This window comes from Ambystoma mexicanum, chromosome 4p (genome assembly GCF_040938575.1).
Source record: "Ambystoma mexicanum isolate Mex_15411 chromosome 4p, UKY_AmexF1_1, whole genome shotgun sequence".
Taxonomy (NCBI): Eukaryota; Metazoa; Chordata; class Amphibia; order Caudata; family Ambystomatidae; genus Ambystoma; species Ambystoma mexicanum.
Window position 1 is genome coordinate 1,055,202,046 of NC_090927.1, and position 72,089 is coordinate 1,055,274,134.

Sequence of the window (72,089 nt, forward strand, 5' to 3'; positions counted from 1 at the left end):
TCCTATAACTACTCTCCTCTAACCCTTTCTAAAAAAAACTTTGTTTACCCAGTTTCGCCCACTTCCCATTCACTCCTAGCACTGCCTTCTCTATTCATGGGTCTCACAAACATGGCCACTCATACTGCAGAACCAATATCACTCCTAAGCCAAAGCCTTAGCTGCTCCACAAATGCTCTCCACAAGCCACCCTTTCCTCCTTCCTCCCCCCTCCTGCTGGTCACTTGGTTGTCCTCCACCTTCACCTCTGACCTCACCCAAAAACCCAACACTTCCTGTTTCCCTTCACATTTTTAAGTATTCCTTCCACTGTGCCGATTTCCCATCTTACCTACCCAATCTGTCCCAGTCTACCAATCTCAGGCCGGGTATGTGTAGGCGAAAGTCTTAAAAAGGGGGCTAAGCCCCACCCACTTCCTTTCACGAAGGCTCATCGTGTAATGAACATGGTGACATTGGAAGGTCAATGCTACAGTTCTTGTTTCTGGGTCTGCTTCCCTGGACCGTCTCAGTAAGTTTGGGCAATTGTCCTTTTCCCCTTCTTGGTCCCTGGTTTTCTAGGGCACCATAGCTTTTTTGTGCAACAGAATTTGCCAGCCCCGCCCAGTGGATTTTCGCACTGTAGCAGTGCCTGGCTGCAGCCTGTGTCTCTCTTTCTGGATGGTTAGGCTGCTGAGATCGGGTCTCTGCAGTGCCGTGGCTGTACTTGGCATTTCATTCTATTGGTTTAGAGTGTTACTGGCTGATCTTGGTTTTCTGTTTCTTCTCTTTTCCGCTCTCTCTCTTCTTTTACTTGGATGTATCTGCAATTGGGAAGAAATCCTGTCGAGTATATGTACCAAGTGGCAAGGCTGGAGGTAGGGGTCTGTAAAGACACGTGATGCCTTAAAAAGGGCCTTAAACAGGAATTGGGGTTGTTTTTACTGGGACTGTCATAGAGCTGAGGCTGGCTCTGGATTCCTCCCTTCCCTTCCCATCTTCCCCAGAGAGCAACCACTGTTGACAAGGACAAGAACCTGACCTTGCCACAAAAAGAAAGATTGATTAAGGTTATTGGTCCACGCCATCTGCAATCTCATACTGGGGGCGTGCCTGTCCTTCATCAGGCAATAATGCCAACATGCCACAGTGCTATTCAATGCGTCCCCTCCCTCAAATTATACAGAACAGAATATATAATGTAAATACAGCCAGCCAAAGTCTTGACTGCACTTGCCCCCACAGATCAAATAAACATATGTGGTACTGCACAGACATTCCTCACTTTGACCCAAGTCAGCATCCACCTGTGCCACACTTTCATCTTTTCGCACACGTGGGGGATGCCACAATTGGCATATGAATGGCACCATGCCCTGGATAAAGGACAGAGTGTGTTTACAAGTCGAGACAATTTTTTGATGGACCACCATTGTTCTCCCCTATTGGACTAATCTCTGACCGTGGAAGCAAATAATGTCTACAAGGCAGGCACTCTGCCAGGCAAACTCCACTTTAATCACCCACAGCTTGTAAGGCCACTCCCACTCGAGGTGAAGATGGGCCCTGATACCTAAGTGCCCTAAAAAGCCATCAGCTAAGCCTGCTATTGTGGCATGGAAGAAAAAAGTGCTGGGTATTCAAAGCGGTAAATACTGCAGTGTACACCCAGTAGGTAACTGTCCACCTGGTAAACTCTCTCCTCTCATCTTTACTACTGTGCTGTGTACTGCGCACAGTCTGCATTTATTACTGTACAGTACACTATGTTAAGAGCACCAGTCTTTTAGGAGGCATTTCAAATGGTACTGTACATTCTGCGTTCCTTATGTTTTATTACTGTGCAATACGCTATTGAGGTTTTTACCGCATATCTTTTGCTCTCTCTCTCTCTCTCTTCTCTCTCTTCTCTATCACTTACAGTAATGCAATGTTGCTCTGCGTACAATGTGCGGTCATTATGCAATGTTACTCTATGTTACTTTACAGTGTATACTGTATATTTCTGACAGTGCCAGTCACACCATCTCTCTCCCTCTCTCGGTATGTGTCGTTTCTCCTTGCCTCTGTCTCTCTCTCTCTCTCTCTCGGGCTCTCTTCCTATGTCTCTCTCTGTATGTCTTAATCGATCTATACTGTATTTCCCTCTGTGTGGCTCTTTATGCCCCTCTCTTACTCCCCCACTCTCTCTTGCCCTTTCCTCAGTAACTTAATTCAATCTGTTCTTCTAGGTGGTGGTGTCCTAAAATATTCTTACATAATGTCATAGTATGATTTTTCTTAGCAAGAGCCCTCCATGAAGCCCCCCGGATTGAGCTGCCCTCTCCATGGAGCGAGAGGGCCACTCACTCCATCTGCTGAGTGGATCACAGCCATGACTTTGCAGTCAGCGCACCTGATATGCAATGCTTGTTCTGCGGCAGATACTTACGAGCTGGAGCTTTACAGGAGGCTTTTGGAACATCTTGTCCATAGAGGGCACTGGTTTAATGACAATCCCACCTTTTAACTAGAAATTATAGAGCAGCATTAGGGGGTTGATGTTGGAGCTCCACCCTGGTGTCCACTCCTTCTACACACCCAAATCCACCTTTGCAGTCCCATCCTTCTTCACACCCACCCCATCCTCGCGATCCCTGCCTTCTACTCATCCACACTCACCCTTTTACTTCCTCCCATCTCCTCACGCTCCCTCACCCTTGCACCCCCCATATTCCTCATGCACACTCACCCTTGCAGCCCCCACCTTCTCCTCGCCTACATCCACACAGGTCCAATCTGTTCTTTTGACACTACTGACTTCCGTCATCTTTACCATTTGATGCCCACATGTCACATGCCCCCCAACCTTTGGCACAGAGAAAGAACAGTGTTGGTCCTATTGTCATGCCTGCGCCATGGGCGCATACATTGGCAATCAATATGGACAAATGGTTATTCATTTATCTAAAGAAAACTCTTGGATCAACCGCTATTCACTATTTGGACTTTATTTCCCATTTGCAAGACTTTGGTGCTTTTTTATTTTTCCCAGAAAACTACACTTACCATAATGCACTTGGCTATAACCATCTATTCCTGGCTATTCCTATTTTTCTTTATCAGAACTACAATCCCCAGAAGCCCTAGGGATTTGCTCTGCTTCCACCAGCTCAGGAACAGAGAGGGAGGTGGCCGATTGTCTGCAGGTGTGCTGAGCCAGGTCCAACCAATTAGCCTGCCTCTGTGCTGGGCAGTATAAAGGCTGCTGCCTGCGAGAGCTCAGTCTCTTGCATTGAGATTCCTTCCGGCACCTTATTTGCTTCGAGCTACAAACTTTGTATGCTGTTTCCTGATTTCACCTGCTCTTTGTTCCAGTGCCCTGGTGGGCTCCTGCCTTGCAGTCTGCTACACCCTGCTGCCTACAGCCCTAGCCTTTTGGGATCCCTGCCTCAGCCCTGCTCCTCTGGACGTCCTGCCTTGCAGCCTGCTACACCCTGCTGCCTACAGCCCTAGCCCTAGCCTTTTGGGCTCCCTGCCTCAGCCCTGCTCTTCCAGGCTCCTGCCTTGCAGCTGATCACGCTCTGCTGCCTTCCAGCCTCCGCCCTTTCCCTGCCGGGCTCTCCACATTGCAGCCGATCACGCTCTGCTGCCTTCCAGCCTCCGCCCTTGCCCTGCCGGGCTCTCCACATTGCAGCCGATCACACTCTGCTGCCTTCCAGCCTCCGCCCTTGCCCTGCCGGGCTCTCCACATTGCAGCCGATCACGCTCTGCTGCCTTCCAGCCTCCGCCCTCGCCCTGCCGGGCTCTCCACATTGCAGCCGATCACGCTCTGCTGCCTTCCAGCCTCCGCCCTTGCCCTGCCGGGCTCTCCACATTGCAGCCGATCACGCTCTGCTGCTTTCCAGCCTCAGCCCTTGTCCTCTGGGCTCCCTGGTCTGCAGCCTGCCTCACTCCGACTGCCTACAGCCCTTGTCCTCTGGGCTCACTGCTCGGCATCCTGCCTCACTCCGGCTGCCTACAGCCCTTGTCCTCTGGGCTCCCTGCTCTGCAGCCTGCCTCACTCCGGCTGCCTACAGCCCTTGTCCTCTGGGCTTCCTACTTTGCAGCTTATCACGCTCCGCTGCCTACTACCTACCTTTTTCCGCTGTGTTCTCGGCCTAGCAGCCCTCTACAGTCCTCTGCAAACCTTCTACGGTCAGCGGCCCTGCCCCTCAGGGCTCACTCCTTGCTGCCCGGCCCTTCTGGGTTTCTTGCCATGCAGCTTGCTTTACTCTGCTGCCCTAAGCCCTTTCCCTCTGGGCTCTCTACCTTACAGCCCTGCTCCTGTGGGCGTGCTCATTGCTTTCCTGCTCCTCTGAGCTCTCAACCTTGTTCCTTACTGTCCTCTGCTATCCAATCCTGTTACACGACTTTCCCTTCATTTCCTTCTGCTAGTTTGCTATCAACCTCCTTTTCCTGGATTTGTCTGTAAGTATCTTCTCTTGTACTGTTTGTAGACCCTTTTGTACAGAGCTTGTCTGTTGGTTCCCATCAGTCAACCTCTGCCCCTTCCCTTGTCTCGTTTCTACATTACAGACACCCATAGCTGCTGTTCCAAGCCATGAGCAAACAGCGTGGGCCTCTGTTATAGCAAACTGTGCAGAAGGCTAGAGTATTTCCTAAGGTTCGTGGAATACTCTTTTCCTATATCTGCATACACCCCAAGAGGGAATTCATTCTGTACCTTTTTTCTTGCTACTCTTGCCTACTCTTCGTTCTCTTTCCTTTCTGCTGTGTGTGTACTTATCTGTCCACTTTATTTTGGCACAACCACCCAAACCCTTTCTGGGTGTCCTGTGCCACTCTTAATAGAGTGTCATCCCTGACACCTATATTCCCTTATTATGCACTGAAAACCAAGTGGTTATTTGTATCTGTATGCACTGCTGAGGTGATATGGCATAGACACTGTTCACACATTTGATCACTTTTCAGCAGCATGAGCATTGGCACATGAGAGTGAACTTTAATGGATCAGAAAGTGAACTTTGATGGATTGACAATAAACTGTGGCTTTCTTCTTCTGGTTACCAACATTTTCACCTTACTCCTCACCTCATCACGTTACCAGGGTACCAAAAGAAGGGTTGTAAGTATAAAATAAGAACATTTGTGTAGATGCATAGAAAGAACCCGTTTGTTCCTTATCCCTATCACCCCTCCTTGCTCCACCGGACCAGGGACAGCTGTCCACCTTTCCTACTGTACCCTACCCACCTCTTCTACCTTGTACCCTAACACTGGTAGCAGTCAGGAATCCTCCCCTGTACCACACCCACCTGTCCTCTCATGGCCCCAACACCCTTGGTAGCCAGTAACCTTCTCCCATACCCCACCCACCTCTCTCCCTTTAGCCCCAGAGAATAGTAGTGGCTGTCAAACCTACTTCTCTGCCAACCCTGACTTTTCCTTCACATTTCCCTCCTCATGTATTGTTGTAGGAATTTTGCTGCTTTTACTGAACACATTACCATACTGTCTCACATTTGGTTTTTTGGTCCCACAAGAAACCATTCGACAACAATTCTAGTATGAATTTCTTTTTGGTATTGCATTTATGTACACGGCAACTGGCATAGTATAAAAGCAGAGTAGCTGATAAACATAATTAAATGGTACGAGCATTGCTAGGAGACATACAGAACAACCATATATTCACTGTGGACCCTTTGTTGCTCCAAGACCACAGGGAGCACCTTCTTAATGCTGCCACCAAAACATTGATATGCCCGCCAAAGGTTTTGTCTTGTTTTCTTGTGCACATGCTTGAGGTACCCCCTAATCTGTACCCTTTATTTTGGTCAGGAGATTCCAGGGGAAATTGAACTCAAGTGAGCCTCTCATCCACCATTATGGCAGTTGCAGAGGAATGTTTGGGTCATTGTCCTGTATGATGCATCATTTTCAGGTGTCTTCTCGGCAATGCTTCCTCATATGCAACAACATTCCCTGTATGATTCTGATCTCCTTAAAAAAGAATGGGCCTTAAAAAAAATCAGGGGTCTTGGGCCCTTCTTGGAGATGCAATTGCAGAAATGTACTTGTAATCGATGCTACAGGGTGGGTTTGTGTGAAACTTGTAATTTCCTCCTGAATGCCATGCTATTAAATATTTTGAAGGCAATGATAGTCTCATCCATGAACAGAATATCCTCAAAGTCTGCCATTACTCCATTCAGGTCTTCTTATGGACAACCAACTTTTTCTTATTGATCTTGCTGCTCATAGAACATAACCCAGGGAGCCTTAACAAAGCATTGTTATAATACAAGAAAACTATCACTCACTTGGGTGGGGCGGAGGAGGTCAGCATTGTGAGGTAGAGTGCTTAACCATGGTTAAGTGGAGTGGGTGACTGGCGTGGGGTAGAGAAGGTGAGTGGGGTAGATAGATATGGGTGAGTATGTGAGACACAGTGGGGTGGGGTGCAGTGAGGTGAGTCGAGTGAGATAGAGGGGGTTAACAGGGTGAGGTCGAGTGGATGAGGAAGGGTGATGTAGAGTGGGTTAGAAGGATGAGGTAGAAGGTGTGACTGGGGTGAAATAATATGGGGTAAGTAGGCTGAGGTAGACTGAGGTGAGCAGGGTGAACCTGACTGGGTGAGTGAGGTGAAATAGCATAGGGTGCAGGATGAGTTAGAGTGGTGAGTGATATGAACAGGGTGAGGTAGAGTGGGTGAGTGGGGTGAGATAGAGTTGGGTGTGTGGGGTGAGATAGAGTGGGTTTAACAGAGTGAGGTAGTGGTCACTGGTTTGATAGAGTCAGTGATCAGGATGGGATAGAGTGCGGTGACGAAGACTTGGTGAATGGGATGAGGAAGGGTAGGGTGATGTAGAGTAGCACAGATTGGGTGAAGCGTAGTGGGATGAATGGGGTGAAGCAGAGAGGGAGGGTGGAGTGAGGTAGAGTGGGGAAGTGGTGTGAGGCAGATTGGGTGATTCGGTTGAGGTACAATGAGGTGAGTGGGGTGAGGTACAGTGGGTGAGCATTGTGACGGCTGAGGTAAAGTGTGTTGAGCAGAGTGAGTGACATAGAATGGGCGAGTGGGGTGAGGTAGAGTGGGTGAGTGGAGTGATTTTGAGTGGACGAGCAGAGTGCATTAGAGTGGTTGAGCGGGGTGAGCTAGAGTGGGTGAGAGGGGTGAGATAGAGTGGGTGAGGTAGAGTGAGTAAGTGAGCAGAGGTTGAGTGGGCGAGGGGTGAGGTACAGTGAGGTGAGTGGAGTGAGGTAGAGTGGGTGATCAGGGTGAGGTAGAATGGGTGAGCAGGATGAGTTAGATGTGGCTGGGGAGCAGGGTGATATAGAGTAGGATGAGTGGGCTGAGTGAGAGTGAGGTGGGCAGGGTGATCCAGAGTGGGATTGCGAGTTGACAAAAAAAGTAGGAAGAAGGGCGAGGTAGATTTGGGTGAGCCGTAACATAGAATAAGGTGCACAGGGTGAAGTAGTGTGGGTGAGTTGTGTAAGGTATGGCGGGATGAGGAATAGTAAGGTGAGTGGGGTGTGGTAGAATGGGTGGGTAGGGTGCGCAGGTGTGGAGTGAGTGGGGCAAGGTAGAGTGGCATGAGTGGGGTAAGGCAGAGTGAGGTGGGCAAGGTGGGGTAGAGTGGGGTAGGCGGGGTGATGTAGAATGGGTGGGTGGGATGAGAAAGTGTGTGTGAGTGGAGTGAGGCAGAGTGGGTAAGTGGCATGAGGTAGAGTGAGGAGAGGTAGAGTGGGGTGAGTAGGGTGAGGTAAAGTGGGGTGAGGTAGAGTGGGTGAATCATGTGAGGCACAGTGAAGTAAGTGGAGTGAGTGGGTGAGCAGGATGTGATACAGTGGGTGTGCATGATGAGGTAGATTTGGCTGATCAGGGTGATCAAGATTAGCGTTAATGGACCAGGGCAGAGTGAGGTGAGCGGGGTGAGCTGGAAATGGTGAGAGAGGTGAGATAGAGTGGGGATCAGGGTGAGTTGGGTGGGGCATTGGGTGTTGGGTGAGTGAGGTGAAGTAGAGTGTGGTACATGGGGTGTAAGTGAGTGGTGTGAGGTAGAGTCGGATGAGATGGGTTAGGTAGAGTGATGAGAGCTAGGTGGGGTAGATTGGGTCAGTGGGTTGTGGAGGGGTATTGGAGGGGTGAGTGGGGATGGTAGAGTGGAATGAGTGTGGTGAGGCAGAGTGGGAACAGCAGGGTGGGATAGAGTGGGATGAGTGGGGCAAGGTAGGATGGGATGTGTGGGGTGATGTTGAATGGGTGAGGAGGTGAGGAAAAGTGTGTGAGTGGAGTGAGGAAGAGTAGGCGCATAGGGAAAGTTAGAGTGTGGTTAGTGGGGTAGGATAGAGTGGGTGATTAGGGAGAGGTAGAGTGGTGAGTTGGGTGAGGTAGAGTGGGTAAGCAACATGAGGTAGATTAAGATTTGTGGGTTGAGGTGGTTTGGGTAAGCAGGATGAGGTAGGGTGGGGTGAGGTATAGTGGGTGAGGGGGATGACATAGAGTGGGGTGCATGGGGGAGGTCGAGTGGCAAGAGTGGGGTCAGGTAAAGTGGGATGAGCAGTATGAGGTAGAGTGGATGAGCAGAATGATTAGAGTGGGGTGATCCGGGTGAAGTAGAGGGGATGAGCAGGATGAGGTAGAAAAGTGAGCATAGTGAGGTAGAGAGGGTGAGCAGGGTGTGGTAGAGTGTGTAAGCTGGGTGACATAGAGTAGGTAAGTGGGGTGAAGTAGCATGGGGTGACCAGGGTGAGGTAGAATGGGTGACTTAGGCATGGGAGAGGGCATGATTGGGGTGAGCTAGAGTGGGCTGAAATGTAGGCAGGGCGATCAGCGTGAGGTAGAGCGTGGTGCGCAGGGAGATGTAGAGTGGGTGAGTGATATGAGTAGAGTGAGGAAAAGTGGGATGAGAAGGGTGAGGCACAGCAGGTAAGTGGGGTGAGCTACGGTGAGGTATGCAGGGCAAGGTAGAAGTGTATGAATAGAGTGAGGTAAAGAGGGATCAGGAGGATGGGGTAGAGTGGGTGGGTGAGGTACAGTGTGTGAGTGGGGTATGATAGAATGGATGAACAGTCTGATGTAGTATTTGTGAGTGGTGTGAGGTTTGAGTGGGAGTAGAGTGAGACAGAGTGGGTGAGCAGTGCAATGTAGTGTGAATAGGCATTGGGAGGTAGATTATGAGTGGGGTGAGGTAGAATAGTTGAGGAGGGTGAGATAAAGGGGGCTAAGGTAGAGCAGGATGAGGTACAGTGGGTGAGGTTAAGTGGGGTTAAGGAGTGCGCGTCTGTGCAGGATGATTCTAGAGTCAGGTGAGTGGGGTGAGATAGATTGGGGTGAGTTGCCTGAGAAAGTGTGGGTGATCACAGTGAGGTAGAGTGGGTGAGTGGGGTACGGTAGAGGGGGTGAGTAGGATGAGGTGGAATGGGGGAAGAGTCAGATAGAGTGGTTAGGTAGGGTGGAGTAGAGTAGGATGAATGAGGTGTGGAAGAGTGGGTTAAGCATGGTGGGGTAAAATGGGCGAGCAGAGTGAGGTATAGTGGGTGATCTGTGTGAGATATGGTGCATGAGAAGGATGATCCTCAGTAGGGTAGTATACTTTAAGGTACTCTGATACATACATCAGAATACCACCTAAGTCCGGGTTAGCTTGGAGGTTTGGGATTGACATGTTGGGGGAGTGATAGATCCAGTTTTTAGAGGAGATGTTAAAATTCTATTGCAAAGCCATGGTAAAGATTCATTTCAAATCCATTAATGGTATAAGATTGCTCAAGGGGTGCTGGAGAAAGCCATGTTCCCTAAACTTATTGAGGAACCTGAGAAGGTGAGTATGGATAGAGGAACTGAAGGTTTTGGGGAGGCTGATAAGCCATCTGAGGACCCTCGCAATTCGGAAAGTAGGAAACTTTTAGAGGAGGAACCTGAAATCCTCCCTGACTTAGCTTTTGCCCAAATAAATAACACTTTGTTAACCAAAGATTTTGTACGGATCTTATCAGAAGTAGAGAGTCGGGAAAAAGGAAGACATTTTTTCTTTCTAAAACATGTGCTTCTCTATAGGGGAGATACCACTTCTGAGGGATTGATAAGAACACAGTTGGTTTCCCTAAGAATCACAACCAAGTTGTCATGGAAATAGCACATTCACATCTAACAGAAGGTTTTAGAAGGACAGTACAAAATGTAGGTGCATATAACAAACACATTTGACTGGCCTGGAATACATGCAGACATTAAATACTTTGTCCAAGCATGTACAATTTGTTAGAAAACCAGTACAAGTATACCACCTCCAATCCCTTTAAAACCATTGCCAATAATTGAGGTTCCATTTTCCTGCATTTGGATGGATAATGTGGGACCACTGGAAACTTCTAAACTGGGAAACAAATATATTCTGATTATTGTGGACTATGCCACCCATTATCTAGAGGTCTTCTCTTTAAGAAACAATACCACACAACAAATTATGAAAATCTAATCCCTTTTTTCGCAAGAGTAGGATTCCCAAGAGAAATATTGACTGATCAAGGATCTACCTTTATGAGTAAACTCATGGGAGAAGTCAAAGAATTGTTACATTTTGCTACCCTTAGAACATCAGCGTATCATCCCCAAACAGATGGCTTGGTAGAAAGATTTAAAACACTTGATTCTATACTGAGGAAGTTAGTTGAACAAGATTGCAAACATTGGGACCATATGATACTGTGGGCCTTGTTTGCAGTATGAAAAACTCTACAGACTTCAAGAGGTTTACTCACATTTGAACTCCTTTATGGACAAGAACCACCGGAAGTCCTTGATATGCTACAAGAAACCTGGGAAGAAAGAGAGGAGGCCCATACTCCACTCTCTCAAATGGCTATTAGGTTAAAAGAACATACGTCAACCATAAGACCTTTGGTACAAACACATATGGGTAAAGCACAGTAACAACAAAAACGTTCTTATGATAAAAAGGTGTCACCAAGATCCTTCTCAATAGGTCAAAAGGTACGTGTCCTATTACCAGCCTAGGAGAATAAATGAGTGTCCCTTTGGCATGGACCAACTAGAGTATTAGAACAAATAGATCCATGTAATTACAAGATCGCACAACCAGACTGTTGCCTGAAACCTCAGGTTTATCAAATAAATCTGTTGAAGGAATGGAAAGAAAATCCCTCAGAATCCTCAATCATAATATTATTATGTCTATTGCCAGAAGACACAGAGGATAAGGACTTAATTTAATCTAATCTTAATAACAATCAGAAACAGGACTTATATAAATTGATAAGACAATTTACAGATATGGGTCGTGAAGAACCTGAGAGAGTAAAAGGAACATACCACCATATATGCACCCCAGAAAGTAAAGAGGTACATTTAAAACCATACAGGTTACCCGAGGCTAGAAAATAAACCATAACTAAGGAAATTAAAACTATGTTGGAAGCCAATATCATTGAGCTTTCCAGTAGCCCGTGGTCTTCACCCATGGTGATGGTGGCAAAACCCGATGGAAGTTGGAGATTTTATATAGATTTTCGTAAAGTGAATGCCATCTCTACTTTTGGTGCTTACCCCATGCCCTGCATTGACGATCTAATAAATCGACCAGGTAATGCTGTCTATCTTTCAACATTAGTTCTCACAATGAGATATTGGCAAGTGCCTCTTTATGGTCCTGACAAAGAAAAAACTGCTTTTTCCACTCCTTTGGGATTATTTCATTTTAAGTCTTCCCTTTTGGGCTGCATGTTGCTGCTGCAACATTCCAAAGACTTATGGATACAATTCTGCAACCATACTCAGAGTTTTGCGGAGCCTTTATAGATGATATTGCCATCCTTAGTAGGACATGGGAAGATCGTTTATACTACCTTTACACAATCATGAGTGCATTACGAAAAGCAGGGCTAACCAACAATCACAGAGAGTGTAAACTGGCCCAATCAGCGTTAACATATTTGGGGATTTTTGTGGGCAATTGAACAGTCCAACCACAACAAGGAAACGTAAGAGCTGTCCTTGATACACCCCCTCTGAATACCAAGAAAAATTGAAGAGTTTTTTGGGATTGATCAGATATTAAAGCAGATTAGTTACTAACTTCTCTATTAAAACCTCTAGACTGACCAATAAACTAAAAAACACAAAACCCCACCCCAAAAGATCAAGTGGGGAATAGAGGATATCTTTGTTGTCATTATGTAAGAAAAATGTATTGTATATGTTGTACACTCTCATCAGTTGGTATCCTAGCCTATAGCATAATCATGTAATTTATTTGCTGCTTTGTATTTCGCTTGATTATCTATTCAATTAGTCTCTCTTTTTCAGAAAGAGAGACTAATTGAATAGATAATCAAGCTAAATACAATCTTTTATAATATTTCAGTGAATATAACCAAATGGATAGTTAAGGGGCAGCTTGGATAAAAGCTTTACTACATTGGTGAATAATAGGAAATCCAATGGTAGGTATAAGGTTATGAAGTTAGGATACAAATTAATTATTTTTTAACACGTAATACAGGATGAGCTTCTTAATGAATTGGGTAATCCATAAATTACCAGGCACTAATTACAAAAGGTTAACTAACAGGATAAAGGGTACAGACACTAGTTGGTGAATTGCATGGGTTGTAATTGCATGTCTTTGTATTACCGCACATTTGACTTTGGTGTGTTGGAGAATGCCCTTACAACACTGCTCGTGAAAACCAAAGGTGTCATTCAATCTCACAAATATAAAACCCTGCACAAGGGCTGATGTTTGAAAGGTGGGTTGGATAATGACAACCATTATGATGAACAATAATATGTCTGTTTTCCTTTTTTCCTTTTGGGATTTGTTTCTTTTGTGATACTGAAAATTGGTTAAATATAATGTATAATGTCATGTCAACAAATACCATGCTATTTGGCATGGTATTTGTTGACATATATCTGTATCAAGCCAAAGGACATGTTAAAAGAATGTGCCATTAAGAGTACAATAGTCTTCAGAAAGACTGAGGGGTCGAAACATGTGTCGACTAGGATTCTTTAAGGGCACATTGCACAGTTGCCACTAATTGTGAAGGTTGAATATAGAGTTAAAGTCTATCATAGATTTCAAAATATCATGCATTTTGTCGTAATTATTTTGTGCAATGGGTATAAATAATTGAGTTTAATGATGCCCATGTGCTGAGATACGCGGGTTACCTTTGCAGATAGTTTGAACAAGACATCTAATTTAACATTGTTTGAGGTAAGTGCCATTACTTTTTAAAGTGCAACGAGCACCACTTTCGAGATCTTGGCTCAGATTCGATATGTTGTCAGTAAACCGAGCAACATAGCTTGTCCCGGGAGGATAGCTCAGCGGCAGCGTGCGCGTCTTGGAAGCAAGACGACACGAAGCAACAACGGGTTCGATCCCCGGGTCCGCGCTTAGAAACCTCTGGGAGTTTAAGCGCGTTATAAATACGTAACTAAGAAAAAAAAAAAAAAAACAATTCCTGTAACAGCGCCTCGATGCCTGTGGGCTGTGTGAGCGCTTTATAAATGTTAAATAAAATAAATAGCTATCAATGCATTACATACATACAACAAACTGATGGGAGAATCTGTACTTTCAGATATGTTTTTGAAATCTGATTGAGTATCGCCTAAAAAGGCCACAATATAACTACGAGTTCCTGATCGGGTTATTCAGATATCATCTAAACCGAGGTAAGACAAGGGAAGTTCCTACATTTAGTTAGGATGGGGTATTCACTCCAGTTAAATGTTAAAATGTTAAATGTTAAAGGTATTTGTACCACGCACCGTCACCAACGGAATTGGTCCCCAGGCGCTCTGGCGGATCTGTAAATGATAAGGTGGGGTGGGGTGGGTTAGTAAGGGGAGTAGGATAGTGAGAGGAGTGGTGTTCTGTTGGCAGCTTCAACTCGGTATACACCAGATGCTGAGCTTTGGTGCTGGTATCGGGTCTGTGATAGGCCGCGTGTGCTGTTGGTCCGTTTTATGTGTTGTTGCAGTGTTGTGAAGTGCGTGCGGCTTGTTGTGCGAGAGATGGTTGTGTGAGTTTAAGTGAGATAACTATGCAGAGTTTGAGCTTATATTGGTTAGTGGGTTACCTGACCTTTGGCATGCATTGCAGTTCTGTCCCAGTGTGGCACCAGCTGGTCCCCACAGCTCTATCCGGATGCGGCGTGGGCCAATGTCCAGAATTCTTTCTGGGTGTGGGCAAGCCAACAATTCACAGTCCCTTGCAGATGCGGCGCAAGCTAGCATTCTGAAATCGTCCAGGTGTGGGCATGCTATCATTAGCAACCCCTTACGGATGCTGCGCTGGCTGGTGTTTGCAATTCCAAGTGTGGCACACACCAACACTCAAGTTTCATCCAGGCGCGGCCTTGCTATCCTTCAATTGATCCCATCTAGATGCGACGCAGGCTAATGTCCACAATTCCAGGTGTGGCCTGGGCTATTCTTCAGCTTTCACCTAGGTGCGGGCATGCCAGCGCTCATGGTCCTATCTAGGTGAGATGCAGGCTGACATTCTCCGTTCTGTCCAAATGTAGACATGCTAATATTCACCACTCCATCTAGGGCGGGCATGCTAGCATTCAAAGTTTCCTCTAGATGAGACGCAGGCCAATGTCCACAACTCCTTCCAGGTGTGTCCATGCTACTATTCTCAATTCTATCTAGATGTGTCTGCCGGTCTGGATATGGTGCGTCCAGTACGCGCGAGTGGGCGAGTCACTTGAGGATTTTCGCCTGTGTCTAAGTATGTGTTCCGTCTCTGGAGCCTTCCTTTGTGGCTATTTCCATGATATCTTATGCTCTGTCGGGTGTTCAGTTCTTTGGTCTGAGTGTTTGTCCAGATTGAGAGTGGCCGGGATTGGGGTTATTTCCATCGTTGTTTTAATGTCTGGACATTCTGCTGCGTCTCCGTTGTGGTTACCATGTGAAGAGCCATGATTTGAGGAGTTTCCTGAATGCTAGGTGGTTTGTTGTGTTCCGTATATTCTTAGGTAGGTCATTCCAGGTTTTGGGTGCCTGGTGGGAGAAAGAGGATCCACCGAGTTTTTTTCTGTTGTAGGGTTTGGGTCCAGGCGTATGTCGGTGCTTGATCTTAGTGTTCTTGTCGGTTGATGTAGGCGTAGTTTGTCGCTTAGGAATTCTGCGCCTTGTTTGTGTATTGCTCTGTGCTTGATACACATGGACTTGAACTTTATTCGTTATTTTAGTGGTAGCCAGTGTAGTATTTTTAGCGCGGGTGTGATGTGTTCTCTTTGGGGTAGCTTGAGGAGGAGTCTGGCTGCTGCATTTTGTATGCGTTGCAGTTTTTTTAGAAGTCGTTCGGGCATTCCCAGGTATAGGCTGTTGGCATAGTCTATTCTGGACATGATCAGAGCGATGATGGTAAGTGTTTGGTTGGCGAACGACAGGAACGGTAGGATCCTTTTTGCTGCTCGCAGGAGGAAGAAACATTTCTTGATTACCGAGTTTACTTGTGGCTCTAGAGTGAGATTGTTATCCATCAGGACCCCTAGGTTTTTTACAGTTGATGATGGTTCTGGTGTGGTGCCGACTCCATTGGCAAGGGGATGCGGTTTATGTCTCCTCCCTTTTTTGAACCGATCATTATCTCTGTTTTGCCTGGGTTGATTTTGAGATGGTTGAGGTTCATCCAGTTGAATATGTCACGAAGGCAGTTCTCTAGGGTGGTGTTTTCTTCTCTGGTATCATGTATGTTGAAGATTATTTGAGTATCGTCGGCGTAGTTGTAGCATGTGAGGCCGTGTTTTTTGATGAGTTTGATTAGTAGGTACATGTAGATGTTGAATAGCAGCGGCCAAATCAGTGACAATTTTCTAATTTCATAGTGTTCGTAGATCATCAAAGAAACCACCACAGTTGCAATTTCCTTGAAACCAACACAGATGGGGTAAGCCTACAAATATCTATACCTGCTTCAACCAGCCTTATTTGAGGGTACTTCATGAACAGTGATTAACAACACCTTTTTCTGTAACTCACTTACATTCTGAGATAAGGGTGAGTTCCAGTTATGTAATACAATATGATCATGGCCAATTCAGAGACCCACACTCAACCCCAACGAGGCACTAACTGATACCACTATATTTAATAGCTGATAAATACATAGCCATTATGGTGATGGCAAGGTGATTACACATTTAAATCGATTGACTGCACAAACTAAATGCATATGCATGTACCAGCATTAGGGTGCTCCATGCGTGTACAGTGTAAGACTAACAGGCATGTCATACATTTTGAAGCATAGCAGCAAGTACGTTTAACTGAGGAGTTACAAAGATTAGTTTTGATGAGTTAATCTATCATGGTGTAAATATTTTCAATATTGGTTTCTGTTTCTCCTGTCTCTCGTTTGTAATCCTTATCTGCATACCCATCCTGCCTATGGTATCTACACATATGTTGTTTTTTCCCCGCTAGCTGCATATTTACTCATAATGTGATGCTATTCAAACAATGGCTATATGATAATGTTGTATTATTATTTTGATTGTCAGCCTCGAGAAAGATGCTGTGTCGACCCACGTGCTGGCTCTTTGCACTGCAATGTCAGGCTGAATGTTCTTCAAAATCAACAACATATTACATTCTTATGGGCAAAGTGGATGATTATGTTGAGGTTATGGGTAGAACCTATCTGTATTAGTTCTGCAGCTTGCCAACAGATACCAAATATATAAATACTTCTATTTTTCAGGTTACGCACACTGGGGAACCAGTTTACCGAAACAATGTTATTTTGACCTTTTGGAATTAGTCTTTACTGAAATGTGCTTATGTTCTTTTTTTTTTACATGTTCAAGTAATTAAACTTAAATACAAAAAACAATGAAACAAACAACTGTATGTACACCTACGTACATTTGAAGCAACATACACCCTCCCTGCTGCGTGCATATTAATGAACATTGCTTATTTTAACCATATTATAATTCTGTACTGCTGTAATAAATTAAAATTGTACAAAAAAATGCCAAGCGCTCACTGCTGGACCATGCCACCTGCAAGCTCATATAAGTAAAAACATTACATTCAATACAACTCAATAACATAACATGTTTACTAGCTATATGAAAAGGCTGCACATCAAGTACTGCAGCATACATTACAAATGTTACTGAACTAAAAAGCAGAATTTAATGTACGTGAAGAAGCTTTGAACCTGTGGTTCTCTAGTGTTGAAACATATGGGATACTATCCTTATCCCTACCACATCACAATGGTATTTTGCAGCTACTGTGTAGATGAGCATTAACCCATCCTAATACGTCACCAGGTACTCGACTCAGAAAACCTTTGTGCATGGAGAACGTGGTTTCCATCGATCGCCACACTGTGGTGACAGTGAAGTGTTGAAGTTACTTTCTTTTTGGGCAGATCAGTGAAGGGACAAAAGAAAGAAATCAAGCAGAGGTTACTTGATGTTACAATGAGCTAAAATAGGGCCGAAGGGTGCATTGTGTGTCAGCCGATACTACAAAACTCAACGACAGGTGCTGTAGCTACCATCTTCACACAAAGGTGCAAAAAAACAGAGCCTCAAACACTGAAGCAAAGCTGATAAAAGACACACTCTCTGCAACCCCAGAAGCAAGACCAAGTCCTTGCCAAAACAATCGCTCCACCTTCACCAACATCACAGAACAGGAATCACTCATTCTCATGAAAAAAAAAGCTAGGTCTGACCTAGAAAGGACTCAAACATTTTCACTTCCCTCTGCCAATTGCAGCAGACAATGCAGCCATATGCAACCCACCACTACCACCATCATCAACCATTCCTACCTATTAGGTTAGTCCTACAGCCTCACAACACACCATAACCACCCTCTCCTAAAGGCCCCTCACAGGAATCAGGTGACATGAGCAAAAGTTGCCAAGTTACCACTTCAGGAACATATAGCAGCAAACAACATCTTGGACAGATATCATTCTGGTTTTCACCCCAAACAAGGAACAGAAACAACTATTATTATTACTGTTATGATCTATCCGGGTATCGCAAAGCATGCTTATCGTGCTCAGTCTCCCTGCTGCCTTTGACACTATAGACTGGAATAACTGCCATGGCACCCAAACGATTCAACAACTTCCTGCTTGATTATTCCTCTAAAATCTAACATAGGATACCTAGGAATCTGCTGGGATGCAGACTTCAGTCTGAACTCCCAGGGCGGCATGGCAGTTCAAATAACCTTTTTTTCCAACGAAAACTGATAGAAAATATTTCCCTCTATTACCAAGAAAAACACTCTGATGCCATTCTCCTCTTCAGGTGGACATGCATCATTGCTCTACATGGGGTCCTCCCTATGAAATAGAAGCACTGCAAAAGGTCTAAAAAGCAGCAAGCAGACTCATTTTCGGAAAGAGAGCCTGCATATTGCTCACCACATACATCAGAAAACTCTACAGTGCTCAGTGAAGGCCAGGATCTGAAACACAGAACTCTTTTACCGCCAAGGAAAAGTCTAACTCTAGTAAACACAAATAACTCTACAGTGAGAGACTGCCAACTGATTGACTGCCCTCATAACTAGGTGCAAAAGACTGGGAGATTAATTATCCTTTCAGGCCATGTTCCCACAGACACCCGGAATACCTGATAAATGCAAACAACCCCATGAACTTTTGCCAAACTCAAAACGTTCTTGTTCCACCATTTGTATGAAATATGGATGATGACAGGGTCTAAACAGAGTGCTGACAGATTTTCAGAATATGTGATACAAATCAAACACAAAATAAACATATAGTGCTTCCACCCCAGTCCAACATTTTCAGCATTATATGAGAGCAGCATTTACTCAATAGCAACTGTAATTGGACAATGGAGGTAAAAGGACAGTGGCATTTTTTAATTGGAGTGGTGTAAATATTACCCACAAATGTGACACAGCACAGAGCCATGGAGCCTAAACACAGCAAGGAGGGGTAGGGGGTTGTATCGCCAACAACATTTATTTTAATAGTGGGTTATAATGGTGCATTGCACACTGTGAAAAATTGGGTGAAAAGCCAGACAGATTCCAGAGGGTGGGGTCTAGTCAAACTGCAAAAGGTTGTCCTGACAAGAAGGTGCATGCAGAAAAGCAAAATGGAATGATAGAACCGGAACAGGAGCAAGAGGTCATGGGCACACATCTGCAACAAGAGGGGAAAGCAGGAATGATGACTACAAGGTAGAAGAGAAGTGCCCAGGCCAAACCCTGACAGAGTCAGCCACTGGGAAAGTTGACATTGGGAGAATGCTGTAGGAGTATGGAACTTGTAGTTGGAGTTCATAGAGCGCATTGAGAAAGTGCCATTAAAGTGAAATGTTTCCTGCTGGTACTCGGAGTCCGGTTCCTGAAATATATTGAGAAAGTGAAAAGGAAACATTGCATGCCTTTGCATTAGCATATGGATGTCTGAGTGAGAGTAGACCAGTTTTGTAGGGGGTGGTAAAATGAGACATATCCCAGGAATACAGAGTAGGGAAATACATAAAGAGATTACCCAGTAAGGGACAAGTGTCATGACGAGTGTACACTTTACATATTTACATTAAGCATATACATATCTCAGAATTGTAGGATGGAAAGATTTGTGTCAGTTGGAGAGGTGCATTGAGGGTATTGGAGATATCTATTCTTCCAATAGTAGGTGGAGGTTTAAACAGATTCACCTATAGGCTGGTTTTAATGTCCGGAGGCAGAGGCGTAGACAGGATTGTCTAACAAGTGGGGCCTAAGCTAATGTAGTTGGGCCCACCGCAGTGACATTAACATCTGTAAATGCCCACAGAGCGCTGCTGAGTGGGCATTTACAGATTTTGGGTGGGCCTTGCCTGCTCAGGCCTTACCCCGTCTTTGCCTCTTTCCGGAGGTATGGTGATCCAGCAGAGGGGGGCTAGTAAAAGCATATGAAGGCACACAGGAGTGACAGAGAGATTCAGGAGAGAGGAGGATTGCAAACTTTGGAAAGGAGCGTAGAGAGAGTGGCCATTAGCAGGGTAGTGAGGGGCAGACTTGTAGGTATTTGCATGGGAAGCAATCCAGCATGGTGTTGGTGTGTAGAGGAGGGGGAGGATCTTGGTAGGCAGTAAAGGGTGCAAGTAGTGAAGTTTAGGAATTTATTTAGGGAGGAGAAAAAGTAAAGGATAGAACAGTAATCAAATTTGGTGAGCAGAAGTGTGAAGATTAGCATTTTGGTAGCAGTCCACTGCAGGTAGATTTTCCTTGTCTTCAGAAGGCTTTTATATTGCTCCACCAATTGAGTCGACAATGGTTGCTTGAAAATCTTGTAGCAGGGACCTGGACTTAGTTTCATGAGGGTGTTTCACTGCCTAGACCCCGTGGATCCCTTACTCAGGTGGCCGGGGCACAGCCATCGCCTTTGGATCCAGACCCTCAGGATGGGGGAATGGGAGAGGAACGCCTGATGGCGAGACATGGTATCCCCCCTTTCCAAATACCCCTGTCCCATCCTATTTTATAGGATATTCCAACTTCCCAGATCCCCCCTTTCCAAGGAGTACCACCCATGCAATACTTTGGACATGTCCAAGTAATAACACCAGGCAGGGTCAGGCACTTGACCTTAATTACAAACACCTGATACCTATTATCTACCCTCACATGGATAAAAGGTGTAACACTGAGACACACTCTGAGAAAGGTGGTGCATGAGAAGGAGCAGTTCTTCCAGGGCATCAGCAATCCAGGCGGAGCAGAGTGACAGGCCGAGGAACGGAACCGAGGTACGGAGAAACCTTGGACACCCCCGGTGAGAGATCATTACCTTCGAAGGGCCTTGAAGTTTGCCCAAGGAAGCCTGGCTAGAGAGGAGAGACAAACCTCTTTCATGTTTCAAAGATACCAGCCACCCTCCCGTTTGAACGGCAGAGTTGGGGAGGTGCAGCAGAAGATGTGGTATCAGCCTTGACTTCAGGATCAAAGCCACGAAAGACGAGAATTAATTAACACAGCTGGTGAGTTGATGAAAGCAATGAAAGTCCAGTCTGTGTTAAATGAAACTTGATGGCAACAGTCTCCGACTAATGATAGTTGCGTGTGTGCCGATAAGATGCGAGAGAAATCAAATAATTGTAAGGAACTGTAAATTAAAGATACAAAGTAACAGAGTGGTATGGCGAAAGAAGATTGCCCAATTGAAGGTCTGTGAAATGTCTGATGTCGTAGAAGCGGCGGGAAGAGAAAGAAACTGAGATGCAAGATTTGAACTGTTGTTAGGTTTGATTCCGGCAGAGGGAAATCTGGATGTGAGAGATGTCTTTGAACTGTTAGGTTTGATCCTGGCAGAGGGAAACCTGGATGTGAGAGATATCCTTGACCTTAAAAAAAGTATGGTGCTCGAAACTACATTTACCGAGAGGCCCTGGTCAAGGAGAGGAAAAGTGATGTTTGAACAAAGAAGGTCAAAGGGGTCATGCCGAGGTGAAAGCAAAAGCCTTGCAGTTTTGAAAGTCTTTGACAGTGGAAGGAAAGTGAAAGAAGGCTTGAGCCCGACAGAGGGAATCCTATGAAGGTGTGATTGAAGCTTGGGGAAGGGAACCCCCACAAATTGTGATTGAAAGGTTTGAGCCCGGTGGCGTGAAACCTGTACTGAAATGTGGTAACCAGAAGGAAACAAACTTTTGTTGAACTGTATTACAAGGCAAAAGGTGACCTGGGCTGGAGTGAGAGAAAGCCGAGTGGTCCAGCGGATTAACTATTGACTTTTCGTGAAAGGACAAGTGGACCCTGGTCCACGAAACAAAACTGCATCCTTGTACTCTTAATCTGCCCATAGATACCCAACTCTTTCGCAAACCACCTAAGAAGGTCAGCAACAGTAATTATTACAAACTTGAGGCAAAAGACCTAATCGACTGACTCAGACCCCCCAGACCGCTTGGTAGAAATTTACAATCAACATATCCCTGTACTTCTAGATAACAAAGCTCCACTAAAAAGCTAAATAATCAGCGTCTGCCCAAATCAACAAGACTTGTTTACCCCAGCATTAAAAGTCCTCAAACAAGAAAAAAGACAAGCCGAGCGCTTATGGGCCAAAAACCAGAGTGCTGAAAACAAAGAAAAATGGAAATCAAAGGAAAGAATATACAAAACAAGGATTCTTGAGGCAAAAAAAAACGACTGCGATGCTCAAATATAACTTGCGGCAAACAACACAAAAAACTCTTCAAACTACATGAAAATTGGGAAAAGACTACCAGCCTTACTCATTAACCCAAATAAGGATGACTGTGAAAAGGTGCAAAAATCCTTTCACGATAAAGTCCACTGGCCCGTGAAAAAATTCAAAACTTTCAAGGTAACATAAAGGCACTGCCAGAACAAGGGACGAAAACTAAAACCAAATATACACAAATTTCATCTACCTTTGGTTTTCAGATCATGACTATTGACAATACTAGTAAAATGCTAAACTGCTAAACAACATCAAGCCTACTTCCTGCATAGGGGACATTCTCCCGACAAGGATCATTTAAAAAAATATTAGTATCTTTGCCCCTTTCTACACTCAATTTATAAATACCTCCTTTACATATAGACACGTTCCTATGTCTATTAAAGAGGTAGCTGTCACTCCTATTGTTATGAAAGCTTGACTTAGTACAAAAGATCCTACAAATTTACGTCCTATAACCACCACTCCATTCTTACTCAAAATATTGGATAAGGCAGCAACTATCCAATTACAGGCACACTTTGAATCTGCGGCTATCTTCCATCACAAACAATCAGGATTCCGGAAAAATCACGGGACCGAAAGTGCTTTGCTTGATCTACAAATGCAAATGCTAGGTAAATTAGAGGAGGGAAAAACAGGCCTACTTATTTTATTAGATCTTTCGGCAGCATTTGATCTCCTAGATCATGCCAGACTATTGGATACACTGGCAGACATTGGCAAATGCTTAAGCTACACCATAGAATGGATATGCTCCTTTCTGAGCGAAAGAACTTCTAGGATATGCTGGGGCACCGCTCGCTCAGACCCTATCACCATCAAATATGGAGTGCCATAGGAGGCTTGTATTTCTATAATATCTATATAAAACTCCTATGTGAAAAACTGGAAAAAACATGGGTCTCCACTTCACTAATTATGCTGATGATTTTTTCAGCTTATTATTGAGCTTAGTGGTGAGCATGATGAAGATTCTAAAACCCTCAATCACATCTACCCGGTCATCCAGGAGTGGATGATCGAAAACTGGATGAGTTAGAACAGCTCAAAGACGGAGCTGATGATCTTCGGGACCAGCCAAGCCAGAAATAAGCTGGACCAAGCTTATGCAAATTTCACAATAGACACCTGCTCCATCTAGGTGGTCGAGAAAGTGAAAATGCTGGGTACAGTACTAGAGGCATCGCTTAATGTGGATGCTCATGTTAACTACGTAACAAAGAACGCTCATTACCATCTCAAAGTACTGAGACAAATAAATCCACTAGTGTCATGTAAGAACTGTGAAACTTTGGTTCAGGCCATTATTATGCCCTGGCTGGACTATTGTAACGCCGTAATGTATGGCGCTAGCAAGAGGGACATCCAAAAGTTACAAACTATCCAAAATGATGCCATCAGAATAATCGTTAACGTCACAAGGAGAGAGGATATCTCACAATATAGAAAAGAGCTTCACTGACTACCGGTAGATATATATGATATGATGGTTTATTTATATAGAGCCTATACACAATGTGCTTCAAAGCGCTTCACGACAAGGGTGGGGACAAGGGAAAATACAAACATTCTTACAGGCCATGAAAACAAGAATGTGAAAATAACTATCATACTCGGCCTGATGACATTTCAGATAGTGCAAGTGCTATGACACAAATAGGAAGGAAATGGGAGACAGACAGGCGACTACGTTACTAGGCCTGATGACATTTCTGGTAGGGCGAGAGAATTACAAAAAGGTTAGGGAGAGGGTAGGAGAAGGGTGTAGAGGAACAAAACAAGCGGCTATCGTACTATGCCTGAAAACATTTCAGATAGTGCTGGAGGTGAAGGAGGGGGTAACAAGTAAGGATGGGGGAGGAGATGAACAAAGTTACCATCATACTAGGTCCAGGGACCATTCAGATAGAGTAAGTGCTTGGAAAAAGTAAGAGGGGACGAGAGGGAGAGAAGGGGGAAGGGAGAGGGGAAGAGAACAGAGAATAAACAGTGAAATAGCAGAGAAGCAGAGGGGAGAGCAAAAACAGTTGCAGAGATCAATATGGCACATAATGTTGCAGGAGAACAAAGTAGGCAAGGAATTCATGAAGACAAAGGGCACATCATGATTCAGGGCCAACCGGAGTGGGACATCCAGGGAAGGTCCAGCATGTGAGTTGAGGGGGTGAAGCCATAGGCACCAACAGTCAATGTGACCAAAGTCAAGGCATCCTCACACATCATGGGGGACCAGAAGGGATGGGGGTCATCCACACAGATCACAGGGACCCGAGGGGAGGTGGGGGGCTTCCACACAGATCACGTGGAACCAGATGGGGGTGGGCATCAACACACATCACAGGGACCAGAGGGGGGTGGGGTAGTCACACACATCACAGGGGACAAGAGGGTGGAGGGGGCATCTACAAACATCACGGGGGACATGAGGGGGGTGGAGGGTATCCACACAACAACACAGGGGAACATAGGGTCTGTGGGGGGCAGCCACACACCTCAAAGTGTAACAGATGGGAGTCGGGGGCATCCTCACACATCATGGGGAACCAGAGGGGTGTGGGGGGCATCCACACATATCACGGGGTACCAGAGGGGATGGCATCACATAGATCACGAGGGACCAGAGGGGTATGGGGGGCATCCACACAGATCATGGGGGACCAGAGGAGGATGGGGTAGTCACACAAATCACAGGGACCAGAGGTGGGGGTGGGGTGCATCCACACAGATCACAGGGGACCAGAGAGGGGTGGGGGTATTCACACACATCACAGGGGATCAGAGGGGGGAGGAGGGGCATCCAGAGAAACAGATCCAGTTCAAGACATTAGCCCTGGCTGATAAATGCTTCCATGGAGAAACACCAGACTACCTAAAACAAACACTTACAAAATACTGTCCTAACAGAACATTACGCTCAAGGGATGCACACCTTTTTGTTGTACCACAAATTAAATGAGCCAGAGGAAAGGGTAGATCTTTCCCGATCAAGGCAGCTAGTTGTTGGAACAAACACACCACATCTATGCAATCTGAGGAAAACTACAGTACCCTCAATAGAAATCTTAAAACTTCTTTGTTTGAGTATTTCAGTTCATTATCTCTAGCTGTTAATGATTATGTTGCCTGTTTCGCACCCTGATGCCTGCCGATTGTGGCACGGTAAAAATAAACAAATACAAAAATGTAAAGAAAAATAAATCCTTGTGTCGAAGCCAGAGTGTATCGCAAGGTTCAAGTGTGTCATCTTACCCCATGCTACAAAACTTGGGGAAGGGAGTTTACTCAGCCATACTGACATTTCTTTCAAACACTGATTTTCCTTTTTTCATTCCTCATTCCCTTTACAAATGTATTGTATTAGAAAGAGGGCATGTATTAGGTTTATTCATATAAGCCATTTTATTTTGACTAAGGACTGACTAGGACTGTATTTTCTTTTGTTTTGATGGGCGAGAATACTCCCATCTTAGTTATAGGGCACAATAGGAGTTTTCCAACCCCTTTTAAACCATCAATAATGGTTTTGAAACGTGCAGCTCTTGTGTCAGTGTCTACTTGTGATATCATGTCTCCCTCACATAACCCTGAATGATATGATATATCTACACTTGTGATTTATAACGAGCAGGTGTTCAAAGTAAGAAAGGAATGATTAAGGCGCCTAGCGTTTTTTTCTGTAATGTATAATATCTGAAGTTGGTCAACACAAAGATCATAAGGACATTTAATTTATGATAATCATATTTTTATAATCTGGTTGAATTGTATTAGCAGAGGGGTACTGTTGAAAATATTGTAATGATATTTAATGCTGCCAAAGAAAGGGAAAATACCAATTTGTCGAACATTCATTTCAATAGTAACTTTGTATGTCAAATAAAGGAGATAGGAATTGGTTGCTCTAAGAAAATACTAACAGTGAAATATATGAGCATTTTAAGAATTGTTAAAGTGAACAATTTTGCGGGCACTAAAGATGATGTTAATGTTGTTTCATATTGTATTGTAAATGATACATACTCGTAATCCTCAACTTTTTCTGAATGAAGTGTGTTATACAAATCATTGTATTTTATTGTATCCATGTACACTTCATTTGATTTGTCTTGAGAAGACCATTCCTAGCTGCAGTGGCCGCAGCAAGATGAACTGCTGAGGTTTTAGGTTGCTGCCAAAGGGAACCCCAAGATTGCGAGCCTTAGGTGAAGAAAAGTTGTGATCAGGAGGGACGGTGATGGGAGCAGGAAAAGTGGGGATAGCATTGGGGGTGGGGAGAGGGAAGAGTTATCTAAACAATCTGAGATATTTTGTACAAACATTAAGTCATGTAAGTGTACACTTCCTTTGTTGTAAACTACAATTTACAATCTGGTGAATTTACATACTTGCAAATGTTTTACTCTAGAAAAGCCAAAACATAGACACGTAACACATGCAAGAATAAATTACACCTCTACTGTGCAATTTTTCACCCATGCAAGGAAATTTAGGTGTAACATTTGATCTGGCCTATCAGTCTTAAATGACACAAAACTAAACTAAAACGTTGCACCACGAGTTGGTTGCAGGCAATGTCAGCCACACATCATTTGCCATTCGTGCAAATTGGCACTATTCCGTATGGAAACCATGCATGCAGTAGTGACCCTTTACATATATGGTGTTATGGTATTCTGAGAAGACCCCATGGCTTATGACTTTACCACCACTAGAGTGTTACAGTCATGCCAAAGATCCTGTTTTTCAGATATACTGTATTCAATATTTCTGAAAAAACCCATGTCATTAAAATGGTAGAAATGATTTCCCTCTATGTTTGATTGATTAAAATGTGTACAGGTCATCAGATTCATATCTCTTTTGTCCAATGAAGAAAACTGCACAGAACTATCATTAAAGATGCTTCTGTTCATTATGCATCAAGGGTGTGTAAACATGGCTATCTAAAATATCCACAGTAACCCTCCCTCTGAGGATCCTCTGTATCTTTTTTATGTTTGTCCTCTTAATGCACTCTTGCAATTCTGACTCCAAGTTCCAGCATACAGCGCTTCTCTCTGGAGTCACTGTCTAATTAAGCTCCAGCAACCTACTGCACCATGATTGCTTTGTGTGTTATTACCAGCTTTATGTGCCTTGAATGTTTTGTGGGTCACTAGAGACATGTTGCATCGTGATTGCTTTGTGGGTCACTATTGGCACAGGAACAGACCAGTCGTACCAACATCACTTCCCTGCATGTCCTCTGACCAATAATGATGGCCCTCTCCACTGCCATTACTCTTCTACTTCCCTTGGGTCATCATGCTCCTGCCTATCCTAGTTCTTATAACTGTTGTCTCTCTCACTCTCTCTCTGTCACAGGGCTTCCCTCTACCACATTGATCAGGTTGACAATCTGCCTAATTCCCGTCAACTTCCCAATATCTCCCCACTCCTCGCTCTTGTGCTACCCATTCCAACCACTAAAGGGGCACACCCAGTACTTTTCCTCATTCTCAGTCTCGCTATCTAGGAGTGAGCACCACGAGACACACGTGCTGTGGAGATCACCTTCAATCCTGCATCAATGGCATCTGCTATGGCCATTCCTCCTCCCCAGCCATCACCACCACTACCATCTGGAGGGCCTGGACAGGGGAACAGGCATGGAGCTACATATGAGGATAAAGAGGATGATGAGGTAGAGGAAGTGCCAGAGTGAGTCATGGGTATAGCAGTTTTTCACTACTGTTGGGGTGGTTTCAAAGGCTTGGGCAGCCAAGGTGAGATGCCATGAGTGCAAGGTTGTACCCAGTCATGGAAAACCTGGGCTGTACTCCTACAGGACTACTTCCAAGGGCCGATCCAACATCTTCCCCTCTCCACCTGCCCCTCCATCTCTGTGGCTCTTCCTTCCAATGCCACCCCACCTTACCTTTCCTCTCCTCAGAAAATATTTTTAAAAGCCCAAAAAATCATTAAAATGCTAAAAATGGTTCCTTTAAGAGCCACCTTTCACAGTTAAAAGATAGAAATTGAAATAAAATCACAGGCCCCGTTGCAGCCTACATAGTCCATAGACAGCATGGTAGTCTGCAGACATTAGAACAATTCTGGGCATGGGGTGGGGGAATAAAAATAATTCTAATTGTTTTTCAAGGAAAAATTGTGCCTCTTAAAAGAACCTTTTTTGTCTTTTTGACGTATATATTTTTGTATTTTTTTTATATTCTAAACTAACAAAGATTCTACACAACGTAAATGTTTTTTGTAACTTTCACAAAAAGTGCTTCTAATTTCTTTTGTTTATTTTTCATTTTTATTTAATACTACTTCTAAGGAATACTTGAATCCATACTTTAAGTGTTCACAAAAACTGCTTCAATGCATTTTGAACATTTTCCAGTCAAATCTGATTGCCCACGTCAGTTAGCTGCACTCCATCTCTGCACTCCATCTCTTCGCAAAATGTAGACAAAATCAAATGTAATGTTTTCATTATGAAAAGATGTCATGCCAACATCTCGCAAAAAAAACACACACAGCTTTATTCTCATTGCGCCTTACTTTTTCCATTTGTGAAAAGATACATTTGAATGCATCCACATTTGTCTCTAAATAATCCAAGAAAAAATGATTTTTGAATGTGGAAACATGTTCCATTAACTTTCCAAATGTATCCTTCATTGCAAACTGTAATGAAATTCCAGTAACATAGCCCAAACTGTTCCCTTTACAGTGAACAACAATGATTTCCAGATGTTTCAAGTGAACCACATTCTCACAAATCGTGGGGAAGTCTGTCCACTTCATTCCTCGCACTCCATGCATGACACTTGAAATTCATGGCATCTCGGATTTTCAGACAATCCACAGTGCTCACAAAGACGTTTCAGCCAATGGATCCAGGAGTCCCCCAAAATCCATACACCCTGCCTCCTCAAAGACATAGCCATAGCCATCTTCAGTGCTCTCACCAAACAAAACTCCTGTTACCCTCTCTTCCTGTACACCACACCCAGGAAACTTGATTGGCTGATCCCCCGATGTCTGTGGGTATCCACGACTGTCTGCAGTCTCTGCAGTCCCCTTTCCATGTCAGTTTTGAGAAAAGGGTGGAGTCAACAGCTAACCTGGTCAGTGGTGCGGCAGTACGTAAAAATTAGACAATTTTTACGTACTGCCGCAACACTAGCAGTACATGTAATTACAGTCAACATTGATGTACTAACCCAACTATATGCACAATCATTGCATAACTTTGTGTATAAAATGTTTTTCTGTGCCAAGGATGGCATATTTCGCTTTTAAAAATATCTACTCTTGAAAATCTAATAAATCACAACTTTTTATGTTTGAAAAACAATCTAACTTCTTTGTGTTCATGTTAAGAGCTAATCGATATGTGCTAATTTAGCTCCACTGCTTTTCAAAAAAGAATCCTACCAAAGCGTTAATGACCAGGGTAGCTGTTGACTCCAGCCTTTTCTCAAAACTTTCGCCTTACTCTCTGGAGTCAAGCCCCCTTCTATAAAAAAAAGAGGGTTCCTTGCCTTACCTCATACATCCCCTTTCCATGTCAGACATCCCCTAAAGACCCAGATGTGACACGTGCCGTTTGTGGAGTGTCCACAGATAGAACATCCAGTTGAGGGGGGTGGGGAGGTTTACACTTAATTTAAATAATGTATTTTACAATGGTGGCTCTTAAAAGAGACGCTTTTTTCAATTTTGAGTTTTTCTTTGGTTTTCTGATTTGTATTTCCTAGAACTACTTACAAATGTTTTCATATGCACTGTACATCTTTTTCACATAAACTTTGTTAGTGCATTTTGAATATTTACAATTAACATCTGATTCCCAAAATTAGTCAAATTCACTACATCACTTCGAAAATTGTTGCCACCACTCAACTTGATGTTTTCATTTTCAAAAGATGCCATGCCTACACCATTCAAAAAAGCGCATGCACCTTTATTTACAAGGTGCCTACCTGCTTCTAGTTGTGCACAAATCACATTTGGGCATCTCCATACTTCACTTCAATGTATTTGTGAACAAGTAATCTTTCCACATGGAAATAGTTCCATTAAGCCTTGCAACATATCCTTTATATACCACAGTGTCTGCGGACCCCGCATCACAGGGGCAGCCCTGATACACTTTCCACTTTCATGTTTGTAACACTCCCTCATTGGCTGTTTTCAAACAGTCCCACGTCCAATCACCAATCACCTCCAAAAACTCTACACGTAACCCTTTCATCTCAGATCAAGACTTTAGATGTGCACTTCACCTCTGAGAGTACATATCTCCTATTATCACAGCCATCTGCATCAGAAACTACTGTAAACTCTCTATGATTTCTATTTCTAGATTCAACAACATCTGCATCTAACAAGACATATGGAGGGTGTCTGCTACTTACCCTATAATAAGCTTCTCAATAAGCATATACTCTTTTTAACCACTCTAGCAAAATCCATGCATTCAAGCATTCAGCACCTGCTACCATCAAGCAGTACATAATTACAATGCTGTTTGTTTACAAATGTTTCTTTTTAGGAGCAATTTAATGTAAGTAAAAACAATCATATGTGCATTTATAGCAGCACTGGGTGTCACTTTTGTTTATAAAAGAAATCAAAAGCGGATAGAATAGATTTGGAGATCATTTTTAAGTGGTAATCTTAGTGTGTCCCAGTTTAATATGTTGGCAGCACATGCATACTTGCCAACATCACCCATTCCAATCTGTAGGTGTTTATCAAGACTTAATTTTTTTCTTTGCATTCTGGGATTTGTAATTCCACTACTCCCATTCTGAAACTCACACTACAAGTTCCAGAATGCAAAGAAAAAACAAGATTGGACCAGAAGATTCTAAAGTGTGACATTTATATTGAATCATAAATATAACATGCTGTGCGTTTAAAAATGTTTCTTGTAGGAGCTTTTCGCTGAAAGTTAAAAAATACATATATGCATTTATAGCAGCACTGTTTATAACTTTTTTTCTAAAACAAGGAAAAAGCAGATGCAAAACATGCGTAGAACATTTGTAAGTTGCACTTGGTATGTGGGAGTTTAACATGTTGGCACTACATGCATACTTGCTAACATAACCCATTCCAATCTGTAGGTGATAATCGAGCCCTGGTTTTGTCTCTCTAATCTGGGATTTATAGTCTAGGTTTTATAATAAGAAAAGTGGAACTACAATGCCCAGAATGCAAGCAAAAGAACTACGACTACATACACACCTACAGATTAGAATGCATCATGTTGACAAGTATGCATGTACTGCCAACATATTAAACATACACCCACCAAGTACTACACATCTTTTCCATCTGCTTTTATTTTCTTTTACAAAAAAGTTGCACACAGAGCTTCTATAAATGCACACAAACATTTCTTAACTTTCATAAAAATACTCCTAAAAAGAAAATTTTTTAAACGGTCAGCTTTTTACATTTTTCATTCAATATAATTGTCACACTTCCCAATCTCACTCATTACATCCCTTGCACTACTGCCATTCTCCATCTGCTCACACATATCTGTATACCACCAATGTAGTTATATACAACACTTCACCTTGCATATAAAGTACTTTTCTTTCCCAATCTCTACTATAAGGCACCAAACACTGTTGCAACAACAATCCACCATTGCATTACCACTACTCCACAGTTTCCCTAGTCTTTAAAAATACTGCAACACAATACAAATACATTACACCACAAACGGAACACTTCCGTTATTAAAACCAGCAGCACAAACATAACCTAGATATGCATTGCTTCCTCACACCCATGTTTGTCCGGTTCCTTCCAAGGTCCAAAACACAACTACTTACACTCAAATTCTTCTAACAACATAGTTAACACACTTTAGTTTACCATCCATGACACAACTTCATTAAATCTTTTTCCCAAGAACTCCTACCTTCAAAAATAAGAACCTGGCTTGCTAAAAGTACTTTCACATTACCACATATACCCACTAACTTTCTTGTGCAGTTACAGGAAACAACAAGATTGCCGAAAACAGCTACTGAAAAAAGAATATCCTTCACATCCTACAAAGTAAGTACATTAATGTGCCATGTACATTTCTGTAATTGTAACAATATACTTCCATTATAAATTAGCTCAGAGTGTTGTTTTGAAATCACTTCGCTCTTACTTCAAATTTGCTGTTACCCATTATATTGCACCATTTACACTCTTTCTATTTCCATTGGAACACCACCATTACAACACCCACTTTTGTCCTCAAAACATCAAATGTCCCTACTTATTCAATCACACCACCACTCCATTCCTCACTAACTCAAACCTACCACACCTCCACAGACTATTACTCTTCCAACCTTCCCAACCACACCTATCCTGCCACTTCACAATCAAACAGTACTCTATTCATCTCTACAATCACACCCACACACCCATGCAGCATACATGCATATACATTCCACAACTTTCAAACCCAACCTTTCTTTTTTCCCAGCAGACACAACAAAATGCCTACTAAATAGCAACTTTGTAGAAAAGAAAGAAGAAATAGAGCAGATAAGAATAAAAGCAAGCCATAGAGTCATCCACCTCTAAAATAATGTATAGAAAACATCAAAATGAAAGAGCTAGTAACCTCACTCCACAAAACTAAACCAGCCACGACTAAAAAGGTAAGGCCCTCCTCTAGAAACTAAAAGTAAAACAAATGTACAAAGGAAAGCAGACCTACTAATGAACCTAACACTAGATCTACCAGTGTTTACATAGCCACTCTAACGCAATCCAAAAAATGTATGTTACAAAAAATGTAATACTGTAGAGTTCTTTGCAATTTTATAACAAAAGCTGAAAAGTCACTATCTACACTTAAAAACTACAGCAGGAGACTAATCCTGTAATCTGTAATTGACAGCGCATTTCTACTAAAGAGAACATTGTTTACATTGATTTTATACAGAATGAAACCACTAACTATATTAATAAATAAATTACAAAAAGTACTTCTAAACATGCGCAATGTCAATATAGATACCTTTTCAAACTTCTGTGAAAGTGAATGGATTCACACAAGCAGCACTGAACCATATTTCAATTAAGAGGCTTATAATCAAGAACAAAAAATATCAATTGCCATAGACTGTGATGGCCACGGGTATGAAATGGTGGGAGACACCATTATGGCAAAAGAACCCCTTATAGAAAAAACATCCCCAACAAACTTTCAACCAAATGCTCCTTTAACCCAAACAAACCATCCAGTCCACCAATGGACAGGCAGCTCAATGTGTAATGTACGTCAACAATCCTTTAAATCTTGATAATTCCTCAATCACTATGTGAAACTAACAGACAAAATTAAAATGAAAACTTTATAACCCATGTACTCTTTTAGGGTGCACAGCCACATTGGACTTCGAGGACATTAATTAGCCTGCATTTTAGGAACTGCTTGCAAAAACACCTTCCACCACATCAAATTTTGGCAACACACCATTCCGCTATACGGAATCTTGTGCATAGACTACACTATGGAAAAAGTCTGTCTCTAGAACTGCAAAATTTAAATAGCATTTTCCTACATTGAACAGCCAAAGAATTCCTTCAAACAATAGAGAATATCCAAAGTAAAAACTTTGGAACTGAAATTGTCTTAGAGTATTCAGTACCTTCGGAAAACATTACCGAAAACCTCATGAACACCAACCTTCTAACATACACATACAAAAAAGAAATAGCTAAGTTTTAAAACACATCTGCTGAAATACCAGACCAAGTATGTGTCTGTTGTCACAGAACCTTTTATAAAAAGAACACAAAAATAGTAGCTATGGCATACAACATACAGGACAAAGACGAATCCCAATGGTTTCAATGAGCTTTATATCTAACAGCAGACAAAAATACAAAATAACTGACCCCTCAATAGTTTGCACGTACTGCAAAACAAAGTTTGATAATAACCAAATGCCGTCACATGCTATCACTAATAACATTGAAATATTCCCACTTTTAAAGGCTCTCCAAGAACTTAACTTGTATGAGAGTGTGGGATATAGTGACCCACTCAGATATGCTTTACCACATCACTCTGCTGCATTTGCGCAAGAAACAGCAAAATGGCTGTGCTGACTCCTGTCCGCGCCAGGATCTCAAAATTGCGTTTTTACAACCACCAGAAAAATGGCTGCACCTCCTGCCACACACATTTCAGGTGGGGTGGGAACAGAGTACACACTGCAGGAATGTGCCATTGTGCTCTGCAACATTTAACATGGAATTAAGTGAAAGAGGCAACATTGCCTTGCTGAAAATCCCAAAATTCCCTTTAAAATGACACCTTTTTCTTTCTTTTCAAAGTGCTGCGTGACGCTAAATCCATCCCTTTACTATGAAACTGTTGTGATTAAAAAGGCCCTGCAATGCCCAGGACCATCCATAGTGTCTCAGCAAAACCGGGCCTAGTTCCTGGATGACAGGCCAGTCATTTTAGCTTGGAAAGAAATCAACCACAGGCTTTGTTTTCAGTTTACAAGGGAAACACGTCTATTTGCTTTGCAAAAGTATCTAAAAAGCAGCTGTTCATAAAAAGACTCTAAGGGGCCGATTCATGGAACAAACGTGCGCCGAAAATCTACGCGCAAGTAGGCGCAAGCAGGCGCAAGCAGGCGCAAGCGGAAAAAAACAGGCGCACGCGCACGCGTGCGATTCATGGAAGTCCCTGCGCGTGTTCACCGCACGATGTGCGCCAAACCCGTGCATGGCGCACAAGTCACTGCAACATCGCGAAAGGCGTGCGCGACGGTGCGCGACGCGCACAGTGAAAGCGCACAACCTCAGCGCACACAGCAGAAAGTGGGCGGGACATGGGGCGTAACGCGCGGAATGGGGAACAACACGCGAAAATAAGGGCGTAACTGGGGATGCACTGCACGGAAGCAGAGGTAACGCCCACACGCACACGAACCACACGTATTCATGGAATGGAATAGGGCAAACCCACGCACAGCCAAAGCCGCGCACAAGCTGAAACACGTCCGCCACACGAAGGCAGGCGGTAGAGTCCCAGCGCATCAAAAAAGTGGCGCCGCGGGAAGTAAAATACGCGATTGAGCGGGGTACGTGTATTCCGGGGGTGCGCGGGAAGTTACACACGCGAATGAGCGGGCTACGTGTATTCCGGGGGTGCGCGGGAAGTGACACACGCGATTGAGCGGGGTACGTGCATTCCGGGGGTGCGCGGGAAGTTACACACGCGAATGAGCGGGGTACGTGTATTCCGGGGGTGCGCGGGAAGTTCCACACGCGATTTGGCCGGGTACGTGGATTTCAGGGGTGCGCGGGAAGTTCCACACGTGATTGAGCGGGGTACGTGTATTTCGGGGGTGCGCGGGAAGTGACACACGCGATTTGGCCGGGTACGTGGATTTCATGGGTGCGCGGGAAGTTCCACACGCGATTGAGCGGGGTACGTGTATTACGGGGGTGCGCGGGAAGTTCCACACGCGATTTTGCCGGGTACGTGGATTCCAGTGGTGCGCGGGAAGTTCCACACGCGATTGAGCGGGGTACGTGTATTTCGGGGGTGCGCGGGAAGTTCCACACGCGATTTGGCCGGGCACGTGGATTTCAGGGGTGCGCGGGAAGTTCCACACGCGATTTGGCCGGGTACGACGATTCCAGGGGTGCGCGGGAAGTTCCACACGCGATTTGGCCGGGTACGTGGATTTCAGGGGTGCGCGGGAAGTTCCACACGCGATTGAGCGGGGTACGTGTATTTCGGGGGTGCGCGGGAAGTTCCACACGCGATTTGGCCGGGTACGTGGATTTCAGGGGTGCGCGGGAAGTTCCACACGCGATTGAGCGGGGTACGTGTATTTCGGGGGTGCGCGGGAAGTGACACACGCGATTTGGCCGGGCACGTGGATTTCAGGGGTGCGCGGGAAGTTCCACACGCGATTTGGCCGGGTACGACGATTCCAGGGGTGCGCGGGAAGTTCCACACGCGATTTGGCCGGGTACGTGGATTTCAGGGGTGCGCGGGAAGTTCCACACGCGATTGAGCGGGGTACATGTATTTCGGGGGTGCGCGGGAAGTTCCACACGCGATTTGGCCGGGTACGTGGATTTCAGGGGTGCGCGGGAAGTTCCACACGCGATTGAGCGGGGTACGTGTATTTCGGGGGTGCGCGGGAAGTGACACACGCGATTTGGCCGGGTACGTGGATATCAGGGGTGCACGGGAAGTTCCACACGCGATTGAGCGGGGTACGTGTATTTCGGGGGTGCGCGGGAAGTTCCACACGCGATTCGGCCTGGTACGTGGATATCAGGGGTGCGCGGGAAGTTCCACACGCGATTGAGCGGGGTACGTGTATTTCGGGGGTGCGCGGGAAGTTCCACACGCGATTTGGCTGGGCACGTGGATTTCAGGGGTGCGCGGGAAGTTCCACACGCGATTTGGCCGGGTACGACGATTCCAGGGGTGCGCGGGAAGTTCCACACGCGATTTGGCCGGGTACGTGGATTTCAGGGGTGCGCGGGAAGTTCCACACGCGATTGAGCGGGTACGTGTATTCCGGGGGTGCGCGGGGAGCAGCACACGTGAATTGCACGTGTGGGTCCTCCCAGGTGTACCCTCTACACCCTCCACGGCCCCTGCAGGTGGCTCACACCACAGGGGCCTACCCAGCACATGTCCTGCAGGCACCCCATCCACCATGGCCATGCCCACCAGCCAACCCACATATCAACTAGCACTACTGCCCACCAACGCATGTCCCCCTGCACCCCCAGCCACCAGGGGCAGCCTCCAGCAGGCCCCCACCCATGTCTCCCCCCACCCCCACCCCCCAGCAGTGCAGGGGCAGCCTCAAACAGGCCCCCACTCATGTCCCCCTGCACCCCCACCCCCTAGCATCCAGGGGCACCCTCCACCAGGCCCCCACACATGTCTCCCACCACCCCCACCCCCCAGCCACCAGGGGCACCCTCCACCAGGCCCCCACCCATGTCCGACTTATGTCTCCCACCACCCCCACCCCCCCAGCCACCAGGGGCAGCCTCAACCAGGCCCCCACCCATGTCTCCCACCACCCCCACCCCCCAGCCCCCAGCCACCAGGGGCACCCTCCACCAGGCCCCCACTCATGTCTCCCACCCCCCAGCACTGTGGGGCACCTGCCAGCAGGCCCCCACCCATGTCTCCCACCACCCCCACCCCCCCAGCATCCAGGGGCACCCTCCACCTGGCACCCACTCATGTCTCCCATCACCCCCACTCCCCAGCAGTGCAGGGCACCCTCCACCAGGCCCCCACTCATGTCTCCCACCACCCCCACCCCCCCAGCATCCAGGGGCACCCTCCACCAGGCCCCCACACATGTCTCCCAGCACCCCCACCCCCCAGAATCCAGGGGCACCCTCCACCAGGCCCCCACTCATGTCTCCCATCCCCCCCACTCCCCAGCAGTGCAGGGCACCCTCCACCAGGCCCCCACTCATGTCTCCCACCACCCCCACCCCCCAGCATCCAGGGGCACCCTCCACCAGGCCCCCACACATGTCTCCCAGCACCCCCACCCCCCAGCATCCAGGGGCACCCTCCACCAGGCCCCCACTCATGTCTCCCATCCCCCCCACTCCCCAGCAGTGCAGGGCACCCTCCACCAGGCCCCCACTCATGTCTCCCACCACCCCCACCCCCCCAGCATCCAGGGGCACCCTCCACCAGGCCCCCACACATGTCTCCCAGCACCCCCACCCCCCAGCATACAGGGGCACCCTCCACCAGGCCCCCACTCATGTCTCCCATCCCCCCCACTCCCCAGCAGTGCAGGGCACCCTCCACCAGGCCCCCACTCATGTCTCCCACCACCCCCACCCCCCCAGCATCCAGGGGCACCCTCCACCAGGCCCCCACACATGTCTCCCAGCACCCCCACCCCCCAGCATCCAGGGGCACCCTCCACCAGGCCCCCACTCATGTCTCCCATCCCCCCCACTCCCCAGCAGTGCAGGGCACCCTCCACCAGGCCCCCACTCATGTCTCCCACCACCCCCACCCCCCCAGCATCCAGGGGCACCCTCCACCAGGCCCCCACACATGTCTCCCAGCACCCCCACCCCCCAGCATCCAGGGGCACCCTCCACCAGGCCCCCACTCATGTCTCCTATCCCCCCCACTCCCCAGCAGTGCAGGGCACCCTCCACCAGGCCCCCACTCATGTCTCCCACCACCCCCACCCCCCCAGCATCCAGGGGCACCCTCCACCAGGCCCCCACACATGTCTCCCAGCACCCCCACCCCCCAGCATCCAGGGGCACCCTCCACCAGGCCCCCACTCATGTCTCCCATCCCCCCCACTCCCCAGCAGTGCAGGGCACCCTCCACCAGGCCCCCACTCATGTCTCCCACCACCCCCACCCCCCCAGCATCCAGGGGCACCCTCCACCAGGCCCCCACACATGTCTCCCAGCACCCCCACCCCCCAGCATCCAGGGGCACCCTCCACCAGGCCCCCACACATGTCTCCCATCCCCCCCACTCCCCAGCAGTGCAGGGCACCCTCCACCAGGCCCCCACTCATGTCTCCCAACACCCCCACCCCCCCAGCATCCAGGGGCACCCTCCACCAGGCCCCCACTCATGTCTCCCACCCCCCAGCACTGTGGGGCACCTGCCAGCAGGCCCCCACCCATGTCCAACTCATGTTCCCCACCCAACATGTCATCACAGTCCAGATCCCTGGTCTCTATGGTCAGCCCCCAAATGCAAAACACCCACCCGAGTATTGCATCCACCCACTCATATTCTTCAATTACATCACAGAACACCAATTGCAAGTTCCAAAACAAACACATGTCCCTCACATACACCCAATGGGTGTCAGTGAATCTCAAAACACATAACATGAAATGCATGAAAACAATGAGACACCACACATTGAAGTGCAACAAATAAATAATGTATTAAAGGAAAGATGAATAGAAACAAAAATGAAGAAACTGAAATGTGAATGGAAAACAATGAAAAGAAGCATGTCCGTCCAAAAAAAAGAAAAAATCAAAGAATATAGAAATCCAAAGTAATGTACTACAAAGTCAATGTCCACCAAACAAAATCCAATGTGAAAAAAAAACATAAGCCATTGATCCATGGATAATTTTAAAAAATAAAGTATGTACAAGTCCACAACTATGTACAAAGCAAGAAGCCCGGGTCCATCATCCCAACAAAATAAAGGAAACCTAACTAACTACACTAACTAATAAAAAAAACTATATACAAAAATGTGGCCAATGTCCAAAAGGTCCAAATGAAATAAAAACAAAAATGAAACTTAACACTACCTACATAACTATGTACAAGGGCAGCGGGCTAGTTCCACGGCTCACTTCTGGATGTGCCGGGCCAGGGCATCATCGAACTCCTCCTCTATGTCCCGGAGGCGGTCCTCCTCCATGGCCCCGAGGGTCCGCAGGGCCGTCGACGTGTCCACCTCCAAAGCCCTGCGGATTGCCTCGAGGCACTCGACCCGCCTCAGGGCCCTCTGCATGGAGTTCTCCGCCCTGACCATTGAGAGCCGTGCCTCTTCCGCCCGCTGCCGCTCCGCATCTATGGCGTGGCCCAACCGCTGCCACACGGAAGACACTTTTTGTCCTGGGTCCTCCTGCCCTCCGGCCGATGCCTGCCCCTCCGATGTCGAAGGCCCCGAGCCTTCATGGCTCCCACCATGGAGCTGCTGCTGCTGTGCCTCTGCCCCTGCACTGCCTCCTGCTGCCTGCACATCCTCCGCCGGCTGGGGTGCAGTCGTTGACGTGGCCACCCCTGCTGGACGTCCGACTCCCGACTGTGGCAGGGATGCCTCCTCCACCAGCCTGGCCGCACCGTCAGAGGCAGCTCCACAGGGCACCCAGGTGACTGATGGGTGGGAAGATGGCACAGAGGACGACTGGCGCGTAGGGGGTCCAGCTGAGGAGGGGGTCGTGGCAAGCCCCATCAGACGGAGGAATCCGGCCTGGGTGACCTGTCCCAGCAGGCTGACGTGGTCAACGAGCCATTCGAGATGACCTGCAGTATCTTCATGAAAAGACTGCAGGTCGCCTCGCATGGCCCGTTGACGCAACGCCACTCCAGCCAGGACAGGCTCAACCCGGGCCTGGATAGCCACGTCCGCAGGCAGGGGAAGGCCAGTTGACGTCAGCTCATCCCCTGCCTGAAAACTGGTCTGGACATGGGCATCCCTGCTGGTGCAAGATGATGCAGGGACAGGATCAGGGACAGGATTGCACACAGGCACCTCCGCGGCGGCCTGTGCTGCCTCCTGTCCCTGGTCCTGCACTGCACCACTAGCACCAGTGGGATCCCCACCCCCAGACCCCGTCTCCGGTGCTTGCACGGCCTCCTCCTCCACCAAACCCCCCACCAACCTGGATGACTCTGTGCCATCTTCCCCCGTTGGGCCCTGTGGGGTCCCAGCTGCCCCTTCTGCTGCCGAGGAGTCCAACTGCAACCTCCGCCTCTTGGACCTCCCCCCGGCAGCTGCGGCCTGGGACGCGGCACCGGACTCCTCACTCCCCGACGAGATGACAACCTGGGAGGGGAGCCGGGCCTTGCGTCTCCGGCTGGCGGTGGGACCCCCGCCGCTGTGCTCCACAGCACCTTCTCCGCCCTCTTCATCAGTTGACGCTGCAGACAGGGAGAAACAAAACACAGGCATCAGGGCACTGTACAATGTACACATACACACATGACAGTTGTACATGAGTGGCATTGGCAAACCTCTGACATGTCATCACAATCCCCAACACACATGTCATTACAACTTGCACACACGAGCCATACCACAGCCATGTTGCAACTGCCAACACCATCCATACACATACAACAGCATCAGCAGGCAAAGGTGAGCCAGACATCACATGCAACACAGGAAGTGCACCACACATGTACACACACCACCACACTTGCATGCATGTGTACACCTCTGCTAAGTGTCGCAGTGTTCAGACGGGCATCCATGTCACATCTGCCAATCAGGCTTCCACATACCGCTGTCACATGCATCCATGTTGCATCACTGTTGCACCCTTGTCAAATACACACACATGCACATGTACACAGCGCTGATACAATCAGCTGAAAACAACATACATGCGTGACATCACGGACATGTCTACTCACATACACATTCATACAGACTTGTGTACCCACACAACTGCATTTGGCATGCAAGCCCACACACACAGGCACCATCCATGTCTCACACATTACAGCCCTCGCATGTGTCAGCCCCACGGCCCTGTACACCCGCACCCATACTCGACCCCATACAAACAGATGTGCAACCTGCACACTACTGAACAATCACCACACGCACTGCTCACAATCAGGATGCATGTACACTCACCGCTCGACTCCAGACGGGTCTGCCTCTCAAGGACCTGGACGTGGAGCGCTGGGGATATGTGTTCCAGGACCCTCATCTGTTCTTCCGACAAGTGGCCCCGGCGCCCCTTGGCATCCGCTGCCTTCAAGAGGCGCCGGGCCTTGGTCAGGGTCCTGGACCTGAAGTCCTCCCAGCGCTTCTTGACATGTTGGAAGTCGCGGACTGCCACCCCCTCCGCGTTGATGGCAGTCACGATGTCAGTCCAGATCCGAGTCCGTCCTTCCTTGTCGGCGCGGCAACTTCCGAAGAGGGCATCATACTGGCCCAGGACTTGCTCCACCAGGACACCAACTTCGGTGGCACTGAAGCTGGTGCCCCTCTGCCTCTCTGGCCGGGGGTTGTCAGTGGTCACAGATGGAGTTGGCCCCGACATGACAACCCCAGAGGCAGGAGTGGGTGGGCAACTGGGTCCTGGGGCTGGGCTGTGGAGCGATGGAATCCCAGTCGGGAGTCTTTGGTTCCAGCAGGGGTGGTCACACCAACAGCACCCCTGGCTGATGTGCAGGCAGCAAATGGCAGGGCACGTGGGCAGCAGGCAGTCAGGCAGCAGCAGATGGCAGGTGGGAGCGTGCTCGGGGCTCTGGGGGGCAGTAGTTCGGCCTTCTGGGCAGGAGCGTGGTCTTCCGTGTGCTTACGCGTGGCCAGCTTGATACGGAGTGATTAGGCACGTGAAAATTCTGCACGTCAGCGTGTAATTCGAGGAAAGGCCCTTAGCGCGTAAGCGCGTCTGCACGCATACGCATTTTCATTGGACCAAAGGCCCTCAGCGCGTGAGCGCGTCTGTGACGTGACGTGCGAGGGAGTATCCCTCATTGCACGTGATGACAGTACACACGTGGATCCCAACCAATCGCGTGTGAAAGTTCACGGGACCCCGAAACACACGTACCCCGGCCAATCGCGTGTGGAACTACCCGCGCACCCCGAAACACACGTACCCCGGCCAATCGCGTGTGGAACTTCCCGCGCACCCCGAAACACACGTACCCAGGCCAATCGCGTGTGGAACTTCCCGCGCACCCCGAAACACACGTACCCAGGCCAATCGCGTGTGGAACTTCCCGCACCCCGAAACACACGTACCCAGGCCAATCGCGTGTACGCTCGCTCCCCTCCGATCACACGCGATGACACCAGAATACGGGAAACCAACGAGTCCGCCCACACGGAGGCGTCCCGCGCCCGCGCACAGCATAAAAGTGCGCGCAAACAACAAACGCATATATACAGCGACGATGAATGCCCCATTTGTTGCTGCAGTGATTGTGGGACACCGCAGGAGGAGGAGAATAGCCAGGGCACGCATTTTTGCACCACGGACAGGCCTTTTTGGGATGCCTGACGACCAGGTCTACGGCAGGTATAGGTTTCCACCCCATATCATCCTAGACCTGGTCAGGGAGTGGGAAGATGACCTCACATCCCCCACCCTTTGCTCCCAAGCATTGAGCCCCTTGGAGAAGCTGCTCAATGTCTTGCATTTCTTGGCCACTGGGTCGTTTCAGCGGACCACTGCCATAGTGGGTGGGGTCTCACAGGCCACGCAGTCACGCTGCCTACACCAGGTACTGGCAATCATGACAGCGCGCCCCTCAGTCCGCAGGCACATATACATGCCCAGAACACCCGCAGAAAGGCAGGCCGTTGTCCTGGATTTTTTCAGGGTGGCACACTTCCCCAAAGTGCTCGGTGCCATAGATTGCACCCATGTGGCCCTACGTCCACCTAGGGCCACTGAGCACATCTACCGAAACCGCAAGCACTGGCATTCCATCAATGTACAGGTGGTATGCGATGCAAAGGGAATCATCACCTCTGTGTATGCAAACTACCCTGGCTCCACCCATGACAGTTTCATATACAGAATGTCCGCCCTGAGCCGGGCCCTGGAAGCTGGGCAGCATGGCGACACATGGCTCCTAGGTGAGTACAAATGCCCTTGCACATGCATGCAAGTCACACACAGACAAATATACCAACCCCAATAATCTGAACAATTATCACCTCCCCAGGGGACAGTGCCTACCCTCTGAGCAACCACATGATGACGCCAATCCGGAACCCCACCACACCACCCCAGGTAAGATACAACGCTGCCCATATTGCAACCAGGGGCATAGTGGAGCGCACATTCGGAGTGCTCAAGTCACGTTTCCGCTCCCTTGACCGCTCTGGTGGGCAACTACTCTATGCACCAGCAGTTGTGTGCAGGATCATTGTGGCAGCATGTGTCCTGCACAATGTTGCAACACGGCAGGGCGTCCCGGTGGACATGGTGGTGCCCCCACATCCCCAACCACAGGCACAGGCGCTGCCCATGGGAGGGGACAGGGCACGTGGCGAGGTAGCCCGGACCCAGCTTGTGGCCACATTTTTCACCTAAACTCCCACCCCTGCGGAGTGCACACAGGCCTGGCACATACCAGGTGACAATCGATGATGACAAAGTGACAGTCAACTGTCACAACCCTACCACCCTGAGATAGTTGCCATGGAAGTGCCACATCGTCTGCATCCCTAGCTACTTAAACACAAGCTATCCTGTGCAACCAAAATGCACACATATGACATGTGACATGACATGAGCCATACACAAGTATTACAAGGCACAATGAGGCAGGGGGGGGGAACAAGGGAACACAGAGAATGGTACTACTAGGCCAGGTGTCATTGTGATTGTGCAAGTGCAGGGGTAGGGGGAAGGGAAAAGTGCAAGGGTGGGGGGGAGTCCAGTACAGGGGAAGTAGGCCAAACAATTATACATAGGTCGCCTGGTGGCAACTGCTAAGGTAAGTGCAGACGAGTGCTGGGAAGGGAGGGCTGTAGGGATAGAGAGACAGTACTGCAGTGCAGGGGTTGCCAGGGTGGCAGTGCAAGTGGACAGTGGCTGGGCCAGGGACCGAGGTTGGTGAGAGTGGCCCAGTTGCAGCTCCTGTGCAGTTCCAGTGAAGAATTCTGCAAGGGAGAGGCAGAGAGTAAGCAGAAGCAAAGAGGAAGGTCTTGAGGTGCTTCCTGAACTGGAGATGGTTCCCCTCAAGTTCAAGTCAGGAAGTCTGTTTGAGGGGGAGGGCCCTGCTGCGGAGAGAAACCTACCCCCAGCTAGTTGCTCTGAGAAGCGGATGACCTGGACATGCAAGGTGTGCATCACACACACCTGCAAAACAGGCCATGGCCATCACTGTCATGACAGTCAAACCCTCCCAAACATCAACATGACATGGCAAGCAATACCCATACACCGACCCAGTAACGATAAGGTACACATTTCCATGTCCTAAATGTACAGTGGCATCGGACAATGATGCCTGACCCGGAATCCGATGAAATGACAGACCAACAAAATGTCCCACCAAAAATAAGTCGATTCCAAATGCATTACAACAGTCGTAGACGTAACATCACAATGAATGCCTGGCTATATGCACATGATGCATTGCAAAATGAACACTGCAGCTCATGTGTGCAATGTCCTACTCCTGCATCACACTGCTCAGCGCACAGCACAGTGAACAGCCATTGCGTGTGATGCACACCCTGAGCATCACATCTAAGTGACAGACTACATCAAACATCAAATTAGGCATGTAATCGAACCATAATCGGTCACAGAACATGTGCTGGCGGGACACAGTGGGCACCAGAAGGCAAACAGTGTACACGTGGATATGCAAGGGTGGGAGTACATGGAGTGCATCCGAGTGCAAGTGTGTGGTTCTGCAAGGACATGCACTCCACATATGCATGTGCACTCAAGTGACCATCAGTGTTCCCTACACATCACATGTGAACATCCACCATGTGTACACCCCAGCATGTCAAACCACTACTATCCCCTCGCACCTGAAAGGAAAACACAACACATGAACAGGCATTGATCAGCAGAACACAACATGTACATAGGACAACAACATTACAATGTCAGAGTTCCCATCACACTGCAGGGCAACGCAACTATCAACAACAACCCCCCCCCCTCGCAAATGACCATGACCCACTGAACAACTGCACCTGGGTCATGGAGCCTCCAACCCTCATTCCCACCTGGCCACAGGATCACCTTTACCCTTCGTGTCCATCTCCCACCTTGTGTGTAAAGAGATGCCTGAACCCTCAGAATCCACACTCATTTCCAAAATCACATAATCCAAGGCATGAAAAGGAACCCAAACACCCTCCAGTAGATGACTTGACATAGCAGTACGTCTCAAAGGCCAAGTACTACCACAATGATGCAACAACCAAGGTAGCACAGCAAAACAATGTCACGACAGGATGTGAGACATGTGTGGTACATGACATAGGATGATGCACCATGAATGGATGTGTACTGTCACAGATCCCCTGTACAGGCGCTGGAGTCTCATGAAACAACCACCCACACCATGTCCCGGGTGCCTGCAAGTTCAAACTCACACAGGCCCCTGAGATCCTGGTGGGGAAAGAGGTTCAGGGATATGCAGTCTGGACAGGTGTAGACACACTGGATGACTGGAATGCGTGGCAGGTGAGGGGAGCAGGAATGACACATGAAACCAGGGAATGCACGAAAATGTACAACCTGCATGAACACATGCACAATCCAAACAAACTTGGACATCATTGTCATGGCCTTCTGTAGTCCAGGCTCAGGAGTGGTACGAACCAACCACCCCCTCTAGGGTTTTGGCGCCTGCAAGTTCGGGGCTTACACAGGCATCCGCAACCCCAGTGGGGAAAGAGGGTCAGGGAACATTGCTTGGATAGGCATGGGAAGCAGGAACACCGGGTAGAGGGTACAGGTTTCGAAATTGCATAGGATCAAGGGTGATTAGGGTAAAAAACATACCAAATAGGACCACACATACATCCATGCATCAGTACACTCCCCAGCAAGCCTATGCAGGGCAGTTTGTAAGAAAATACAACAAGACACTTAGCTCTGGTTTTGAGTGCTGGCCTCCTGCCTGCGCACTCTCAGGTCCGGTTACAGGAGCACTGCAATGCTGCAAAGAGAGACACAGTCAGCAACCAGTACATGCCAATTACACAAAAACACAACACAAAACAAGCCCCATAACAACATACACCTCTACAAACAGAAAATCTATGCTCCATGCTTCGTACCCATATATAACATCAACCCTGTGACGGGTCATTCACAGTCAATGCAGTAAGTCAGCCGCTGGTGGGTGCGTGGCAAATGGAACACCAATGTGTCACAATTCACACAACATGCAATGTTCCCTGGGTAAGCAGACAGACCCATATGGCAAGCCATGACTACAGATCAAGTTGCGTACCACCATGACCAAAACAAAGTTGCCAGTGCATTTATCATGAAGTACGTGGAATAGACATGCACTGCACCCGAGTATGTCCCTTGCTGTATGTCCCTGTGAGCTGCCCCTTTCCATGTCTTGGAAGGCTACATGGTTGATACAAGTGCCTCAATGAACCTTGGTGTACCGCAGGGTATGTGCCACTGCCCCCGCATGTGTCCCAGACAACCCTACTATCAACAGCCATCAGTCCACAAACACATCTGAGCTGCATTCTGTGCTTCAACACCAATATTTGTCTAAGCTCACCCTCAGTGCTGTGACTAAGCCTGCACGTGCAACTCGCCTGGTGCAAGCTTTGCTGTCTCGTGGCCCCCCTGTGATGCTCACCTTGCCTGGAGTTGCTTGGAACATGTCAGCAGTTCTAGGATGTGGGTCTGCAATCACTGTGGCTCTGCTTGTGCACACATGTGCATGTGGGCACCAACAAACGGGTCAGGAATTAGGTCGTCCAATGGGCCATGTCTGCTGGCAAAGGTGCTCTGATGCCTCATCCCTCTGCAGAAAGTGCATGAAACACATGATTAATGCTTCAAAGTGATCTGTGTGTGTCTCATCAGGCATCTCATTACTTGACCATGTCAGAGAGTCACATCACAAATCACACCATCAGTCCGTCTTTCACCTCCAAAGTGTGGAACACTATCTACAGCATGATTTGCAACAAGCACGTGTACAGGAAAGATATGAAACATAATACACAATGCATAGCAATCAATGTCCACATTAATCATGACACGCCCCATCTAGCAAAAGCTGAACAGTGGACAATTACACCTAAATCATCCCCACTAGGGGTGTCAACACAAGTCAAAAAGCACCAGACGTGCCACAGATATGACAGTCCAAAGCCCTTGTGTAAAATTCTGTTACACCGAACCATCCTTGCGAGCCCATGGATAAGGGAGGCAGGAGTGGCATATGTGAGTCAAGGAACCCAAGCAGCAAACACATACACAAGACAACCATGAAGGGCCCAGCTGGAACAGACAGTGGATGCCTTCAAAAACCACAAGGCACCGCACTGTCACATGTAAGCACAATAGACTACAAATTTTAAACTAACTCAACTATTAACTAATTACACTAACTAAGGAAAACCTACATTACCTATTTAAACTAACTATCAAACAGAAACTTAACTAACTAAACTAAAAGAAAAATCAAAAATGGCCACATACGACCCGGGGGGGAGGGGAGGCACCCAGGAGGGGGGAGGTACAGGGTGCTGCTCAACATCCACATGCGATGATGCTGAGCCAAAAAAAAATACCTCCATGGGCTCAACGCCTTCACAGCACGACCTATGTGGGAGATAGATCGTCGTCCGAGTCTGGCTCATCCTGGAAAGGAGGACGTGGCACAGTAGCCTGGCCACGCCTAGCCGCAGCTTGCCCCTCGTCGGCAGCAAGTCTGCCGGACAGGTGAGCCTGGTTCTGTGTGGCGATGTTACATAGGTCTGCATGCAGGACCTCACGTGATACACGTGCTTCCTCTTGCAAGGTAGCACGTGTAACACGGAGTTCCTCCTGCAAGGCCTGGCTGGACAACCGCTGCACCTCCCGGCAAGCCTGTAGCTCAGCCGAGATGGTGCGCTCAAGCTGTGCAAACCTCTCCTCTGCCTGCTGCCTCTGGGACATCATAAGGACACCCAGAGTGGATCTGAGGGAGGCATACTCCTCCCTCAGGGCATCCATGTGCGCCTCTGCGTGAGCAGCAATTGCTTGACGCAGAGACGACATTTCAGCCTGGCGTGCCCTGTCTGAGGCCGCCATGCCCAGCCTGAGTGAACGGGCCGTGGACCGTGCCGCCTGCTGCTGGAGAAGCACCTGCCTAGCAGGGGGGAGCACAGATCGGGCCACACGCTCCATGCTGTCAGCGATGTTCTCCATTGCTGCCCCCTGCCGTTCTGAATTGGCAGTCATGTCTTGCTCCCACTCAGTATACAGCGGTTGCGCGCGGCGACCGCGTTGCCGGGCTTGACCCCTGCGGGACCCAAGGACCGGGGGTCCTCGCTGTGTTGGCACCGCCTGCGGCTGCACGACTACATGCCCCCGTCGACGTGATGTCACAGGCACATCAGTGACTGGTGTGGAGGGTGACCCTGCGTCCCGATCCACCACGGGCGGAGGAACCAAGACTGTCTGATCCCTCAGTGCAGGGGTCGCAGACAGAGGAGTGTCCACATCAGAATCACTCACCCCTGACACATGGACTTGATGGTCATCCAACTCAACATGGACGTCAGAGTCGTCATCAAGGCTGGACTCATAGGCAGCCAGAGACAGGATGGACTGCAGCACTTGGGGGTTTTCGTGGCCTACCACCCCACGACCCCCACTAGTGCCGGGTTGATGTGGTCTTACCAACCCTGTGTCTGGCATGACAACACCATCCTCTGCATCCATTGCGTCATCACCTGAAAAATAGAGAGGAAAAGGTCAGTACACATGTCAGAAGCACACAACACACACACACACACACCGACAGCAAAGGCATCTGGCAGACATGTGACACACAACATATGACCTTGCATGCATGCTGGGTCTACTTAGAATAGCTTCTGTGATCAGACCTGTTGAAAGGTGGCAGTTTGCATGGAAGTGGGTCTATGCAGTGCAGAAAATGTGTACGCCACTCACTACCTACATGTACAAGCACTCCATGGTGTGTGCCAGGAAATGTGAAGGCAGTGCAATGTCAAAATCAGACATCACGTGCATTGTGTATTCAATGTGTACCATGTCTAGAAGGCAAGCACCCCTCCACCCCAGTACCAAAGCAGGGATGCCTAGCATGGTATCAAAAGGCTGACCATACACCTGTGTATTGACAAGCAGTGTTGACTGGCATCAACAGCTTAATGTGATTTCAATTACAACACTGCAAATGATGCTGGGACAGTGGGCAGGACACATGATGGAAGATCCGGAGGCCGGCCACGTGTGTAGAAGACACGACAGGAGTTGGACAGAGTCATTGGCCATTGAACAGGCTGAGGCCTGTGAGCCACACAGATTGTCAGAGCCTAAACATGTGTGCAACGCAGGACTGAGCCACAGTTGACATGGGGAGGCCGATAATATGGCAGGCAATGTATGTAACCAAGGACTCATATTACAGTGATCATCCAGTCAAGGACACATAGGGGCATGTGTGCAATGCACATGGAGCATGAATGGGCACTCATGTCCCTGCGGGACATCTGACCCATGCACAGTACAAGTGGGATGCCCTGCATCGAGTACTAAGGCTGTACCACACGGCATATGTCTGGCAGTTTCTAAGCTGGAAGTTAGCATCTACACAGGACACATGAACATGAAACTACACATTGGCAAGAATGTAGCAGACCAGTGCAAAGGTGGAACTGGGGTGCAGAGTGGCGGAGGAGGGGCAAGGGAGCATGGCCACATGGAGTCCCGCATGCAGGCAGAGGAGACATGCATGACGGTGGCATTGCATTACTTACACATCAGAACCATGTACAGGTCACATGTAGCAGCAATCATGCACAACACATCCCACAAGTGAAACACACACGTCCTCAACAACTACGCATCAACACTCACTGGACTGGGCATCAAAGTCCAGCATCTCTCCCACACCTTCGACCAATTCTGGTGGTATGAACTCCGCAACGAGAGCCTCATGCGGAGTGAGTTCTTCCTCCTCTGGTGCAGGCCCACCGCCAGTCACCAGAGTCAAGTTGTAATTTGAGGCACGCTTGGCCTTAGTGCTGCGCTTGATGTCATTCCAGCGCTTTTTGCACTCCTGCGCCGTGCGCACCTCATGGCCGAATGAACTGACATGTTCCGCCACATGCTTCCAGTGGGTGTCACGTTGGGCAGCCGTAGTCTGACTATTGGCACCCACTAGCATGTCACGGCTGTGTCCCCGCACGTAGTCCACGAGGAAGTCCAGTTCCTGCTTACAGAAAGGCTTCTTCCTCGACGTGCAGGAGGTCGTGGCTGTGTGTGGGGTCCCAGCCTGTGCTGCAGATGCAACCTTCCTCCTCTTGGACTGTGGCGCAGACCCTGGCTGGCTAATGCCGCCCTGACCAGTATGGCCAGTGGGTTGGGTGGATTGAGCCGAGGGAGTGGCAGGTGGAGGGATGACCAAAGGCCTGACTTGTGTCAGTGGCAGCTGGGTGCCCACTAATGGACCCTGCGCAGCAACATCAGCTGTGGCAGGGTCATTGACCGCAACGGTCCTGGTTGGCAGACTCACAACCGGGGTGCTGTTGGGTGCATCTGCCCCTGCACTTGCCAACACCCGGCTGTTCGGGGCAGCAGATGACATGACTGCCCCAGGGACACGTGTCTTGGTCTGAGCAGCCCGGCCTGCCCCAATGGTTTCCCCCCTGGCCTGTTGGAGATCTACCAAGGGCTCTTCAAGTGCCAACGCAGCCTGCGCTGGCAGACCCTGAGCCTGGGTGGCGGTGTCCACAACTGCACCTGCAGCTACCGCTACCCTTGGGCCCGTGGCAGTCGATGAAACGGACTGCCGGGTCATACGGGTGCCAGTGCCAGATGCAGGAGCTGCATCCCCCTGAACCACAGGGGGTGGTGGCATGGCTGCACCAACACATGGCACAACATTGTGCTCAAGTGGCGCACCCCTGCCTCTTCCCCCTCTGTGGCTGCCCTGGACACCCTGGAGTCCCCCTACTCCCTGGTCACCACGGCCACGTCCCCGACCACGCCCGCCACGAGGAGGACGCCCAGCTGAGGCGCCCCTCACCTTTGGTAGCCTCCCTACCATGGCACAGATGTTATAGTGCTGGCACAGATGGAGTGGTGCCAATGGGAGGTGTACAGCACAATTGACCTGGGCAATTGGGGTGAAGGGGGTGGGAAGCAAGATGTTAACAGCCCCCCTGCACCTGCAAGGCTGTATGTGACCCTGGTGATGTGTTGACGGGTCACGCAACGCTCAGGCACCCCAAAACTGCAGTAAAACCGTGCACGCAACCCTGCAGCCTACGTGCGTGGATTAAACCTCCCGCAGTACACGGTGGCACCCAGTAACACGTATAACGCGTACGCGTGGGACACGCAGGCTACGATGACATCGAAAATGGGTGCGATACACAGGGGCACCCGCAGTGGGAAAAGGAGCGTTTGCGACTCACCGTCTGACTAGCGCGATGCAGAAAAACACGCGTAGCCAATACCCCCACCAAAAGAAGAGATACGTCCTTGAGAGCTGTGAAGTAGATGGCGCGTGAAACAACTGGAAGCAGCAACACACGTCGGTCTCCACGAAAGGCACGTACAGCGAACTGCTGGGCCCGCTCACCTTTAACCCGTGCTGAGGGAAACGCACGCGCGCGTCAAGTCACATGCGGACGTGCACTTTTTCACGTTTGATTACGCGCATTACACGCGGACGTGCAGTTTTTCACGCGCGCACGCTTATGCATGGGCCCTTTCCTCCTATTACACGCGGACGTGCTGTTTTTCACGTGCGCTTACGCGCATTACACGCAGCGTGCAGATTTTTCACGTGCCTAATCACTCCGTATGAAGCTGGCCACGCGAAAACGCACGGAAGACCACGCTCCTGCCCAGAAGGACACTTCACTGGCCCCCAGTGCCCCAAGCAGCCTCCCACATGCCATCTGCTGCTGCCTGCCTGCCTGCCTGCTGCCACCGTGCCCTGCCATTTGGTGCCTGCACATCAGCCATCTGCAGGGGTCCAGTTGCTGTGTCCACCCCTGCTGGTACAGAAGAGTCCCGACTCAAATGACATCGCTCCACAGCCCAGCCCCAGGACCCAGTTGGTCACCCACTCCTGCCCCTGGGGTTGCCATGTGGAGCACATCCTCATCTGACACCAGTTGCAACCCCCGGCCAGAGGGGCAGAGGGGCAGAGGGGCACCAGCTTCACTGCCACCGAAGTTGGTGTCCTGGTGGAGCAAGTCCTGGGGCAGTATGATGCCCTCTTCGGATCGTCCCGCGCCAAGAGGGAAGGACGGGAGAGGACGCGGAGGGGGTGGCAACCCGCACCATCCAGAAGGTCAAGAAGCGCTGGGAGGACTTGAGGTCAAGGACCCTCATGAAGGCCCGGCGCCTTGTGGAGGGGGGCCGGGGCCGCATGAGTTCCATCCAGTTGAGGGTCCTGGAACGCATACACCCAGCGCTCCACGCCCAGGTCCTTGAGAGGGAGACCCGTCTGGAGTTGAGCGGTAAGTGGCCAAGCATTGCTGTGTGAGACAGGGCATGTTGCAGTGTGCTGGTTGTCTGATACCTGCCTGTATGTGTGACATAGGCCATGTACGCATGTATGTGTGCAGGGACATCATGGTAATGCATGTGCGACCTGTAATGTGTGAACCGCATGGTTGTTGCATGTGTTTGAATGTGACATGGGGAGCCCTGTGCAGATTGCACACATGACAGCATGGAAGTCTCTGTTCCTGGACATGGGTGGGGGCCTGGTGGAGGCTGCCCCTGGTGGCTGGGGGGTGGGGGTGGTGGGAGACATGTGTGGGTGCCAGGTGGAGGGTGCCCCTGGATGCTAGGGGGTGGGGGTGCAGGGGGACATGTGTGGGGGCCTGGTGGAGGGTGCCCCTGGTGGCTGGGGGGGTGGGGGTGCTTGGAGACATGGGTGGGGGCCTGGTGGAGGCTGCCCCTGGTGGCTGGGGGGTGGGGGTGGTGGGAGACATGGGTGGGGGCCTGGTGGAGGCTGCCCCTGGTGGCTGGGGGGGTGGGGGTGCTGGGAGACATGAGTCGGACATGTGTGGGGGCCTGGTGGAGGCTGCCCCTGGTGGCTGGGGGGTGGTGGTGCTGGGAGACATGTGTGGGGGCCTGGTGGAGGCTGCCCCTGGTGGCTGGGGGGTGGTGGTGCTGGGAGACATGGGTGGGGGCCTGGTGGAGGCTGCCCATGGTGGCTGGGGGGTGGGGGTGCTGGGAGACATGGGTGGGGGCCTGGTGGAGGCTGCCCCTGGTGGCTGGGGGGGTGGGGGTGCTGGGAGACATGAGTCGGACATGGGTGGGGGCCTGGTGGAGGCTGCCCCTGGGGGGTGGGTGTGCTGGGAGACATGGGTGGGGGCCTGGTGGAGGGTGCCCCTGGTGGCTGGGGGGGTGGGGGTGCTGGGAGACATGAGTCGGACATGGGTGGGGGCCTGGTGGAGGCTGCCCCTGGTGGCTGGGGAGTGGTGGTGCTGTGAGACATGTGTGGGGGCCTGGTGGAGGCTGCCCCTGGTGGCTGGGGGGTGGGGGTGCTGGGAGACATGAGTCGGACATGGGTGGGGGCCTGGTGGAGGCTGCCCCTGGTGGCTGGGGGGTGGGGGTGCTGGGAGACATGTGTGGGGGCCTGGTGGAGGGTGCCCCTGGTGGCTGGGGGGGGTGGGGGTGCTGGGAGACATGGGTGGGGGCCTGGTGGAGGGTGCCCCTGGTGGCTGGGGGGGTGGGGGTGCTGGGAGACATGGGTGGGGGCCTGGTGGAGGGTGCCCCTGGTGGCTGGGGGGTGGGGGTGCTGGGAGACATGGGTGGGGGCCTGGTGGAGGCTGCCCCTGGTGGCTGGGGGGTGGTGGTGCTGTGAGACATGTGTGGGGGCCTGGTGGAGGCTGCCCCTGGTGGCTGGGGGGTGGGGGTGCTGGGAGACATGAGTCGGACATGGGTGGGGGCCTGGTGGAGGCTGCCCCTGGTGGCTGGGGGGTGGGGGTGCTGGGAGACATGTGTGGGGGCCTGGTGGAGGGTGCCCCTGGTGGCTGGGGGGGTGGGGGTGCTGGGAGACATGGGTGGGGGCCTGGTGGAGGGTGCCCCTGGTGGCTGGGGGGGTGGGGGTGGTGGGAGACATGGGTGGGGGCCTGGTGGAGGGTGCCCCTGGTGGCTGGGGGGTGGGGGTGCTGGGAGACATGGGTGGGGGCCTGGTGGAGGGTGCCCCACAGTGCTGGGGGGTGGGGGTGCAAGGGGACATGTGGCTTGGCTGGGGGGCATGGCCATGGTGGATGGGCTGCCTGTGGGACATGACATGGGGTGCAGGGTAGTCCCCTGTGGTGTGGGATGCCTGCAGAGGTCGTGGAGGGGGTAGAGGGGAGACCTGGGAGGACCCACACTGCCAATTCACGTCTTGAACTTCCCGCACACCCACCACCTGCGCACCCCTGAAATCCACGTACCCAGGCCAATCGCGTGTAGACTTTCTCGCGCACCCCTGAAATCCACGTACCTAGGCCAATCGCGTGTAGACTTTCTCGCGCACCCCTGAAATCCACGTACCCAGGCCAATCGCGTGTAGACTTTCTCGCGCACCCCTGAAATCCACGTACCCAGGCCAATCGCGTGTAGACTTTCTCGCGCACCCCTGAAATCCACGTACCCAGGCCAATCGCGTGTAGTCTTTCTCGCGCACCCCTGAAATCCACGTACCCAGGCCAATTGCGTGTAGACTTTCTCGCGCACCCCTGAAATCCACGTACCCAGGCCAATCGCGTGTAGACTTTCTCGCGCACCCCTGAAATCCACGTACCCAGGCCAATCGCGTGTAGTCTTTCTCGCGCACCCCTGGAATCCACGTACCCAGGCCAATCGCGTGTAGACTTTCTCGCGCACCCCTGAAATCCACGTACCCAGGCCAATCGCGTGTAGAATTTCTCGCGCACCCCTGAAATCCACGTACCCAGGCCAATCGCGTGTAGTCTTTCTCGCGCACCCCTGGAATCCACGTACCCAGGCCAATCGCGTGTAGACTTTCTCGCGCACCCCTGAAATCCACGTACCCAGGCCAATCGCGTGTAGACTTTCTCGCGCACCCCTGAAATCCACGTACCCAGGCCAATCGCGTGTAGACTTTCTCGCGCACCCCTGTAATCCACGTACCCAGGCCAATCGCGTGTAGTCTTTCTCGCGCACCCCTGAAATCCACGTACCCAGGCCAATCGCGTGTAGACTTTCTCGCGCACCCCTGTAATACACGTACCCAGCCCAGTCGCGTATGGAATCACCCGCACCCCCCTGGAATGCACGCTCCCAGCTCTGCGTTTGCTGCTGCCCTTTGCGCTCGGTTGGGGATTTTGATGGCTTTTCCCTGCGCGAGAGGCGTTCTTGGAGGCGTAACTGGCAGTGCTGCAGGGTCGCTGCGCAACTGTGCGCCACGGCTGGTTTTGGTGGCTGGAATCCATGAATACGCTGTGCGCGGAAATGGATTTTAGCGCACACGGCTGGCGCAGGGATTCGCACGCGCACACTGTGCGCCAGCCGCGTGCGCCACTTGTGCGCTGAATTCTATGAATCGGCCCCTAAATAGCTGAGCCATGCCTGTTTAAATTTATCCATGCTGCAGAACAACTCCAGCATTCAAGAGAATAACCATAGCTACATGGCAGTGTGTGGATCTGCTGGAGATGGAAATCGAATTTAGAAGAAAGAAATGTTAGCAGTTTTTAAACACATGTGGTAAAATGGGCTTTGCTGACTGAAGAAAAATTGCCTATTTCAAAGTAAATTGTTGAGTGAAGGCCTGCTTACTTAGCAATGTAAAGGGATTATGTGGCTGGTGATGATACATGCATAGGCTATTTTTATTCCACATGTTTGTTAAATAAAGACTCAGAGATTAGGAAATGAAGACTTTTAAATCAACTGGGCTGAGTTGGCAAGCTCTAAAAAAACCTGGTCTTCCAGTTGTTCAAGTTCCAGACCTGTAACTTCCTTTAGGAAGTGAGGCACACCATAAACTTCCAGGACACCAAAAGTGCTAATTGCCAGCTTGAAAAACTTTGTACGGGACAGGACAATGGGAGTTCACAAGCTCATCAGACATTCGTCTGTGCTCCAGGCTGGGACAATAGCAGTCTTGGGACACTCACCTGTCAAGTGTGAAGGGCAATAAAACTTTAAGTTAAGAGAGAGGCCCCCATCCTGCTTGGAAGAGACTGCCAGTTGGTGTTAGCTGGGAAGAAACAAATGACAGACAATGACTCACATGTGTCTTAAGACTATCTTATAAAGAACTTTAAAAAGACTTATATCTCAGCTGTTAAAATTGGTAAAAATTTGGAATTTTCACAGAGTAAAAGTGGAATTGTGGGCTGTGTTTGAAAACTTGGTAGAATGTCATGACACACTCTGGAAAGAAATGGTGATATATGTTGTATTACCAGAAAAGCATCCATGTTACAAATGTCAGATTTTGTACATACATCCCTGGGGACAATTCACATCTTTGTATAAAATTGGGGAATTGTGGGCCAAATCTTTAATGTGTAAAATTACCAAAATGTGTCAGAAAAGCGAAACAAGGTCGCACAGACTGGAGGTTTGGACTAATCTGTGCTGCACAAAACTTTTAACCTGTGTATCTGATTTACTAAGAGATGACAACTGCATAAATATCTGTTTTTTTTCAGTAAAGTAAATGTGGGAGTTTCTAGATACAGTAAAAAATCACTTCATGAACATGACATCCTTTTCCTGAAATCCATTCAGCGAAGAGCTAGGCGGAGCTTCTACCCTTGCCCAATGCTGTTATTAGAGGCGGGCGTAGTGAATCCTGCCCCTGTCATATACTGCAATGATGTCATCTGGCATTATAAATAAGGGCCCCTGACTGGCACCCAGGACAAACTGATTCCTGACTCTCTTCCTAAATTTCTGTGTGGCTTCCGGTTCCTGTTTCCTTCATCCTGTTTTGATCCTGATTCCAGATTTTCTTTGCAAAGCCAAGACCTATGCATTGCTGACTTCACTGCCAGCAATGCCTCAATCTGAAACCTCCATTCTAAAATCCCATTACCCAAATTGTGGGAAGCTTCCTAAACCAGCTTGGATTGCTGCTACTACATATATGCCTGCTGCAAACCTGCCATCCCGCTGATGCCCTATCTTATCCAGTAACCAGAAGTGCTACCCGGTGTCCAGTCCATGCCCGCTGATTTTGTCCGGCTGTCCTGTGTTAGACCAGATCCGGGTGGTGATCCAGAGTGCTGAATGTCCAAAATCCAAATTAAAAGTGGACTGTGAGTGTCAATAGGAACCATAAAACATAGCATAACTTTCCTTCCCTTCTCCTATCCCAATCTCTAAACCATCCTATCCTTACCTTAATAACTGGTAACATTATCAGAATACTTATTGCAACCCTATCATTGATTTATCTTGCTAAACACCATTTCTTAAGTCATTTTTATCTTGTCTTGTAAATCCTAAGCTTTCAATCCTATTTTGAGTGATCGGACTGGTTCCGCCAGGGCAGGCACTGGGGAACTAGGGTTGAACTCATGAATCAAACCTGGAGCTTACTGTGTCCCTCTTTGGTATTCTAGCCTGAATGCTCTATTATAGAGTAAAACTGTTCTTGTCCACACTGAGTTTCTTTACTTTTTCACGGCCCAATTTTTCCAAAAACGCACCTCATACTATCTTGCATATCTCCCTCAGTTCAATACCTATAGACTTCATTTCACTTCCAGATTGTACCTAAGATCCATTGCTATCCCCCTACTAAAACCGCACTCCAAACCGTCTGGTTAATTTCAGGCTGGAATTAACATTTTAGCAAAGTTTTACACATGTTATTTCGATTATAAATTGTTTTAAACCTTCCATTCAATTTCGAATTGTATGATTTTGCTCAATCTATTGCTTATGATTGCTAGTATCTTTCCAATGTTGTTCCAGTAAAGAGTTGTACTTATTTAAGGATTTTTGCACACATTCATTATTTTATTCAGCCATTTCCGAGTGTCATTTTAACATTGCAAGGGTTCAGATCTGTTTTTCTCTCTTGTTTGGGGAGGAAAGGTTGGATTTGAATTTTGTTTCTTATTCCTCATTCCTGATTAACTGCTGCTTCCTTACATCTATTTAGAATTGATGTTGTGCGGGTTGAGGAATATTGCAGGGGGAAATCCTAACTTGAGTGCTATCTTTCCAAAAGCCCAAAAGTGTTTCTATCCTCGGTTGTTTTCTATATGTGTGGCTAAAGGGTTAATTTAAGTGCATTTCCTACATTCTTATTGTATTCTCATCACATTGGTAATTGCTGCCCCATATGAAAAAGTGTACGATTTCTTTGAATTTTAAATAAATAAATAAATAAATATTGCTTTTACCAAGCAGCCTGGTTCCTGGTCCATCGTGACCCGGCTTATTTGAAAAAGGGGTGTGATATGAGTGGTGTGTTTCTCAAATATTGAATCCATATGTATAACAAAATAAGCATTCTAGTTGTGCAGTGCATACTAGGCTGAGACCAGGGCGTATCGCCTGATTGAAATACTTAACAAGAGCATTATAAACCAAACAGTACACCCATTCCAAGCTATAATACACCTTCAACTGAAAACAGCCAAATTACCTCCATCTGAGTTACTAAAGGGCATCTGTGGCAAAGTAATATATTTGCCATTAGATCTTAAAGAAAATGAATGAACTCTAGGAGTACAACAACCAATAGATCAATCTTTAATTGTACTAGTTAATGGTGCATCAACAAAAGACAAAACATTTTGGCAACAAATGGTCGATTTAAACAAATTTAGACAAGCCCGACAATAGCTAAAAGAAAACAATGAATACTACAAAGATATAAATATAGAGGAAAACTTAAGAAAAACCACCCAAATAATTCAAGATTCACCAGCAACTGGCCAATTTGAACATGTAGATCCTGTTAATGCTGCCACCATTTTAGACAGGTATACAATTCACCCACTACACTCCACAGCCACATATCAAATTCCTCAAGCCAAAAGATCCCCAATGAGCATGTGGGAAAAAAGTGTAGAAGCATGTTGTTTTCCTTTACTCTTTCGTACAGGTAAAGGAGAAAGATATGATGAAAGGTCCACACAAATTAGTGCATCAGAATATCTCTCTTTACGAATGTATTCTGAAGACCGCAGATTCAGACAAAATGTAGAATACATTTTCCACCTCCTGTTCGAAAGTGAACTTGCAACTCTATGTTATGGAGTTGCACACACATTAAAAACAGGCTCTCATTTTTTAAGCATGTCTGCTATCCAACTGCTTCAAAATATAAAAGACAAAGATGAAGTTTTGCAGTCAAGTACCGCAAATCTCTTGGCAAACATGCATGGTACAAAAGAATACTGGTTCCGACGTCACGCTGATGTACATTGTATGCAAAGAAAACTAAGCCCACCCACAGGGTTTGTTACTTTAAGTTGTGCAGAGTACGAATGGATGACTTGCCCAACTTCTTATGCACTGCAAAAAAATAAAGACAAAACAGATATATATTTGCTCTCTTGACCATGTCAATGTATCAAGGTACTTTCACCATCGCTTCATTGCCATGCTGCACTTCATCTGCAATACAATTATCTCTCCGTTCTGAGAAGTACAACACGTATTTTGGAGAAAAGAATTTAAACATGCTTTAGTGAATAAAAGATGCTTCAAAATGTGGCCATTACACTGATACAACGGTTTTACAGTTTATTGAAAAATACATCACATGCGACATCCCTTCAGAAACCACGGATAGTGACTGTAACTCACCACCAGATGGACTGGCCGGGGCGTTGAGAAGACAGAGTACCAAATGGACCGGGAAACTTCTGTCACTGCTGAGGATAGCCCAAAAGGACCCCTCAGACCGGACTACCTCACTTGAGGCAGCTCTTTACGATCATTGACCCCCTTGACTGTACAAATAGAACAGGCAGGTTGGTGTATTACCCAAAAGAGTGGTGAGAACCACGCCGCCACACCAAGCTGCAAGAAACAAGAATACAGGTTATGCTGGAATAAGAATCAGAACTATAAGAGGTCTAGGAAGTATGAAGTACCTGAAAAGGATTGGCAGCTAGTTGAATAGAAGAGATCTTAAAGAAGGGAAAGAAGAAAAGGTCACACAATTGAAGTTCTGTTCAATGGGTAGATTAAATAGGAGAATATGGAGAAGCCTTACCCCCCCCCCTCCGGTTGATGAGAATGTCCAGAAAGAAGACAACAGAGGTATAAAATAATAAACAGAAAGGGTTAGTAGAGGGTGACTTCCTGAACGGCACTAGGGTCACAGCTAGAGTTGGGATGGTGCAAGGAATACAGCAGAGCGTCCAACTTGCACTAGTGGTAGGAACCAGAAAGTCCAATTAACTCAAACAGGTTGCTGTCATAGATGACTGAACGTAGAGAAACACAAAAGTCACAGGTGGCTGACTGTTATTACCGTAGAAGTATTCTTGCTGATATCAGGAAGATGGCCAGTGGAAGTGAAACTTCAAGGAAGTATATGTGGAGCACCACCAGGAGTCTGGGAATGCACAGCCACACAGAAGAATAGTGGCAGAGTAGCGCGTTCAGGAATCTTCGCGGATTGGAATCTGCTAACCGAGAGGGAACAAACAAAGGCAGGTCTGAACGTTCCAGAGTCGAGGCACAGCCGGTGGATCCAAATGGCAGATAAGGGAGATAAGGAACGTACGGTAGCAAGGTCGGTAAACAATTCCAGGATCAAAAATACAGGAGAGAGTTTGGTTCAGCACAAAGGGAAGACGGTGAAATACAAACGCTAATTAAAGCGCTGAGCTTCGTGTCACGTGGTTATTTATGCAGAAGAGGGCATGAGCTGCCTACGCTCGTTGGTCCACTGAGGCAGGCATCCGTCAGCTGATTGGGGGACCGCCGCTCAGCCGTACAACGTGGTTTCCCCAGCAACCTCCAATGCTGCCAGAACGGGGAAGCTCAAAATGACACCCGATCCTTCAGGCATCGGCAATGCTGCACGTCGAGGCGCGTGGAACGGCGCCTACATGTAACAGTGACCTACGTACACAAATCTTAAGCTTCCAAAAACATAAGTGTGGCAGCGACGTAGATATAAAAACAAAGGTAAATGCTAATTCAAATGTCGCTTTTGACTTCCTTAGACCAGTTTGCAAATAAGGACAAGTAATTAGCTTGATGTCTTCGGTTAGTCACAGTGTAAAAGGCAAATCCCCTAAAAACACATACAACATTAAAAGGGATGAAGCATCCAGGTATATCAATGATTACAGTTCAATCATTGCCCTCTTGTGGAATGCAAGCATAGACATACAATACATTGCATACAATTCTACTACATTTGCAAAATATGCCAAAGCCTATCTCACCAAAGATGAGAAAATCTCAAATCACAGTGAGTCAGAAGTGGCTGTGGGCTTGTAACATTGCAGCTTGACTCGTTGTACGTTCTGTGTTCTGACGTTTGGACCGGCGGTGTGTTGGAGTGGTGGAGTGCTCGTTTCCTCACTTCTCCTTACGTCCTAGGGGGCTTTCCTCTAATCTCACTGGGATCACGGTGCATAACAGAACATTTTACGAGGAAGCAGGACGTGGATATTCTTCCCCTTGTGGACGGCCACCGGAGAGAGCAGAACGAGGGTCTGAGCCTGACACAGGAGTTTTGCGGGCTACGACTACTGGACTACCACCAGTGACCAACTCAGGCCTGGTCACCCCGTGACGTCCCAGAGGCGAGGTGAGGTGAGGTACGCCAAGCGGGCCAAGGTACGTGGAGCGGGCAAAGTGGCCAAACCCGCATATTGACTGTAAAACTGCTCTGGGAGTGGTATGAAAAGTTTGCAAACAAACCGAGGCGAGTGAGGTGATCTAATATTAAAAAAAAACGTGACTCACCTGTTGGACCCCTCCTCACAGGCTAATGTACAGACATTGGGCTGGGATAGACATTGGATCACGGTCCATGTAATTACAGGCCCATGCTCATTTTTATTCAGATACGCTATCACCACATATTAACACACAGCATTGTTTGCATTGGATGGCTGGGGAAGCGGTCTCTCATTAGGTGAGCTGATTTGCTGGCATTTTAAAATCTGCCAGAGCACTATTTAGTGTTGGTGCATCCACGCTGGGTAGAGAAGGAGCGTCAGCTAAGAGAACACTAAGATAGCTCTACATTTTGGGGATTGATAGACTTGAGGTAAAGGTGATACATAAGGCCCATTGAATATGGGACAAAAGGAAAGAAATCACAGCAGAATGTTTTGGGGACATGGGATTGCCAAGGCCATAAAACATGACGCGTAAAGGGATGATGCAGAACTTAAATGTACAACATAGACGCCCCAATTTACACAGTTCAAAACTAAATGTGCTAAAAAATTCCAAATCTAACCTCACACAGAAATTACGGCTTTTTTTGGTGCCAATGATAAACAGATTAGACATTCTTCTTTAACACCGGTTGAGGACAAAGAAAAGCAAATGGAGGATGCAATCGACAACAATAACTCCTTACTCAACTTGGTCACTAATTTGAAAAGAGCATTATTGGGGGGAGGAAAAACGCTGCCCAAAATAAGCCACATACAAAACAAAGATGCCATAAATTTATCTTACTCCCCTGATCTTACAGTATTTGCCTCTCACTCAGATTTGGCAGATACAACAGACTCGGAGGTGGATACTATTTCAACCCTCGCAGGGGACATAAGTCTGGCTGCTGATGCCACAGCGAGTGATATCCCAATGTCACTGGACTGTAAGATCGAAGCTCAAGCAGTATTAATGGGATTCATAATGGAAGAACTAAGCAATAGCAAAAAACGTTCAATTAAACTTTTGGTCATACCATCTGCCTTGTTTGAGAAAGTTGACAACATAGCCAAAGATACAGCCAAGCTACTCAAAAGTGAATCGAATAAATTGGAGCAGACTGTAGCCACCGAGAAGGGGACCAACAAACAAGGATTGATGACCCAGAACAGGGGTGGACTCAGGGAGTGCCAAATGTTACAACTAAGCCTAAATGGGATTTCGAAGTGCAAATCGCACCTCCAATGGAAATAAAAAAGGCACTTAAAAATAAGCGCTCTCCTGCGCACAGATTTGTACTGCCAAAAGTATCACCTTCTGTACCACTAAAACCCTCAACGAAGTGTGATTGCAAGAGCAAGGACGCCAATCAAAGTGAAGACAAAGGCCATTCACACAAAATAACATGGCTAGGAGAGAAAGCCAGTGACTTAAGCAAGATGGCCGCTAAACAACATAAAGGGTACAGAAAAAGGTGAGGAAGTGAAGAACAAAGTAGTACATAAACAGTTAGCAGTACAGCACGTGGCAGTGACGAACAAAAAATCTCAAGAACTAAGGCGGATCAATCTAAAAATTAGCCCCAGATGAAAGTGAACATCAGTTTGCCAATTAAACACCCTACTGCTCTAAAAGATGGGGGCACTTGGGTGATATTGGAGGAAACAAACCCTACTATATACAGTCCGTTCCTAAACAGATCAGTACTCTTCTCAATATTTGAACAATTTAAAAACCTGGAGATTATCCAAAGTAGAGACATACTGAAAATTGAACTCCCAGAATTGAATAGCAGCACAAATTGGGCTTTAATAGAGTTTGCATCACCCTTAATGGTGGCCCTTTTGAAAACACATGCAGAGACATTACTGAGGGCTGGTTTCACGCTATTGCGTGTCAGAAAACAATGGGCCACATTTCAGAAGTGGAGAAAAATTAAAAGAAAACTGCACTGATATTAACACAGCCGACTGAGAGAGAAGCTTTAATGGCAATGCAGCATCATAGTTCACAAGTAGTGACAAAAACAGCGTCTAACCTGCTCTGGAGTACAATATGCTCACATAACGGAGCAAACTGACAACAGAAGCTTGCTAAGATATCTTGGGCCTCTTGGAATTCACATGGACATTGCTCCTTTTTGGTACATCCTAAAGGGCAAGCAATATTGAAGGAGACTGACATGTTCTTACTGCAAGAAACTTGGTGCCATAAGAAGTTTTACATCAAAGACTATCAGGTTTTGTATAATAACGCCACAAAGCCGTAAAAGGTCAGGCCGAGTGGGAGCCTTGCCATTGGCACCAAGACACATTTGAAACTATTGCTGTGGTACAAGGAAAATCAATCACCCTACATGTTATTGGGAGTGTTGCAGTTCCCTTCTTCCTCGACAGTGGACATATTAATAATCAATATATATGACCCACCGGGAGGTGCAATGACCAAAACTTTACAATCATTAATAACTGAAGCCTTACTCTACTGGGCCGAAATTACACCAGCTGGCAGTGTGGTACTGGCTGGGGACTTCAATAGAAGGTGACTACATGACTTTATGTACTCAACTCCAAGGTACTGGGCTCTAACTATTCTTGGCAGTCACTATTTGAATTTTTCGACTTGGAATCTTTGGAGATGCAACCAAGCATAGATCTTGTCCCGACATATACATGGTCAAATGGCATTACTAAATCACTTATCGATTACGTGATAGCAGACAAGGAAATGATAAATACATCTAGCTAAATCGTGATATCTCACAATAGGGCAAGTGACCATGGAGCATTATGTTGGACAGAAACAGTAAAAACTGCATTGAAGACGCAGCAAAACTGTGCCGAAATGACAGTAAACTGTGCTGGCAATAGAATACATTGGACCCAAAGAGACATTAAAAGAGTAAATGATACCCTAATTCAAAATCTACTGTATCTAACCGTAATCCACAACAAAGAGGACTGGAAGCTACAAGATCTGATCAAGGAGACGATACCCCTACTTGACAATGGTGCTAAAATAAAGAATAAAAATTACCAAGACCATTCAAATAAGTCCGTCAACATAGTGTTGTTGGAAAGAAAAAAACAGTATTGGAGAGACAAGGCTGCACTCAAAAGAAATAAGGTAATATCCCCTGACACTATCAGAAAGAGAACGATAAACTTGGCTACAAAGTATAAAAACTGTGTTAAAAACCACAAAGCATCCATTAGACCTGTAAATTGGAGAAACCTGTTTCAGTGGCTAAGAATGGGTAATAAGGAGGGCGCTAGAGCGCCAGCCAAGATGGCCGCTTCCTGAGTGAGCTCTGTGTGGTTCTAATTAATCCTGCGGCATCGCTGCTCCTGTGGTGGCTGAATGACTCCAGCCTGCTGTTGTGTACATTCACGAGGTCCCGCTGATAAATTTGAGACCAATCTCGTCTCTGACATTCGACCACAGCCCGAGCTGCGAGATTTTGGATTCGGGGCCTGTAAGCCGACGAACAACATGAGCGGGGTCACCTGGTGATTCGTGCCGCCGGGCGAGGCAGACATCCAGCGAGAACCCAGTCATCTGGAGAGTGCACTGTGCGGCTCAAGAAGGCGGGCAGATGTGTGCGTGTTCGGCACTTAAGAGACGCGGGGGTCTCCGTCCCCGTGGCGGCCTGGTGCGAGCCCAGCGGTGTGGCAGCCCGGGATGTCGGGTTTACGTGGCAATCGAGGTAGGAACGCGCTGCTGTGTGCGCGACCTGCGGAGCGGACGCTGGGTGGGTCCACTCCGCTCCCCCCCCCGGGCGAACATCCTGCAAGATCGGCTACGGGAGCGGGACGCCAGGGTGAGAGAGCGGTCCCTCGCGAGGTCCCCGGGCGGGGCGTGGTCGCTTCCCTTGGGCCCTTTTTGGCGGACCATAATGGGCGGGGCTCGCCTAGGCCACCAGGCCCTGAGCCCCAGCTGTAGTGGGACCCGAGAAGTCACCGCTGAACACTGAAACCCACCGAGACAAAGATCCTTGCGGAGGCAGATGGCTGGGAAGGAGAGCACTGCAGCATAAACTGGGCACGCAATACGGCGGAAGGGCCCGCGCTCAGTGCCGTCTGCCAATGGCCTAATTCACGATACGTGGCTCAACATTGTCACCCCAACCGCAGTTGAATTCACAGCGATTCTGGCGAGACACGACTGGGTCAATCGGCAATTGAGGAGTCGGCACATACCCATTACACTCGATCTGGAGGCAACCCAACAACAGTCGGCCTGGAGCTGGCCTGCCTCGTTCACTGGAACCCACAAATTAGCGGTCGCTTCTCACAGATGCCTTGTTGGGTGCCGAGGACATACCCAGGCACCCTAACCTCCGCTATATAAACTCAGCACCCATGTTGCTCCGGTAATTGAAACACGGCAGGTTTCACGAAGAGCCTTACTGTTGCCCATTGGCGCGGCTGGGGAAAAAGAGAGCAACCAGATGGGCCAAAGGCCCTCCTCTGGGGGCGCAGCAGCGCAAAAGTACAGACTAAATTGATCAAGGACACTCGGCTTCCCCATACCAGCCGCGACCATTGCAAATCTGTCGGCACTGCGTGGCTTGGTGCCTGCGCCCTGCCTGCTGCACACGCCTCGGAACGTCTACTAAACGAATTGCACAGACCCTCCGACAAGGGGAACAAGGCGCCCCCGACATTTGAAATAACCAAGTACTGCCATCGGTCAGGATAAGCAAGACCCAGCATTATCCCATGAGCATCTCCCAAAGCCATCATGGGGAAAACAGATAAGACTCAGAAGAAACTGAATTTTGAAGCTAGCTCCTTGAACAAACCCGTGCCCAGCAGCAAATCGGAATCCCCTACGCCAGACGCGGCACAAGTGGAGGAACAGATCCCACATTTCGATATTAGAGAGATCCTGATGGACCTGAAAGTCGGCATCAGCAGCCTGGGGAGTAAGTTGGACACCCTATCGGCGAAAGTAGATCAACTCCAACACAGGCTCGATAAGGATGCAGACAGACTTGAGACTGTCGAACAGCGCGTATCCGACCTAGATGACGGGACAATGGCACTGACCTCCCGAGTCTCTGCCCTTGAAACCCAGATGAAGGCACTGTGCGCTAAAAATGAAGATTTAGAGGGCCGTTCCAGAAGGAACAACATTAGGATCATCGGAGTAAGAGAGCAACAACTTCCAGGTAAAATGGAGGATCATGATGAACAGATGTGCATTGCACTCTTCGGAAGAAAAACTCTGTCCCAGCTTTTTGTGATAGAAAGTGCGCACAGAATCCCGAACACCGACCGGCTCCAGGCGCAAGCTCTCGGCCGATAATAGCTAAGCTATTAAACTATAAAGACCGTGATGCGATACTCAAGGCAGCCAGAGACAAAGGGAAACTTCAGTACGACAGCAACCCTATTCAGTTTTTCCCAGACTTTTCCCAGCCAGTGCAGACACAGAGGAGATCATACATAACGGTCAAGCGGCGGCTGCAGGATAATCATATTCTTTATTCTATGTTGTACCCGGGGAAACTCCGCATTCAACACGAAGGGAAGGCTCAATTTTTCAACACCCCCGAAGAGGCTAGCGACTATCTAGATCGAGCCGGCTGCAGGCCCAGCGTGAACAATCCGAGATCTCGACACAAGGATCGAATGAGAAGAGACCCCCCGTAACCCAGAACTCCAGCAACAGACGGGGGATATCGGCACACCTCCGTTCTCATCCGTGCTAACCACCACAGGAACAAAATCCTGCTGTTAAAGGGAGCCCGGTACCCCCTTGGTGGGCTACTAATGCCCCTAGTGAAGCAATGTTTACAGCTCTGTTCCTAAGGGGGGGTTAACGTGGGCCAGTTGGGGGTTGCCCACACAAGGGAGTGAACCGAGTTCTGCACGACTGCCTTATTCCCCCCACTCTCATTCCACAACAATCATGCCGCACATCGCTGATTGCTCGGAAGTCAAGCCCTTCAGACACTTCAATGGATCAAGATACCAGTCTCACCCTCACATCCTGATGAGTAAGAACCTACCTGGCCTCCTCGATGGCATCGACAACATTTAAAATCGCCACCTGGAACATTCGTGGCAGCAATCAATCAGTGAAAAATGGGAGAATCTTCCAGTATCTCCGTAGACATAAAATCAACATCGCCATTCTCCAAGAAACCCATCTCCTGCCAACGTCGGAACTTCAGTGGGCCAAATCCTGGGGGTTAATTGACAGAAGGACGAACTTTAGTCTAATTGACTCACAGAAAGACTCTGAGGGAAGGGCCCTGCTGGAGAGATGGATAATCGCAGGGAAGGAACTGGTGATTGTAAACTCTTACGCTCCAAACACTGATGGACCCGACAATTTCAACTTGGTGATATCTCAGCTGGGAAAGATCAACGCAGAAACCATTATATGGGGAGCTGACCTTAACACGCCAATTGACCCCAAACTCGATAAATCTCACAATACAACCGGGAACCCGTCCAGAGCCAGCACTCAAGTTCGAGAGACATGCCAAGCGTTTGGTCTATCTGACACATGGAGACAGTACAACCGTGATGCGAGAGACTTCACATTTTACTCGCCCATCCACAACACCAGCTCCCGGATAGATTACATCATGGCATCCAACCACTGTCCGTTCTCCTGGGGAATGAGTCAAATTTTACCACGCACATTCTCCGACCACTCGATGGTCACGCTTGACGTCTGCCTAGCAGGCACTACAGTTCCCGGACTAAACTGGAGATTCAAGCCGAGCTCACTTTCGGATGCAGTCTTCGCAAATGAACTGCACCAAGAAATAACAGCCTTCATTGAGATAAACCATGACTCTGTCGATTCGACCAGCACCGTTTGGGAAGCACTAAAGTGCTTGTTACGAGGCACATGCCTAGCTAAAGAAAACGGCATATTAAAGTTGATCCGTAAAGAACTCTCTAACTGTGAACAACGCTTAAAGGCACTAGAGCTGAGAGCCTCCACAGCACCAAGCTCTCAAATCCAGGCAGAGTTAAAAGAAGAGCTCCTGAAGTTCAGGGAAACAGCCGAAAGGGAACTAAAATTCCTCGGCCGCAATCATCAGATCTGACAATACGGAGAGGGTCAGAAGCCAGGCGCACTGCTTGCCCGGCTGCTATCAATAGACAAAACCCCAACCCGCGTGGAATGCATTAAAGACGCACAAGGGCAGCTGGTATACTCGGAAAAGGACATCGCCAACACGTTCCGTGACTTCTATCAGAACCTGTACAGCTCCAGGGGTAACTCAGATCCTAAATCTCTACAGGAGTATCTTGACGACACCGAGCTGTACTGGGTGGAGGCTGTCTTGCGAGAACCATTGAACGCACCAATAACTGCGGAAGAAATTCTGGACGCTATAAAATCCCTTCCGAGCTCCAAAGCACCGGGACCAGACGGACTCATCGGAGAGTATTACAAGGCCCAGGCGGCTCTCCTGGCCCCCCTCTTGCTCCGCGTCTATGAGGAATCTATTGAACGTGGAAGCCTTCCCCTCACACTACGTGAGGCCAATATAATGGTGCTGCACAAAGCCAGCAAACCCGCAGATGACTGTGCATCATACAGGCTGATTTCTCTGATCAACCTGGACAATAAAATCCTTGCAAAAATTCTCACATCACGGCTCCTCCCTCTTATGCCGGCTCTTGTAATTGGAGATCAAGCCGGATTCATCCCGGGTCGCTGCACAACCTATGGCATCAGACGGCTGTTCGGCGTTATCGAGGCCCTAGACCCAACACAGCAGGCAATAGCAGTGCTTCTCAACGCCGAGAAGGCGTTTGACTCAGTGGAATGGCCTTTCATGCTAGCAACGCTGAGACAGATGGGTTTTGGCAACTTCTTCATTAAGTTAGTGTCTCTGTTGTATAATGACCCACGATCGGATGTCACTCTGGGAAACACTAGGTCCTCGAGCATATCATTAGAGTGTGGAACGAGACAGGGATGTCCACTTTCTGCCCTGATCTTTCCCCATATTATTGAACGATTGGCTTCGAGACTACGAGAATTCCAAATACATAGGGGTCTCAAGCTAGGTCCCCACAAACTGATAGTCTCCTTTTATGCCGACGATGTCATACTGTTTGTCGGCGACCCCCAAGAGAACCTCAACCCTGTAATGCGCGAAGTGATAAGGTTTGGGCAAATGTCGGGTCTAAAAATTAACCACTCCGAATCTGTAGTATTTCCCTTGACCCCTAATACAACGGAATTTGTAGACGATCACGGTTTTAAATGGGAGAACTTGAAGGTGCGCTACCTGGGTATTTATATGTCACGTAATCACCACGAGATATATAAAGATAACTATGTCCCCACGTTGAACTCCATCCAGGACCGAATACATAAGTGGAAAACGGTTCTGCTAACGCTTTGGGGCAGGACCTCCTTGACGAAGATGGTCATCCTTCCTAAGATTCTGTATTTGTTCACAAATATTCCGCTACTCCTCCCTAAATCCTTTCTCCAGAAAGTCAAGTCTGCAGCCCTGGAACTACTATGGGCAGGTAAACCTGCGCGTGTTGCATATAGCACACTAGTGCTACCAATGTCAAAAGGTGGTCTAGCGCTCCCAGATGTAGAAAAATACTATTGAGTGGCCCAGGTGCATTTTCTGAGCTACTGGTACATGTCCCATTTCGTTCGCCCACATGTACAGGTGGAACGAGCCCTAGCCTCACCTGACTTGCTCAGTGCCGTTATTATAAGTCAAATCCCAGTCCCGCACAACACACTAAACACGGTCCTGTCCACATACACAATCTGGAAAAAGATGGCTGTTAAATACGGCGTGACCATACGATATTCCCCTCTATTGCCAATCAGATTCATCCCGGGCATCCCACTCACGAATGAAAAAGTATTCTTAGCATGGGCCGACAAGGTCAACATCCACTCCTTCAGAGACCTCTTCCCGGAAGGCACCTTCCTAACTCCACAAATGGCCAAAGACAGAGACGGAAACACCTCCCTAGACACCTTCCTTTACTTTAGACTACGCCACACCCTACACAAAATGTTCCCCTCCTTTCCTAAACAACCCCCCACATGGGATCTATTACACAACACCATCCAGGCGAAGGGGGAGTGGAGGTTGGTCTTGCTGCTTTACAAATCCCTAGTGGCAGACACCGGGTTACCTAATACTAAAACACAGTGAAGGTGGGAATCTGCCATTCAGGAGTCAATCAACGCAGAAGACTGGTCCTATATCCTTCTCCAAACTCAAAATGTTGCAGTAAATACCCGCTATAAACTAATACACTTCAACTTTCTGCATCAAACGTGCCATACCCCTGTTAAGAAGCACCAGCATCACCCCGAAGCTTTGGCCCAATGCGGACGTTGTTCGGCGGCACACGCAGACTTTTTTCACCTAGCTTGGGTCTGTCCGGGAATTCAGCGTTTCTGGGTCTCAGTTTTACAAACAACTGCTGATATCATAGGTGAACAGGTGACTCCGCTACCACTGGCGGCCCACCTAGGCCTCACTAAACACCTGCAACCCACGTCCCGTAAAGTAGCGGCCCTTCTGCTGGTGTTGGCCCGTAGACGAATCGCCATGGCATG